The following is a 60,948-nucleotide window of genomic DNA, read 5'->3' on the forward strand; positions in this document are numbered from 1 at the left end:
ACACTCAGACTTTGCATATGCTAAAGTCCCATGAAAGGAAAACAAGATACACAAAATAAAAGCATAGGGAAGAAACAAGCAGAAAACCCACAGTAACTGAAACCCGATATATTTCTGAAGAAAGAAAGGTTTTGAGCAGTGTGAAAAACAATGCAGGATGTATAGCATCTTTTGTGGATATTTCTCAGCCTCCATGTGTGCAACTCATTCATCTGGGACACTATACGCTTCTCTGTGACCAGCAGAGACCCAGCAGTGCCCCATAATTCCCCACAGCTAATGGGGAATGAGCAAAGCTGCTGGCTTCCTTTGCTGCTACCCACTGCCCTCTCAATAAAGCCCCCTCCAAGCCTGGGAAACTTCCTTTATGAAGCCATGGGGCTATGGGTAGGTTGTGAGAGATATTTCACCTTTCTCACCCACACACAAAGACTGATGTCAGCAGAAACCTGGATAAAAGCTATGCCAGAAGCGTTCCGTATTTCCTCTTTCATTACGGAAAACGATTTTATCTTGATGTTAAGCAATAGCGTGATTGCGCTCTGAATTAACTCAGTGTTCAACATTTTCCATCAGCACAGAATAACTGTTACCCACTGTACCATCCCAGCACTCTTTTCAATGACACAGATTTACAGCAGAAAAGGATCGTGCTTCTTGCCAGTTATGAAATTGCTAAGGTAAAGCTGGGAAGCAGGCATGTTAGCATTCATTTCATCTTCAGCTCCTTCTATTTCCCAAGAAGGCTGCAGCAGGCAGTTCAACATAAAAGAAAGTTATTAAAAATTCCACATCCTTGAAGAAATCTTCATAACACTGATAATAAATTCAGTTTTCAAGTTGCTTAATACAACCTTCTTCTGACTAACACAGTTATCCTAGTTTAAAGACCTTTCAAACTAATGACCTGGAAGGAATATTTCATTTGAACCTGTGCAAAATGTGAAGAATTGCTGCACGGTCTGATTTTCTTCATTTCTCAGCACCATTAGTAGTCCCTGAGCATCCATGTCTACCATGGAAACTTACAGGAAAGAACAGGGTGATTTATAATGCAACACAAGTGATTAGGTACATAGGAACTCATATTAATAAGTTGCTGATATTTAAAACAAAGTCATGCATAAGCAATGCCTTACAACTCTAACTCAAATATTACAGAAGGTAAAATGGTGGACATTTACTCACGTAAACCACTAAGGAACAGAAAATACAATAAATGAACTTCAGATTTTCTGGATTGGAGTAACACTCATTTCATTCTTACAGAACACTTTCAAATTTAGCACTTGGTTAAAAAAATAAAGAAAGAATATAAGATTTCACAGAAAAATCACAGCAGGAATTTACATCAAAAATTAGTTTCTGGGTTTCTGCAGCCCAGTTTTGCCTCATACTTGGGTTTCATTATGCTGCTTGCTGATACAGCACCCTCACATGAGATTAGCCTGCTTCAAGAAGAAGCAGTTCAAAACATACGAAAAATGGCAGCATTTTACACCAGTGCTCCCACAGTCCTCCAAAGCCTTTTGCAGAGATGAACTCTTCTTCTAAAGCACCAATTACATATATATATATATATATATATATATATATATAAAAAAAAAACTTTTGCAGGGATTTTATTTCTGATTTCAGAACAATCCTGTGTATTGATCAACAAAATAGGAAAAAAATCCAGCTTTGAAATTGTCCTTTTGAAGATGCCATCTTCCAGCTTCATTCATACACACACGTATAATGAATTTGGGAAATACTTGCAAATTCAAGTAGCTGGACATAATCTTAAAAGACTTAAGTCTCTGATCTGGTACTACAAAATACTACAGAGATTTGGATGAGTGGGAATCCACTTGGGCTCATGAACTATCTCCTTGAGATAAGGGTCATCTTCTCAAAGCCAGAACCAGAGCCCATAGAACTGCCCCCTGCCATCATACACAGTGCCACTTTGAGAAGCATTCACTGTTAACCTCTGCCTGCTCCCATTAAAATCAAGGGGAAAAGCTCCCACTGACTTCACAAGTCCAGATATAGCAGCAGGAAAGGGACTTTCAGATCTACCCCATAATATGCACAGTAAGAAAACAATCTCACTCACACTATTTGTTTGAACAAAGCATTACCATGCCTTGAGCACACCTATTTTCCAGTGAGCTACAGTGGCTTTTAGAGCACAAGCACAATCTGCCATCACATAATAAAGTCAGCACATTACAGTTTAATTGGATGGAGTTATTTACACAGTAATAACAATGATTAAGACATAGAACACACAACAACACATTTCCTTATATCTTTAACCAGCTGGTTCCACTGCAGGAGTAAAGAATACATGTCTTGCTTATTAGTAGACATGCTTTGTTTTGCAAGGTAATTTAAGAAACATTTATCAAAAAAAATTCACCATTTTCAGAGATTGAGACACTCAGGTGCTTGCAGGGAGCCCATCAGCCAACCACCTCCAATTTCTTCCTGTGATAATCACGGAAAGCAACATCTAAAAGATAAATAACTTCAACAGAAGAGAATGGCAATAGCATAGCTTTTAACCTTTGCTCTTACATGTTAGCCTCAGCTAACAGCACTCCTCAGCACTCCTAGGGAACTTCTGGCTAATTACCTTGACACATAGGATTATGACCCATGTCTCCTGCGGGACACAGCTGTCAGCCACAGACAAGGATAAATCTATTTGCAGACTCATTTCCTTCTCCTACCTAAAGCACTGCAGTGTCTAAGAGAAGGGAAGTCAAGGCCAAGTCCTGCTGTTTTACAGAACCTGAGGCTGAGCTGTGCCAAGGGATCTGGGCAGGTGGCAACCACCTCCAGCAGCACCAGCAGCTCCCTTCCTTTCTGTACAGGAGAATACAGCTCAACAAATAAGTACAATTTGCAGTTGGGCCAAATTGTCACTCTCAGTGATATTCCTGTGTTAATGAGCTGGCCTGATGTGGCATTGGATATGCAATGTCACTGTGGCACCCATTGACAAGCTGATGACAGCTACATGCTGGTAAGAGCAAAGCTGCCCCAGCTGTGAGCATCTACCAAGATGGAAGCAGCAAAAGCATGGTGCTGATTTGCAGAAGCACAGCTTAATTTGGTGAGCTGACAGAGACAAGGGTTGTGCAGTGATGTTCTGAGAGAGATGCCATAACAGAAATAAATCCAGCCATAAGAGATAAGTTATTTCCAGCAAGCTATTTGCCAATTCAATCTCAGTATTTCATTTAGTATATTTGCTAGTTCCTAAATGAAACATTATAACCTTTTAATCACATATTACTAATCCACCCTTGCTGGCTTGATTTAGAACCAATCAGATAAAACATTAGACTGGATAAATGGACTCATGAATTCCTCCTCGCTTGCATGCACAGACTGTTGGTGCTGCTTCTGCCAGAGTCGAATATGCAACTTAGAATCCTAGGATTGCTGTCCCGCTCCATCTTGCCAACGAACTGAATATTATTGATGATTCTGGAAAAAAACCTTTGAAGATATGCAACCATTAGTATGCCTGATGCTTAGTTTCCAGTACAAGGGAATAATGTTTTCCAGTACAAAACAGACAATCCAGTGCGAAAATATGTATACCCAGAGGCTGTCTGCTCATCTGCTGCATGGGTCAGGACACACCAGTCAGACTAAACTCAAATCTCTCTTCTGAAAAGCTGTGTTACAACTGCCTAGAAAACAGAAGATTAAAAATCTCCCATTCTCTGATACTTTTCCAGAAAGAAAATTATTCAGTAGAAGAAAACACGCTCCCTAGAAGCACCTTTCCCACCACAATATGCTCCTGCAAGCACCTACAGGTAGGACACCTAGTGGATTTCCAGCACATCCCACCCTGCCTTGAAAGATGAATCCAATTCAACGTATTTCCATGGAATGTTTCATGTACTGACAAACATGCCTTCCAAAAACTTCTAATAGCTTCACCCAGAGTGATTTTGTTACACAGATGTGCCCTGACAGTGTTTGTTGCCATTCAACAGGACTCCTCTAGAAGGGAAATTCATTACAGGCCACTTCTTGTAGAGGGCTGCTGTCATATAAAGTTTCTTCTTCAGATATAACAGTTGTTTGATTGGTGGGGTTTTTTTGGTCCCATTTCTCTCCAAGCCTTATTTTACATTTTATTCTATTGTGTTATATGTCCCTGAGTAATCTGTTCAGTCAGTTTTTCAGCATTAACAACTTACTGGATAGACTGAGCTAAACATAGGCTTTCAGCCTTTTTATTGTTACCAGGTTTGAAACAAATACATTTAAATATGGGCTGCTTTTTTTTTTTTTTTTTTTAGTAGATGCAATTATAAGCAACATTCAATGTGCTTTTACCTATATGGCTTACTTCCATTACCAGATTCGAACAATATTCTGCCACCTTTGCTAAAACAATTGCACTCTGTTCCATCCCTCCCCTGTGTCAGGCCCTACAAAAGCTCTGTTTGTCAAACTCAGAGAAATGGCACAGAGACACTGCAGAGAGATTTTGATTTTTCTTTTTATTGAGACCTGGAAGCTGCTCTTGCATACATAGCCTGCTAGTATTTTAAAACATGATATTGGATATCCAAACTAAGGGAAATAGAGAATGGGTTCCTAACATGCCTAACTGACTTCTTCACTAGCAAAGGAGGACACTTTTCTTCCTGCTTTGAAGTACAATAGAAATTTTACAAAGAAATTGAAACATGCTTAGTATATAGTAAAGCATTTGCCTCTCTTTTCATTTGTTGCCCATGGAAATCCAAGGAGTAATACCTTTACAATGACAGCAAAAATTGCAGTCAAGTTTAAGCCAAAGAATCTCTCAAAAGATCCCTTAGGACTAAACTTAAAATGATCAAAGCCATACCCCATTCATTGCTTGTGATTAAATCCACATACAAAAATCCACCTGTATTTCACAGGAAGAATCTGGAAGTTTCTGAAGTGCTTTCCTCCCTAAGTCATTGAAAAAAAAAAATAAATAAATCCATCAGTGCTCAGAATTAGCAATTAAAGTTAATTCATTTGGGCTTTCCTGAGCTAGAGACAAAGCAGTATTGCCTTCCAGACAAAATGCCTTTGATATCAATTACTGCCTCTATCACTTTGCACCTGAGAAGACTGCCTTTCACTGGCAGAGAGGCTCAATTCAGAGCATTAAAACCCTCAGGGTGCTGGCACAGACACCCAACATCTTTTCCCTCTGTTTAGCAGAATCACTGAGACTCACTGTCTGCAGACATTTGTTTTTCAAAGCTTATATTCGGTGCCTTCAGATAGGAATTATCCAGACCGAAGTATTGCTATAACTTGTACTGAAGCTACAAGGTGCCTCTGTGGCATTCACCTCGATCTGATCGTTTCATACGCTCCAGTGAAAGGGCAGAAAGAAATGGGGGGACATATCCCAATTTCTCCCTCCAAGAAGCCTCCTCAATCACACTCTGTATAATGAATTAGAGAAAAAAAATGCCAGAACTGTTTACTTTAAAAGAAAGTCCATGTCCTAAGAATATGACTAAGCCTTGAGTCCAGTTTGTGTCTTAAAATATAAGAGAGCAGTGGAGTAGATTTGCTTTGTAATCTTACAAAAACAAAATATCTCATCAAAGAACAGTCAGAGTCCAATGCTGTACAATCTGACAAGAACTCATTCTTTCCAAATTAGCTTTCTGAGTTACCAGGCTTTCTTTCCACCCCTCTCCATGGCTGTAAGCACAGTGGCTTGCTGCACATTGGCAGAGGAGAAATGGTCCAGGCCAACTTGTCAGTTCAGCATTAACCCCACATCACACTCAGCAAGACACACTGAGCACTGCAGGGCTGATTTGGGCTGAAAAGGCACAGGTAGGCAGCCTTGGGCAGGATGCAAATGTTTAAGGGCAATACTAAATTCCCTTTTTTCCAGCACTTAGTGAAAACAGTCTGAGCACTCAGCCCTGTTAGAGATAGGAGAAAGCCTGGTTTCTCTATAGCATCCTCTTCTGCTCTAACACGTTCTTTCACACTTGCTGTTCCTCAATATGACTACCACTGTTGTAATATCCATCACTCATCTGTGCAAACTAAATATTCCTGTGCATTTCTTTCATTATTCCTCCAAATGAATGCACAAAAGTAAATATAAGTTAAGATTAGGCTGAACATACTCTGCTTTTCATTAAAAATATTGTAGAAGTTGTAGTGAGATCCAACATTTCCCTCACCCTAGGTCATCCAGTTAATAGCTTTGATGTGGTATGCACAAGCTGCTAGATGTCCTTATCCTAGTAATAATGGAAAGCAAGATGCTGCCTATTGCTAAGGGTCTTAAAGATATCCTCCTGTGCTCCTCACCTGCCCAAAGACAAAGCACTACTGCAGCCAAATCAACCTGCTCCCAGCTGAGCTTACCTACAGACTCAGTCTGTCTTTGCAAGAAGAGATGCCAACTAATAACACCAATGCCTTCAGCATCCTAAAAAGTGACTATATTAAATGCATCATGAATGATCCTGAAGGACTTGGTGGCTTGCATGTCAAGCAGTACAAGCATGCTTCTTGCAGGTTCCCCATGACTCAAAGATACTCCTTTTATCAGACAAAGCCCCAAGTTATCCTCACACCTCTTCATTTCCTATCATCAGAACTGCTGGGGTTGTAGTCAAGATCAAGAGCTGAGCATTATCAGTATGAAAAAAGCCAAACATTCTTTTTCAGAGTACTTGGCCTTTGATATTCATTTGCCCATTCCTGTATGAACTGGAGGCCAATATACCTTCAAGGCACACACAGATCTAGCTTTACATTCCTGCCCAGCACAGAAACACTGCTGGGAAACTGAACAGTATGCAGGGGAACAAATTCAGCATGCATATCTGTAGTGGGTTACTTGATAGGGAGTAGAGAAAAATTGATCCTCTATATATTGGATTCAAGATATTTCTCAAGACATAGGCAATTTAAAATTAATAACCCAAATTAATAAATTATTGATACTTTCTGACAAAACTAAAAAAAAAAAACCCTAAAATAACACAGAAGATTTTCCACATTCAGTACACATCAAAATACACAAAACGCTACAGTTGAATGTTTGCTTCTGTGTGTTTCACCCCAATATCCTTTAGCTCCTGCCATATCCTGCAAGCATTTTCAGCAGCTACTGTTACACAGGGACATGCATTATTTATGCACGGTGCATACTCATAAAGGCAAGATCTTTGCCACACTCAAGTCCCTACGCACAGTACGAAAGTGCTGGCTTGCACAGAAAAGCTCTAACAAAAGCCCTGCAGAAGCTCTTCCCAGACCACTCTCTTGCTAACTGCAGCCCTGGAATGTGCAAGCAATGCAGTTGATGGATGGGTCACACCAGGAGCAAGCAGCTCTGCTATCAAGACGTGGTAGTGGCCCAGATCACACAGCCCCAGAGCAGTACATAAACAGGGGTGTCAAAATGGTCAAAGCCAGTGAAAATGAAGTAATGCATCAAGTATACCATTCAGAAAAAAAAAAAAACACCGATACAGATTACAGCATTTAGATGGAGAAAAAAAACAAAAAACAAAAAACCACACAGGACAATGTGAAGGAAATCCCTGTTCAGAGCCACGCTGCTGCAGGCACAGTAAGCATCTCATACACCTGACTCAGCTGGTTACACAGGTCAGACACCTAGAAGCAGCAGGTCGGTCCAAAGCAACACCTGGAATCAGGGACAAGATTTGATGGGTCCACCTGATCCTCTCCCTGACCTCAAATAGCTGCTAACCTGGGATGCAATAAGACTTTCACTTATTCTCCATTTTATCAGTTAGGCTGGGCAGGACTTACCCTATCAGGCCAACAATTGGTGTTTCTTCACCATTTAGATTCCTCAGTCTGACACTGCTTGTGATCTTGTTTGTATGTTAGCACACATTACTGTAGTTTTATTTGTTGTATTCCTCAATTAGAATTCTCAAACTTCTACTGAATTCAATCCTTTTACATTGCTGTTTTCCCTAGTTGCTTTTGGATGGATCTTAGGGATTGAAGAGAGAGTGTAACCAACTACTGTGTTGTTTTACGTAAAATTAAATGCAATACAAATTCAAAACAATAAAGAGCCACATATGCAGTCATAGCTTTTCTCATTAGCATGCAGCTATTTCACTTAAGATGCCTGCCATCAATTTGTCTCTACCTGCTTTTGTAAAAGTCGTTCTTCCAGAGAGCCTACTGGAACAATTAAAGATGCAAGCAGCAGCATCTTCAGGATATTCTGTTTCTCAATAGACTTTTGCTCAATTAATCAGACAGAGTTTGGCAATATCACCATCTGTACATTGGTGTCAAGGACATCACCCATGCGTCAATCCTATAATCAACCCAATTTGCTAAGCTCCCAAGTTCCTCACTGCAGCCTTTAGTCTTCCTGTGATGGAAATTAAGCCCACTTGTTAATCATGAGAATAATGGATTTTGCTGTAATTGACAGTGACAAAAGTAAAAAAAATAAATTGCCTTGGGTAAACAATGAACTAGCAAAAGCCTTAGCAGGAGCCAGCTACAATCTGCATTTCTGAAATAACAAAAGCTGCACAAGTAATACTAAACTAAGAGCCAGTGAGAGATGTGTGTGCTTCCCAGTGTTTCTCAAGCCACTGGATTCCATTCCAGACTCTGCACCAGGTCTCCATACCCAGAAATTCACTCAACATCATAAACAGAGCCTTGCACAGAGTAACACAAACACCTCCCTGTACCTGCACTGCAGCCACTCTGCAGGACCTGGATAACCCCAAGTTGGCACAAACCACACCAGCTTGAACGGGGTCCCTCCAGGGACTGCACCTCCTGGAGGAAAGGGGTCTGCTCCTCTTGGTGCTACTGGGGGAAAGAGATGAGGTGGGCACAGCCTGGATGGGATAAAGCCAATTGGGGTCACCCACCTAGGGCTACATTGCCTCCAGGTTTGTGTGCTTGAGGCCTAAAACAAGTTACACACTGTTCATGGTGCTTGGGTACAGCTTTGCTATGTATCCTGATATACATCATGGATTGGAGAAACTACCCACGACCATCCCCTGTTAAGAGTAGCCCTCACCTTACATTCTGCTTATAATGTGAGTGGCGAATCTGGAAAGCTGTGCACCTGTTTTAAACAAAGATATTTTACTCAAACACCAGTAGTACTGCCATGCTTCAATGTCACCAAATGCAATGCCCAGGCACACACATCACTTCTGTTAGCGAGTGATACCACAGAAGAGGCAAAGTGCACACAGGGCATTGCCCTGACCAAGGACCAAGTGAAACCTGGTCTAACAGAACACTGCTGCCAGTCTCCTCAAAGGCTGTACTGAATACTCAGCTACATAATGCACTGCTATTATAACATAACTTCAGTTTTTAAGACATCTACATAAGTGTAAGGGGAGGGAAAAACTGTTTCTGTGAAAGTTGTATTACTCAGACCCGCGGCAATGATTGAAATGAGTGCTATTTAAATGTTTCATACTTCTTAGCCACATAAGGCAGAAACAAAAAGTTCCAAAGCAGCTAAAGCCAGCACTGATGAGCAAAACTTACCTAGAAAAAAAGCTTAAAAAGGATTGTTTTTATTCGCACCCTGCTGTCACTCCTGTGGGTGCAGTCCAACAGCAGATGTCCACTCTGACATCAAGCTCTACTTTTGGATTATTAAAATCATAACCAGCTCATCAAAACATCTCAGGAAACTACACCAATTTAGAGCTATCGGCTCCATGGCTGTGGATCATAGATTTAAAGGGCTACCAGGAGAACACGATGGGAATCTGTTCCTTTGAAAAGGCCATACGTTCAGACACCACAATGCAATACCACAACCAAGAAGAAGGATGCGCCTGGTAATGAGCATAGATGCCCAGCCTTATGGCTGTCCTGGGAGCTAGGGAATGTACCTGTGCTTCCAGGCACTCTTTTCTGTCTGAAAACTTGCCATTCAGCCTTGTTCAGTGTAAAATAAGACTCTGCACTTACACTGTGGGTACCTGAGAACATACTTGCTTTAGTGCCTCTGGTCACCCACAAGAGGTGAAAGACTTAACATTAATTGCACAGAACAAATTGAATAATAAAATTAAGCAACTTGCTGAAGGATACTTCATCACTCTTTAGCAAGCAAATGAAATTAATAAAGGGCACTCTCATATGCCATCCTGCAGATCCTTAAGTAACTGAGGGTCAATAAAAGAAGTCCCATTGCTCATAAGGAAAAAAGATCTCTGGACACTACTCAGCAACAGTGACACAGACAGACATGACACTAATTATTTCACCAATAGACACCATTCACATCCCTGACACAGAAGAGTGCTTAAACTCACTTCTCAACACTTAGCATACACCATTGTTGATCCAATGACTAACAAGCTGCTCTTACACATGCCGTAGGTACAATATGAATTCTGAGAACCTGCTGTCAAACAGCATTATAAAAACCCTTTAGAGCTAAGTTATTTAAACATTTATGGCTAACTATTATGCAAGTCAATTGCACTGTTTATACTACCAAATGTTGTATCTAATTCCCTGTTATGAACCCTAGAAATAAAATTGTTACAATTACACAATCTGTTTGAAACCTGACAAATATATCCCCAGTACAAGTGATTTATGAAGATAATGTGTTGCTATTGCATAATGGCACTACTTAATGGAAGCTGTAAAGCTGTTTCCTCTGCTCCGATAACCGCAGTGATTTCTTACACAACTACTGATTAAGCAATAGATAACATGGGCGTTTCAGAAACCACATACACCACAGATTTGTTCCAGGCTGTTCAGAAGTTACAGCCTGTGTATCTGACTGTCCAGTTAGCAAGGTATGAACTTCATTTGGGCTGTTTCACTTGCTCCGACCCAAATTACTGCCTCTCTGAGAGATTTATGTTTGGAGCAATCCACAGTTTGGTCTCTTTTTGCAAGAACTGCTGTTAATCAGAAAATTAATGATATGACAGCTATGCTAATGGGAGTTCTGAGGTTATGGCACAGAGCAGCAGTACCTGTTGGTACGTATTCATTCTGTATCAAAAAATTACTGAAGTAAGGCTGGCCCTTAGGAGTTAGGCTTGTCCAGGCTAACACACTTAAAAAAGTGAGAGATTTGTTTTTTTTTTTTTTTTTTTTTTTTTTTTTTTCCTACGTGCTGTTACACGAAGAAGTGATAAATCCATTAGCAATCACACTCCTGAAGAAAACTTCAATCCAGTAATTTCTTCTGGTAAAACTTTCACATGCAAGACCTCAATGTCTGCTACTATAAAAGTAAGACTTCAGTAAAGGTAAGGAGCAGAATAAACAGCCTGTATAAACACCTTATACTGCAAGCCAGAATAAAATGCTGCAAGGCTGCTCAAGAGTGATGCAATACACTATTTCCAGATTAAGAAAAGCCATACCAACCATTGCATTATTTCCTTACCTCTTTCCCCAGCTTCCCCTTCCTCCTCCCCCCCAACATGAGAAGGTAAGCCTCTTCTCAATCGTTCATAATTTATATGTATGGCAGCAGATCAAATTAATTCTTTCTGGGTCCAAACCTAATACTGGTAACATGCTAACAATTTAAATGAGACCCTCAATTTCCTACACGTTAATGCAGAGAGTTCAGTAATTGCTTTAGCTTTGTTCATTCTGCCAATCTATGCTTCATAACACTGACTCCATTAATGAGCTGCTAAACACGACTGCCCTGCTGATGATTTGTCCCTGTGCTACCTATGAAGTGTCATTTGAATTGGTCCAAACTCAATAAAAGAGAACTGAAAACATGTTCACTGGCAGCACTTTGATCCCCAATTGCTATGTGTAGCATAAAAATGTATTTGTATATGGCTGTATACAAAAAGACATCCAGATGTGAATGCAGCACAACCAGAAGTGAAAAAAATCTCATTAATATAATTTGCATTTAATGAATATAAATATCCTTTGAGCGTATCAGTGCAAAAATTAGAGCCTAAAGAGGAACTCTAACCTGCTCAGTTCCTGCCTTTCCATTGATACTACACCTGGAGAGAATAAATGAACATTTAGTACTCAGAGCCAAATGTTAAATGAACTTCATAAAAGGAAGTGACTTAAGATGGAATTTTCAGAAGCATAAGAGCCATATTTGCTTACAAGTGACAGGACAAATAAGCAGACATTCACTTCTGTGGCTGGAAAATTGCTTACAACAGAGGGAAAAAAAAGACTGGTACAGGGAAAAGCATGCTGTGTTGTTCTCAAAGTTCTGGTATCTTTCAATTTGCCTCAATTGCACCTTCTTTTTTTTTTTTTTTTTCCTCCCCTCCTGTTAGCAACATAGCTGTTTACAGACATAGATTTTTCTAGCAGCAACTTGCTCACCCTTCCTGTAGATACACCAGTGGGGTTGTCCAGTTGTTTCAGTCTCTACCATACAAAAGTCATGCAACAGTTGTTGTAAAGGAGATTGGTGCTTTAGCACCATCTGAAATACTTTAATAAAACTTTGATATTTGCAAAGCATATTTGCCTGTTTGCAGAATTTAGAATTTCATCTTCGGAAGAAATGGATGATTGGGGACGCAGTAGAAAAATTTTAGCCTTACAGATTATGGATACACTTGAGATGACTTGGTGAGAAGTAATTACAGAGAGATCAGTACCTAGCAATTCCCCACTGAAACGAGAAGCAAGTTGGCAGAGAACTCAGATACTGATTCTCAAAGATCTCACTAACAAAGAAAGTACTGATCTTTTACTTTCTTTGATTTAAATAGAAGAAAAATGCATTCAATAATTTGAAGTGATTATGTTGGCCCTGATTTATACGGCACAAATACTCTAATTTAGGCCCACTAGAAAATTAATGACAGGACGGTTCATACCTGAGCTTCTTCAAGGAAATAGAAAAAAAACCTCACACAGTTGTAATTACAGTATTTTAAAATCTGTTTGCTTACTCTTTTCATTGACTCTCTGGCCCTGCCATTCGGGAACAAAAAGCTGAATTAACAAAGCTGAGAAGTGAACAGTAATTATTAGTGCTGTTATCTGTTCCCAGTAACATCCCAAAGAAAACCTCAACTCACAGAAGAAGGAAAGGACAAAAATAAAACTACTGAAAGTGAGAAGCTGGATGTTGCATTTCACTGAGTCCTTGAGCTGAAGCATGAAATTTGGCAACACGGTTGATTTCTGTATTGACTGACATAATCTGAGAGCAACTTGACTGAAAGCATTTCACTGTGCCAATACAGAAGCAGAACAGTAAAACATCAGTGTGAAGCAATGAGCAGCTTTACGAGGAAAGCTAAGTATCATCAAAACTAGCACTGAAAATATTTTAAAAAACAAAGTTCTAGGTCAACACATTCTATTTCACATCTTTATCCAATTATTCTATGATGACTATGATAGCAGTCACTTACACAGAGAAACTTCCACACTTCTTTCTAAAAAGTTTAGTTGCAAACTAAACATCTGCCACAGAAATGCTCTGTTAAAATGTTTCTGCTCTGTATGTTAGCAGAGATGACATTTTAGAAGGCATGTTTCACAGGGTAAGGCACTTCAGGAAGGGAGGGCTCCTGTTCATTCAGGATATCACAAATTTAGACTTAAACCAGGCTGCATAGCATGACAAACAGGTGTACAGCAATGTAAGTGCAGTGAAAATATCAAACAGGCCTTAACAAAGAAAGATGAGAAAATAAGTGTTTCAGTAAACTTCACAGACATGTATTTAGATGAGAATTGCTTTTTACTTCTTTATCAGGTACAGATGGCTGAAGAGAACATCACCACAGACAAAAACAGGCAATGCATACAGCTCCAAAAGGTGTTTTCTAAGGAGATTTCATGTCTAATGGAAAAGATAACTGAGATGGATCTACACTTCAGAAAGTGGAAAAGAAACAGAAAAAGCAGAAAATTCCCTCTTGCCTGCTAAGAGACTGCTACCTGCTTGTTTGTGCTGCTTTTGCCTTTGTGATGAAGGTGATGCAGCAAATGCCAGAGCAGGTGGGAAAAACTCACATCCAGTAGCTGAACTCCACCATTTTGGTGCTCTGATGTCTCTGTGACTTTTCACCTCCTGAGACCACACTCCTAAACCTCAGGCATGCCTGCTTATCTACCCCAGATAACACTTTTAATGGCACCTCTGAGTCAAGCTGAGATCCATTTTCCATCTGTGAAACCCAAAGCAGTGAAAGATTTATTTTTCCAATATTCCCTATGTCACAGAACACAAGATGCTTCTCGGTATTTCCCATTATCCCTTCACATCTGAAGGATCACCAATCTCATCTAGATGTTTGTAGAGCATTCAAAAATATTTTCATGAAAGTTCTACTTGACTTTTGATGAATATTGTCCCTCCAGCTGTTCCCTTGCTTTCTCCAGCTGCAGTTCAGCTGAGGCTGCATTTGGTCTAAGTTGTTATTTATTGCTCCACAGCAGCTCACTTAGCAAGAGGCAAGTTACTATTGACAGACACCCAACACAGTCTCATCCTCAGATGTTAGATATGCATAAACCTCTACAAGGTTAACACAGGAGGGAGTGCAGGAAGGGTGCTATTGCATGGCAGAGAGTCTTATTTCATTTCCAAATATGAAATAAATGAGAACCAATAATCACGCACACCTCCTCATATGAAAGCAGTTTATAGCTAGGAAAACTGTTTAGAAGGCCTGAAGAGCACATTCCTGCTCCATCAGATTTAAAATCTGCTTTCAGGAAAAGTTACTATGTTTAAGTGTCAAAAGCCAGCCACACATTTGTCATGAGTGGATCAACCATAATTATAAGACAAGATTCTCATAGCACAGTAAGCAGTAGAGTAATCAAAAAGTGGTGTCTGCAGAGTAAGTGGCTTGTATGAGGTTCTGCTTTCCTCATCTCTGAGAAACTTGGAAAAACAAGCACTCAAGAGCTCTGGCTGTTAACAAGTTAGGTTTCAAATCTTCCTCTACCCTCTTTATAATCACAGAATAGAATCACAGAATCATTAAGGTCAGAAAAGACCTCTAATATCCCCAAGTCCAACCACCAGCCCACCTTCACCATGCCCACTGACACACGTCCCTCAGAGCCTCATCTCCATGGGTCTTGAGCACCTCCAGGGACAGTCACTCCATCACCTCCTTGGCAGCCTGCACTGGCACCTCACCATTCTTTCTAAGAAGTTCCTCCTAATATATCCCTGTTAGTTTTTCCTAATTTACCCACAGAAGACAGTTAAGTATCAATGTTGACTAATGGAAGCTGAGGCATCCTGCAAGAGCTAACTGCACATGGCACAACTCTAAATTTACAAAGCATCTTCCTGGGCAGCTGAATAAAATCCTCAGTTCCAGGTGCAGCAATAGTATTAAAAAAAACAAAAAACAAAAAAAAAAAAAACCACTAAACAGCCCAGCTGCAAACAAATGTAGAACTTTAAATCTCAATTTCAACACTTTCTACTGAAAATCATGGAGCTAGCAGAAAGAAGAGTGTTAATGGTGCCCTGATTTCGGAACTCTTTGGTCCCCTAATTTACCAATCAGCATGAACAGAAGCTAAGAACACAACCATGGGGTTCTGCCTGCATCTGCAAGCTACGCTCACACTGAAGGGAAGGGTAGGGAGGTAGTAGATGGTCTGAAAACAGAGCAGCAGCAGCAATGACCTGAGGAGGAACCAACACTAGGACTGCTGCACCACCCGGGGAACGCTAAGGACTTCACCAGCCAGAAGGAGCTGCAGAGTATAGGTACATAGGCCAATACTTTCCTTAAAATGACAAAGTAAAAGCATTTACAGCTATGTTTATCAGTCTCTGAAAGCACAAGGAAAAAGTGTCAGAAGCTTTTCTCTCCTAAACTGCTTTTGGATAAATACATCATTTTCATCTAAAAGTTGGAAAAAAGCACTTTTGCTATCACACATTTATCTGCTGATGTCCAGTCAGGAGGGAATTCTGATACAGGTGACTCATTCAGCATGTTTCTAATAGAAGGGCAATTCCAGGCTCTTAAGGCTCAGAGAAGTTGCCAGAGATTTGCCAGATATGAGTGCATGCTTAAACCCTATGATACAGGCAGGTAGAGGTTAAGTGCTTGCTGAACTGTATAACAACATTCAAATGATAGCAGACCTCAAACACATCTAATCATTTGAGGATAACAAAAAGAGTTCTGACACCTTACATTTAAAGTCCATGTTTGCCATCAGCCAGTGAAGTTGTAATTCAGAGCTTGCATAGCTAGGTTCACGCACTCTGAAATGTGATTGTATTATCATCCATGCTCACATATGCTTTTTTAGAACTGCTCACTTGCTGCCTCACTGCATAAGATCACAACTTTAGCTAAAGCAAACACTCAGGAAAAACTCAATTTCTTTCATTGGTAATAACAGGAACACTTGCAGAATTAAAACACTTAGGAAAGAATAAAGTTATCCAGTAAAAGAACGCAAAAGTATAACGTAGAAGATTGCTAGCAATGATAATATCATCTATTTGAATTGCAGCCTGTTTGCTTTTTTCGGCCTTATGCAATGAACTGCCAGCAAAACTACACAAAACTGTGACCACACCACAGGAATTCAGACCACAAACAAACAAAAAAACCAACTAATTTTTTTCCTGGTAAATCGCTTTGCCAATGTTTTTGTTTTTTAAACAAATGCTTAACATTCTTTAGAGACAAAAATCAATGCCTACTATAATGAGTTTCAACAGAGCAATCCTAATGCCAAGAAGTAATTACGGATTATTAGATTTGCTATTTTACTGGAAACACCCACACTGATGATAAATTCTTACACTGCTCAGTGTGGATGCTTGGCTAAATCCAACATTAGAAAAAATGATGAGCTTAATTAAATCAACTGTGACATCACACCAGCTACTTACATTCAGTGGTTCTATCCTCACCACTTTGAGCTCTCAAAACATGTGCATACATACCTTTATCTATTTTTCTCCTCCTCTTCCTCCTCGCTCAGGGAGCCCCTCCGCAGACCTAAGGCCCAACCTCCTTCCACTTCCACCCTCCTTAGGGTTGACTGTAAGCCCAAGATGAGCTGATAAACACAACCCTCTCCACCATTTCCCCTCACCTGCCTCAGCCAACCCTGCTGTTGCTAGAGGCTAAATGGCCCAGCTGGGGAACCCATCACCTAGCAGGTGTTTGAGAGCTGCAATTCTCCCAGAATAACACTGGGAGAAGAGCCCTGAGCTCTCAGGTGCAGGTGTAGCATTGTTCAAGATTATTGGCCCTTATAGCTATACGATGGCTTGGTATGCCTTATGCACATGCCTATGTGTCAAGCAGGCCAAGCCTTGCCCCCTGTCAGCTTTCTAGGGAATTCAACCCTGTTAAGTAATGCATTGCTGATATTAGAGGCAAGAAACAGCTTCTGCCATAAACTGGTCAAATTTAATCAGAGCCATTCATCAGAAGGCAGCAATGGTCCTGCAGTCAGAAAGGTTTGTCTGTTTCACAGTAGAACTCCTACTCAACAAAGTTGCATTTTTGCTTAAGGAATAATAGCAGGTTTTGGTCCTGAATTGCATTTCTTTTCATTTCTAGAGTTTGTTTTCTGCAAAATTGTGCAGTGAAGCTGATTTCCACATGCAAAGCTATGCACGCACATTCATCAACTTTCAAGGCTTCACATTTCTATTGCAGAAAACCTGTTAACCCTTGAGGGCGAATAAGAAAAAAGTTGTTAAACTATGCTAAGAAAGGACCATGCAGACTCAAGATTGCTGAGAAATAGGACAGAAAACATAGAGGAAGAAAATCAGACGTTCCCTTTTAAGCCTCGTTAGCGCCTTCCTATTCACTGTTTGTTCGATTTATTATTATTATTATTATTCATTTTAACTACACAGAAAACCAATCCACAGATCATTTTTGTAAGTGAAGTATTTCTGTTTTTCCTATGGCCCAACCCAGCTGCTGTAAACAGAATTGCTCTTCAAATCTCATGCTATTTCTGAACAGTGAGCAGAAAGCAAATTCTGCCACAGACTGCAGGACAGCACCAGAGCAAGCCACATCCATGGAGTTAATGAACTCAAGAAGCGAACCTCTGAAAGGAATGAATATCCCCAAATTAATGAAATTTTTCATTTCATTAGGAAGTGAATATTCTTTCTTTTTATTCTACATCATTGAAACCATAAAGATGGCCCCTATGGAGGGAGACAACTCGTCTGAAAAACTGATTTCATCTTTATCCATTATCTTTCTAAAAGCAGCATCTTAGTGCCTGTGCTGTGAGCGTTCTCTGGAGAGGCAAGCGAATTCCTTAATGGACTCTGTGCCAGGCTGGGGGAGGACGGCTCCAGTGCTCATTTCCACACATAGCTTCACATAATGTTATAAATGTAGCACTGGAGCTGCAGAAAAACAGAAGTTGTCTGTTACTGCCCTGCATGTGGGAATCTTTCTTTTTCAGTGCATACAGATGGGTTTCCTACACAGAGACAGCTCTGGTGCAAATGTCTGCATTTCTATGTAACGCTGGGAGGAAGGAGAGGGGTGAGATGGACCTCGTGTCTGACTATGAAAACCTGCATGTCCAGCCTGACCCACCAGAATAATTAAGCATCACTCTTTTATCTCTCTATTAAGCCCAATATTTTTTGGTCAACTAAAGACATCCACTCTGGGCTCAAGACAACTGTAATTCAAAAGTATTGAGAGGCTGCGAATCAGCTGCTTCCCCTGGTAATCTGTTCCAGCAATTAATCATCCTCACTGCTAAAAACTGTGCTGGTTCTCATTTGAATTTATTTGGCTTCAGCATTCATTTCTTTTATACCATTTCTCCCTGAGCCATCTAACTCTATAGCAGCCATCACTTTTTCCCAGTGGGCTTACACAATGGTCGTGTTACCTCTACATCTCCTTTTGGGTAATCTAAACGATTTAAACTCATTAAGGCCTCCACTTGCAGGCAGAGCTCATCTCACCTGAGCCACTTGGTGCATGTATGGCATCTACACTCCTCTGCATCTGTTGAGGTACTTCCTCTGCAGGCAGAGTGATAAACAGAACAAACAAGGCACACAACACAGATATTTTCCTGATGTGTCTTTGTTGCAATCCAAGCTCTCATTGCCTCATTGCCACGCAACAATTCCACTTTGCTAATGAGGAGATCAGCGTCAGTGCAGCTGAGACCAACCTCATCCATTTAACATTTTATTGATCTTTTTTTTAACCACCATAGGTGCCATACTTTTTCATTACAATACTTCTACAAGTACTCTATCTATTTTTTCTTTCCAGTACTATTAGCACATCCACTTCAGTATTGGCTTCAAGTTGCACCAGGGGAGATTCAGGTTGGATAATAGGAAAAATTTATTGTCCAAAAGAGTGATGATGCAGTGGCACAGGAAGGTGGTGGGGTCACCAGCCCTGGAGGTGTTCAAGAAACTTGTGGATGTGGTACTGAGGAACATGGTTAGTGGGCATGGTGGAAGTGAGTCGGTGGTTGAACAGGATGATATTAGTGGTCTTTTCCAATCTTAATGATTCTATGATTCATTCAAGATAAATAGGTCAAAGATAACTCCTTGGATCTCAATAGCTTAGCCGATGTTGCACTTTGCAACACAACAGGGACACAGGAAGAAGAAGGATGAGGGGATGGCCCTGGGTGCAAAGCTAACCTTCTGGACTTAGATGTTTAGAAGAAGAAGTGTGGATTTCACATCCACACATTGCCAGGGCTGTGGATGCCATCCTGATGGGGTTCATATTTGTAATTCAATGGCATTTTGATCATCTCTGAAGAAATTAAAGAAAATGGGGTTATAATGAAAGATCTGTTTGTATTTTCATCTGTATCCCACCAGCATTCACCCTTAGTCTTGCTTCAAGTCAGGAGCAAGTAGTACATTTCAGCTTCTACATTTTATGGGATCTGCAGCTGCAGAATTAGAAAGCAGAGCCAAAATAAATAACAAAAATAAAAACAAGTGCCAAAAGACATTGCTTCTCATCTGAGCAGAAGGCAGCTTCTGCAAATCGAAGTGTCGGGCAGAGCCTGATGGGCTTCCTGCAGGAAGTAGGGGGGCAGCATCTTTCCATCACTGACACCATTTGGGGAACAACCTCTCTCGGAAGCTCTCTGCACCTCCTTGTTTCTCACCTTTTCTGAAGTTGGGGCAGCTGTTTCTCAGGGACTTTCTGTAGCTTGTAACTTGCCAAGGAAGGGACATGCAGACAGAAACAGCAGTGGTTGCTGGCCCCATGCCCTCAGTGGTGCAGTAGCTTGAAGTACATAACTAAAGATGATAGAAGAGCTGCAGGAGGGGAGACTAAATGCTTTAAGATAGCTTTTTGGGGAGTAAGCTTGATAGCAGAGAAACTATCACCAAATGATAAGGTTTTTGAACAGTTTGTAAACTTCTAAAGCTCTTTCATGTTTTATTATTATTTTTTTTTTTCCCAGATGAGTCTTTTTCTCCTGTCTGGTACTTACTGGAAATGATTTTTAATTCAAATGAATCCACCTCCAGGTTGTCCTGTCAGCTTGAGAGGAGCAGCCATTACATTTCTGCCTTCTCAAGCTTGGAATGCATTTTTCATTTTGCAGCTACAGAAATCAGCTCTCTGTGCTCCCAGAAGAACAACGTTTACAAGAAATGCACATCATGAGCCACACAGCAGTAGAAAGCAGCACTAAGTGACCGCCTGGCAGGAAGCCTGGTCACAGCCCCATCAGCCCCCTGGGCTTTGGGGCAGCATGTGGGAGTACAGGGAGCTCCCTGGGATGGGGAAAGAGGATGCTGGGCTTTGCAGTGTTGTGCCAAGCAGAAAATGTGGAATCTGGTTCCAGAGACCTGTTAGCTTTAGCTGTAGCAACTCAAAATATACTTCTATACCCCAAAAGCCTTCACTTGCTGCTTCTGAGCCACGCTGGGTTCACCTCCTCATGTGGGCTCACAGGGTCTCTCAGGGCTTTGTGTGCTCCAACACCCAGCAGATTAGAAATGGGGCAATTAGCCTTTTCATGTACACACCAGGTCATGTTTCTTCCTATTAGCCAGGAACCATTTACACACAAATTGCAAAGAGACGGGATCTGTATGTTGTTGAAGAATTTTAATTTACTGGTATCTTACCAGAAAAATGAAATTAAAAGCATTGCAGTGTTCCACATTACAGTAGCCTAAGGACCTGTGTGACCCCACTCAGCCTGAGCACAGCATTGCCAAGGAGCCAAATGCAAAGCCCTTGGTGCTTCAAATGGGACTTCAGTGGACTACAGATGTCTTCAGCTGAGATACACACTTGATGTGTTTAGGCAGGTAGTTCCATTTTGGTTATATTTTTATTTCTTTCTGATCCACTCAAGTTCAGATTGTCCATCAACTTTTTATGCTGAATGGCTGAACTCAGAGTTTCTGCCATTTTTATTCTGTGAATCACAGAATCACAGAAACACAAAGTTTGGAAAACACCTACAGGATCATCCAGTCCAACCATCCACCTATCACCAATAGCTCTCACTAAACCATGTCCCTCAACACAACGTCCAAGCATTCTTTGAACACCTCCAGGGTCAGTGCCTCCATCACCTCTTTGGGCAGCCCATTCCAGTGCCTGACCGCTCTTTCAGAAAAGTAGTATTCCCTAATGTCTAGCCTAAATCTCCGCTGGCGCAGCTTGCAGCCATTCCCTCTAGTTCTATCACCAGTTACACTAGAGAAGAGGCTGACCCCCAGCTCACTGCAACCTCCCTTCAGGTAGTTACGGGGAGCAGTAAGGTCTGCCCTGAGCCTCCTCTTCTCCAGACTGAACAATCCCAGCTCCTCATAAGACCTGTGCTCCAGACCCCTCATCAGCTTTGTCATCCTTCTTTGAACACGCTCCAGGGCCTCAATGTCTTTCTTGCAGTGAGGGGCCCAAAACTGGACACAGTACTTGAGGCGCAGCCAGCCACTTGACCAGAGCCGAGTATGGGGGAAGATCACTTCCCTGTTCCTGCTGGCAACACTGTTTCTGATGCAAATTCACAGCTCAAATGCAAAGAGCTCTTACACACTGCACTCAGTAAGACAAGCAAAATCTTCTAAAACCTATGTAAACAAACTGCATGCTATAAAGGCACAGATTGACACTTCTCTGGCAGTGGAAGTTGCCAGAGTTACTTATCTGACTGTGTCCTCCTCAATTGTGAGAGTTTTAGTCTGCTCCCCATCTGAGATTACCAGGTCAGAGAATGGAGTACCCTGAGGACAGCTGGTCTGACCTTTAAAGACAGACGTAAAGAAGGCATTCAGAACCTCTGCCTTTTCCTTATCCTCAGTGGTCACATTCCCAGCCTCATCCAGTAAAGAACGGAGATTCTCCTTAGTCCTCCTCTTACTGTTGATGTATTTGTAAAAGAGTTTCTTGTTCCTTTTTACCCCAGTGGCCAGGTTGAGTTCAAGCTCTTGTAGGCTTTCTCACAGCTACATCAAAAAGTTATCCTCCATACACTGCAGAAACCTCCTAGACTGCTTCTTCTGCGCTGTGTTGTATTCCCAGCATGTCAAGGAAGTTGAAGTCCCCCATGAGGACAGTGATGTGGCCTATCCAGGAATTTCTCCCATCTATTTCCCATTTGCTTTTCTGCCTCTGTGTGTTCTGGTCACCGTTCACATTCTGGAAATTGCTTTAGATGCAAATAATCCCACTCAGGGCTCCTCACACAGGAATTTTTCAAGTCACCAGAAATGCCCAAGTCACTTCAGGCAGAGCTGAGCCTGTGCTGATCCACATCATCTGCTTTATGGGAGTTGGTATTCTCATTTTCTTCTCTTATTAAATGACATTTTTTCCCATTTTTAAAAGCATCAAATGTTTATTGCTTAAAGTGCTCAGTGTGGTCATTCTGTAACTTCTTTTTCTCCTTTTTTTCTTTCAGCAGGAACATCAGTCAGCACACAGCCCCTTTAATCACTAAATAGATCACAAGCATAGATCACCTGAACAGTTTCTTTCACACAGCAAGCTGAGATGCAAAGGAATGCAAGTGGACTTTAAGTGGGAGTTCAGACACACACACAAAAAAAAGTTATCTTCATGAAAGATCCACAAGGAGCACCTGGGCTGCAGGAGTTCCATCTATGCTTGAGTCGAACAGGAAGATAATTGTTCTGGTTCTGTCTGCAGGAGGGAAGGACAAGCAAAGCCATCTCTCTGCTATTTCTCAGCTCACCCAGAGCCAGGGCATGGCTACTTCCTCTCCTGTGGTGCCCACAAGACCATGTTATTTTTCTCTCTACCAGCAGCACACTTTTCTTCTGGCTGCCCTGTCCGGATCTGTTCACAAGAACCAGAGCACAGCAAAGCAAAGGCCCCAGGATAGCACAGACATACCACTCACTTTACCAAAAAAGCACATTTTGTACTTCAGCATCCTTCAAGAGCCATGCTAGGAAACAGATTACAGATCCAAGAGATGGCTTTGCCTGCCAGCATTCCCAGGCAAGACCTTGCAGCTGGGCCAATTAAGGCCCAGTCTCATTACTGCCTACAGTATTTCCGCAAGGGGCCTTGCTGTCCCACTGCAGAACACTCTGCCATGGCTTCTACCTGCTCCAGAGCAGCCTGCCCCACAAGCATCCCTTTCTGGGATGCTCAGGACACTGCCTCAGCTGTCCATAGATAGGGGATCACTGAGACAAATTTCCCATGTTGTGGAGATGATAAGATGGAAAATTTAGGTCTGATTTCCTTAGAAGTCCGCATAGTATCATTTCTTTATCTCCAGGGAGACTTTACGGCAGACTTCCAGCACCTGAGGGGTGCTTATAAGCAGGAGAGGGACCAACTTTTTACACAGGCAGACAGTGATGGTACAAGGGGGAATGGCTTTAAACTAAAAGAGGGGAGGTTTAGATTAGATGTTAGGAGAAAATTCTTTACTCAGAAGATGGTGAGGCCATGGTACTGCTGCCCAGAGAGCTGTGGGTGCCCCATCCCTGGAGGTGCTCAAGGCAAGGATGGGACCCTGGGCGGCCTGAGCTGATGTGGAACTAGAAAATCATTAAAATCCCTTCCAGCCTAAGTTATTCTCTGATCCTATGATCTGTTAGCTGCAGCATCTCTATTCATTATCACTGCAGCCCAAGAAACCCTTGCCTCCGTTATTGTCTTTTTAAGTTTGCTAGACAGGATTTCAACAGAACTCATATTCCTATGCAACTCCTCTCACATGGTCCTATAGTTTTATTTTATATCATTTATTTTATACTTCCAGGCACTTCTTATTTTTGTTAGTTTCTTTGTTCTACATCCTCCTCCTGACTCGACTGTATGATTACCCTACTGATTCCATTTCACCTTGTGCTTTTCCCAGATCTTAAGTTTTTCAGCCCAGTAATTTATTCTTATGACAAAGTTTTGGTGCTGATATACCGAATAATTCTTGCTGCTGATAACCACTGTTGGGGTTGGGTGACTACATGCATTTGAGAACTTTGCCCCCAATTTCCAGTGGTTTCAATGGGAAAGCAGCAGCTCAGGGATGATGTGCTAGTTTGGAGATGGCAGTACCAGACTGGGCAATAGTAATCTGCAGTACCTTGAATGAAGGAAAGGGTGAAAAGAGCCTTTTGGATTTCATACAACAGTAGCAATATCACATATGTGTTGCAAATACATGTTGCCTTATTCCTGAGTTATAGCTGGGATCTTTGAACACTCCAGGGCTCAGCATGCCATCCTAAGGACACTGTATTTGCATGTGTTTCACATTCTATAAATAAAAAATGGAAGTGCCAGAGAAACACTTCAGATCACTGTGTTATTAAGCAGTTACCAGTAGATCTTGTGCTTTTTGGTCATTAGTCTTGTACAAGCTGTCCCTGTGGATATAATACATCCACAAGCTGGAGAAGTTCTAGCTCTGGTGTCAGAGTGGAAACCAAAGCAAAATGAAAAAAGAAAAAAAAAAAAAAAAGGAATATATTATCTTTAAGTCTTTGCATCTTAAGATAAGATCCTGCCTGGAGGCAGCGTGGCAGAAGAAGCGATGATTGAGCCCCACTCCCTGCAGTGGGAGCAGCTGCACTGACAGCTCAGACACACAGCCATGCACACTGAGGGACTCTGACGGTCCATGAAATTTGAGGCTGTATCCATGATAGATTTCATTCCCCGTCCTTCACTGCAGAGCAGTGAGTTGCAGGGAGACGTAGCCCATAAAGGAAAGGATTAGCAGTTAGCAAACACAAACAAAGCTGTGATGCTCGGGAGACTTGTGCCCATGCATCAGCTGCTCCAAGAAGTGAGGAAACCATCTGCCAAATTTCCCCTAAGATATACTGTCCAGCATTTATGGTACACAAGCAATTTAGTAAAAAAAATAGTAGTTATTCCCACTTCCTTTGTAAAGAAAGATGGCCAAAGTAACTCTACAGTTATTCCTTTTGGTTGTTCTTCTATCTGTTCTGGCAAGTGCAAAGGAACCTCTGTTCCCTCCTGCAACCTCTTTAAGTTGCCTTGCAGGGAGACACAGCGCTGCACCATTTCTTAACCCGCAGGACAGTATTCGTCCTGTTGCAAGCAGAAAGGGATTCTGCCCTTCTGGGCAGCTCTTCACAGAGCTGCTCCAGCCCTCACAGCTGGCTGGGTGAGTCAGATAGCTACGGTGCTCCTGAAGGATCACATTCAGAGCAGCATCATTTTAGACTAGCTCACCCTTCAGTGTAGCCCTATGCATTCCAAGTGATTTCAGGTCATTTTCTATGCACCTTGGCTCGAACTTCTGTGTCCTGGTGGATCACTTCCCACCAGGACGTGTGTTCCTTTCTCCTATTCTTTTCTTGGTGACCCCAACCTTCTCAGGATATTCCCAAAATACACAGTATGTTGAACAACCACAACCAGGTCCCTTGCCTTGTAGCCTCTGGAATACACCAATTTTCCCACTGGAAGGCACAACATTACCAAGTGATGACCTCTTAGAGAAGTAAATGAATAGTTCTTCTTTCCCTGCAGAGGCAAAAGCAAAAATTTAATTTGTTCTTCTAACATAAACCTATTCCCACTCCTTCATCAGTGCTCACCCACTGCTGGGGCTACAACGAAAATCAATTCCACAGCCCTGGGGAAATGCACACCCCCTCATGTGCTGTTCCCACTCCAGCAGTGAGTCCTACTGTACATGAACATCTCTGCACCTCCACCATCACTTTGCTGCTTTGCTGCTGGGAAAGAAGCACCATCCCTCAAAACCTGCTGGCGTGGGCATCGTGATTATGATTCTGTTTCCCATGTGGGAGCTGAGCTGCACTCCCAGCTCTGCACTCTTTATTTGCAGGGTTTTTTTTGTTTTTTTTTTACTTAACTGCACAATTGATCTCAAGATGGGAAGGAAGCCCAGCAGCACCATCCCTGTCCCTCAAGGTAGGAAAGCCTCATTAGATTTATGAAATTCTCCAGGATACAGAGAAGCTGTGCAGCCCATCTGGCAAGAAGGCTTTACATTCTACTCTCATGAGTCGCTTTCCCTGTTGAATCATTATTTCATTATTTCTCTTATTAAGTCCGAGATCCCCCTTCTAACTCAACTGCATGTGAAATACAGACAATTAATAGGTGCAGGCCATGTTACTGCTTAAGGAAAGGGTTTGCAGGCTGAGCAATGCCAACACTGCCTCCTCTCCCCAGCCCCAAAGAGAAAGCAGAGGGTGAGGCAGTCCTGGCTTCATTGCCTCTAATTTAATACAGTAATACTGGCTGAAGCATTAGTGGGTGCCAAAGGGAGCACTTAGGACCAGCATTACTTAACTCACTCCATCACATGTGGCTAGGGCAATTAGTTGCAGATTAGTGACATTTGTAGGAGAGATGAACCCAGAGGCTAAATCCAGAGAGGATTATGAAGTTAGATGGGTATCAACTAAATGAGACTGTGAAAAGACCAATTTGTGTACACAGGAAATACAAATTAAAGCATGGGATTTTTATTCAGAAAGAAGGAAAGCTTATAGAGCAATAATGAAGGAGATCAAAGAATAATGGGCAGTAAATTAAGTGAGGTCATTGAGCAGAGACCCTCATCTCTGGCAGCCTCATGCTTCCCTGGTGGTAAATCCAAAACGCTCCCATGTACCTTGCTGTATAGTTTTGGAGTGGCTTCAACACTTACAGAAATGCCATCTTTTGAAAACTTCTGGTTTTTGCCCACAGCAAGATGGCATACTTTTCTTCACAAGAAATAGCGACTTTCCTCACTATTAAATGGCTGTTGAGATTTTTCTTACATTCCCTACCTGCAAAAACCATTGGAGTTAGCCTTTCTTTAGAGCTACCTCTAGCAGCAATACTGTAAGCAGTAATGAAAATGGAGCTTTAAAAGTACCTTCACAGCTCTGACTTCCCCCCTTTCTGGCCTTACTGCACCAAAGCCTTTCGCTTGCTTGCTTTCTCAAGGCGCTACTTTCCAGGACTGCTCCTGGTGTATTTTCAAGGTGTTCCACAGGCACAGCATCCCCTTTGCCCAAGCACACCAATCCCAGAGGCAATGAACAGGGATGCTGCCCTTGGTGCAGTGCTCTCCCACCTCCCACGAAAAGAAATACTCTCCAATGCATCTCTGCAAGTAGAACTGCTCTGCAAACCTGCAGATGTAATCCCACATGGCCTTCACAGAGTGTCCCCACGACAATGCTAGTTTTCACCAGTCCCTCAGGTGGGCACTTTAAGGGAGCTTTCACTGTGCACTAAGCCCAAATACCCTGCAGGCTTTTTTTTTTTTTTTTTAATATATTCTTCTTTTTCTGCTCTCTCTCAATAGCCATTTTCATGCATCCTTTTAGCCAAATGTTTGGCAGCTGCAAGCAGCTGGATATGAAGACAGGAGCTCCCCTCCTCAGTGGGTGCACTTTGAGCTTCACCCCCACATCACTCCCTTCCCCTGCTGGGTATCCAGCAGATAATAATTCCTGCTTAATTTGCAGCTACATCAGTTGCTTATTAGATACCTGAGAACAGAAGGTATCTAATCGAGTCAGCCCAGAGCTATCCTGAAATGTGCTTCAGATCACCTATATTTGTCAGCCCTTGGTCAGGAAGCCACCACCTGAAATAGGTTCATTACAGGCTTCTACCCTTCAATTGATCTTTTTAGGATTGGGGCAGCACAAGTGTGAGCTGAATTACATCCTGCTGTCTGTGGGTTTGGTTTAAGAGGAAATTGTATCGGAAGCTCAAGTGAGCCAAAATGACGGGGATGACTTCACAAATAAAGGAGTTGGTACAAGATAGTAGCAGAAAGAGGCTGCATCAATAGATATCTTACTGACAGAGGTAAAATTAAGAATTCTGTTGTGCAGCTTCCTGACCAATTACTGTGCAGTTTAAATTTCCATCTTCTCTTAATTTCCAGCCACTGGGTCCAAAAGCAGCCACATCCCCCACTGGCAGCTGCAGCCCCACTACCATTTTCTTCACAGACCATTCCTGCAGTTGTTTCCCCACACACCACAAACACTATCTCCCTTTACATTAAATCCCCTCCAACGCAGTCCCGATGCTCAGTTCCGTCTCAGCGTGGAAACATCAAAGCACAGCTCCAGCTCTGCAAGCTACAACCCCTTTCTGAACTCTGTCAGCTCCTTCCTCCAGACTCGCTCCCAGCCGGCTGTGCTGAAAGCCCTTCCTGGCTGCACTGGATTTCTTGTAGGAAGGTGCCATCCCGTGGCTAAACGCAAAACCCTCACTGCTTCTCTTCAGAGCTCCTTGCAGCTAAAGCCACCGTAGGTAATCGATAACAAATACAAAATACATCCTGAAAGACTCACATGTTTCATTGTATGGCAAGTTAAACATTATTTACAGTACAGCTACAAGAAATTGTGCTGTGTAAGCCACAGTGAAGTGGCCAAGGCTATGCAGCTCCTCTTTGCAGCGCGAGACATCTACCCTTGTGACCAGGATCCAGAGTTTGGTGCAGGAGGTGAAAGCCACACAGCCTCATGCTGCTCCAGTGGTTTTTATTCACTGTTGACAGGAAATATCCTGGCCTTACATCTCCAAGTACCAAATCTATGATTAAAAGACTCAGCATACCTGTACTTCTCCCAATGAAAGTACAACTAGAAGGCAAAATCCACCCATTTTACTCTTTGCATCAACTCGTGTTCGCAGCCTAACAGCTCAAATGTCAACTCCTCCTTCCATCAAAGAGCTTGTGTATGAACAGGCTTGATTCTTTGACATGACAGCTGCTTTCCAATCCAGTTATTATTGAACCAGACACAGAATCCAGCATCCAGCCCTCGAGGGCTCTCTGCTGCTGGGAACAGGCACTTCTGAAATCTCACCCAGATATGCCTGACACTGCCAGACTGTGGGCCACCATCCCTCACAGGCACAGCCTGCTCTCTCCTATTCCCCATCCCCTCTCTAGCTAGATCCCAGCTGCCAAAGCACATTACATGAGAACTGCATCCATCCCCCTGCTACCCAGCAAAGCCAGGTTCCTCATGCTTGGATGCCTCTGCTCTAACCCAGACAATGACTTGCAGACCAACCCCACCACCATCCACCCCCTTTGCTACATGCAGTGCCAGTCAGCCTGCCAGAAGACAGTCCTGAAGGGTGGGCACATCTTCCTGGTGCACTGCATGCCCTGAAGTCAACCTCCCTTTTACAGGCTTCTCTCGTTTAAATATTTCACCAAAACTATGAAAGTGAAGCAGCTATGGAAGCCATGCATTGCTTCCAATCTACTCCACTCATCAGCCTGTAAAGGACCTGTACCAAAGCCAAAATTGCTGGAGTCTCATTGTGCTTCCCTCCAGGACCATCCCAACCCCGCAGTGACCCATTCCTTTAACCACTGCCCCAGGTTCCAACTTCTGGGCTCCTCGTGCACCACCTTCTTACTGGTGGTGCCTCCACACTCACTGTCCCGGCTCCTCCAAGCTACAACTGCAGACACCTTAAATGTAACAGCAAAACAAAGCAGGAGATAAACACGTACTACAGGAGTTAATGGAGCTGCACTCTCCAGGGCTATGAATGCACAAAGGACAAGCTGCAGCACAATTTGCAGCTAACATACAGCTAGGTCTGTTCCTCCACTAAGAGGGCACACAGATATGCACATAATTCTAGAAGTGCAAGCTCAAGATACGCATCTTCCTGTGAAAGAAGCTGGCATTCAGTCTTCTGACACATCCTCACTAGAAAAGTGATTCAGTTCAGGTGTGCTTTTATTTGACAGCACACTGCTTTCTGGATCTTGTATATGTGAACTGAGGTTTAAGTACAAAAACACAGCCAAAGCTATCCATTGCCCAACATTACTGTGCCTCTACATTAGAGATGTAGTAACAGGGAAAACTGAATCCACATCTAAGCCAGGACTACACAGCACTCCTACAAAACACAGAGGGAGCTTTATCTGAAGTGAAAACATACCCTAGCTATAAAATACCTTCTACTTACTTCTTAAAGAGCAGAGAAATAAAGTTTATGTATTGAAAACAAAAACACAAGTACCATTCTTCAGCCATTTCCTTCAAATCACACAGGATACCCACCTCTTCAGCTCTGGAGGGAGATGGGCACACAACAAACCATGTGGTATGTTTATTAGTCATATCATTTTCCAAAAGCTCAACCACAAAAACACAGGGCCCCCAAAAGCACCAGACCTGGGGCAGCTAGTCCCCCTTCCTGCCATGCAACATTACCAGGCAGTCTTACCCATATTTAAGAGGACTCTATGTGTGCATCTATGTAGCATGAATGATTCCTCAGAGTGAATTTTCAAGACCTGATTTCAGTGGAAAAATAATTGTGTTATCTTCAGGAATTGAAAGCCTAATGATTGCAGTGGGGTTCCAGTCATTAAAGCATGATACAGTTGAGAACCAGAGGATCACTGGAAAAGAACTTATATTAATCTCTTTATTTTACATATATTTGCTTATAGGGCTTACCACATGAATTAGTCAGCAGCTGTGACTCAAAAAGCCATTATCTGAAAACTCTCAATGCTATGTATACAAAGAACTGCATCCCTGATCAGGAAAGGTTAATAATTGTTTTGTAAATACAATTATTTAGCTTTGTTGTGTGCACCAAGGTTCTATTCAAATCTAGCATGTGAATTTTTATAATATTAACTGTAAAAAGAGCTTTCCATGTTCACTTTTATTTCGGAGCCTCATTTATCATGTTTTGATATAACTGAAAGCTCTGTTAAAAAAGAGATCTTGAGAAGTCTTTTCGGTTCAGAAGAAAGCAATACATCTCCCTCTTGTGGTCTTCTGTGTAAACAACTGTATTCGTGAGTGTCTAAAGTAGATTTTTCTATCAAATATCAACAGAAATTGCAAGTAATTTCACTCAGTATATGAAGCCTTCTTCCTAGAAAGAATGAGAGAGATACTGTTTTCACTTCACTTTTTATCTACATGGTATTTTCTTGCAGAAAAACCAGAGATTTCAAAGGCAGAACTGTCTCCTGTATGCCACCACTTGAAAGGAAATGGAAAAAAAAAAAAACCAAAACCGTTACAGAATGAAGTATATGAACAAACCTAACGATGGAGAAGACGTCAGATTTCTATAGGTAAGCGCTGTCCAGATGAACATATCAACTGCCATTCTAGCAAGTTCACACTTCAGTTTATACAATGCACATAATGATTTCTACCTTACAAGCCAATCTTACTCTTCAAAAACCATAGCAGATACGTAGGAACCCATGCTCACAACTTCCCATGTAATGACATTAACAAGTCTGACACAAACATAAAAAGAAATTTTGTGCCTTTATTGGAATGGTGTTAGGCTTTAAATACACCAATTTTGATAACCTGATTATTTGGTTTTAATTAGAAATGACACTACAGAACTGCAATACTGGTCCAAGTCTTGTCTTTTCTTTTTTTTTTTTTTTTTTTTTTGTTTAAGCAAGAGATAGAATGAAAACGCACCGAGTAATCAGAAAGCACTAGGCAGGCATCGGTTAATCCAAGATAGGAGCTTCTTAGTTCCAAAAGCACTCGCGTTGCATGGAACCCGGGATTTAGATTGGCTGTGATATGCAACAGCTAGTTGCAGGAATCATTATGACTTTTTCTTTTTTTTAATTTATTTTTCAAGATGGTCACTGGTAAATTCTTTTTTCCTCAAATATTACAGTTTCTTTAATCCGTTTTTTTTTTTTCCCCTCAAAGTATAAAAAAGTAAGAAATATAAACAAACTCCAGCTCTGTACCCATGAAAGGGTACAACTGAAGCATTAGAGAGCTGACTATCTATACACTGTCAAATCCCATCAAATCTTGGATAATTCATTAATATACAAAATATCAGGGCACAGAAAGAACTAAAATCCACTTTGTTACGCACAGATTCAAATAATCAATCTAAAGAAAAAACGTGATCATTTTGGCTTTCCACTACATCCGCATGTTGAGACACTTATTAAAATAACCTTATTTAATTGTGTTTGGTCTTTTCCTTATTGTCAAGTCATGTTTGTTATCTTAATACCGGCCATCAGACAAACAAGTAATCAGAAAGACTCCTCCCCTCCTCCCTATTCCTGACCCCTGCAAGGTCAGCTTTAAGACATAACTCCAAACACTGGGTTGTGACGACAGATGCTAGGACCAATTTCTTCATAATCTTTTTTGGTATGGCATACTTGGTAGAATTCAGGCTGTAAGGAGGAAGAGAAAGAAGATCAGTGGTGTTCATATCTCGGCTTAACAATACTAACATTTATATAGCAAATGGGAAAAGAAGCAAACTTCTAAGCCTTTCATTTGCTTTTTCAGATCTTTGAAGCCTAATGCAAAAGCCTAGGTGCAACAGGTAACATTTGTTACTCAAAAATCATCAGAAAATCCCCAACTGCATTTATTATGAACTAAAGGAGAGATAAGAACTCCAAAAACACACGCAGGGCTCAGACATATTCAGCTTTATAGCTAACTTACTGTGGAAGCCAGCATTGATCCTCCAAACCAAACTGCATATCTTTGCATATGGTGTGTAATGACTTGTACATCAATGGGCTTAGGCTGCAAAAGAAAAAAAAAAAAAAAAAGAATGTATTTAAATATATTTAATTCTCAGCATAGAAAAAACAATCATTTCAAAGGACCGTATATTCCGAGTTTGCCTCTCACAAACTACCATTTTCCTAAATGCTGGGTATGTAAATATATGATTAGTTTTTCAGTTGTACAACTCGGACTAAGAACAAAGTGGTGATTTCGTAGCAAGAGCTATTTATGTTATCAGATATTAAAAGATACTTGCATTCATGCTGGTTTTCTCCTAAGAGCTCTGCTCCAGTTCCTCCTGTCTGATTATCCACCTTCAGTTTTCTGCTTAATTTCCTCAAAGTACTGTTTTTCAATTGCAAAAAAAAAAAAAAAAAAACCCCATACTACTTACTTTAAAAAAAAAAAACCAAAAAAAAACACTTTATAGAAACACGTTTTTAAATTTGTCATTATTTTAACAACATATTATTTGCAGATTGATTAAAAAACGTAGCCATAGCCAATAAAATCATAACTGTGCTCAGAATCACAACCTAAAGCCTGTCTTAGAAATAGAGATGAGAACATTACTGGAGCTAGGAAACTGCATAACAAACTTCAGATTTGTCTACATGGCATATTACAAAGATGCACTTAAAAATAGTATTGTTTGAACTTGTCTAGTTATTTCAATCATTAAAAATGAATGAGAAAATCCCTTCATTCTTGCCTTAAAATAATTTAAAAAAAATTTAACCTGTTAGTGTTATTTATGTATCCTGAGTTAACAGAAAAAAATGCAAACAGCAGATCAGAGGTCAAAAGTAGAAGGAACCCAAATTAAGGAGAGAGATTGTTGTTAAATGCATTAGCTACAAGAACTAACCTTCAGTCTGCCACCACTAAGTTCTTCACTAAGTTTCAGTCTGGCATCAACAGTTCTTTTCAAGTCTCGCTGTAAACGGCGCCCAAAGTCCCTGAACATGGTTGAGCCTCCAGAGAGGACAATATTCTGTTTAGAGAAAAAATGAATACATTAATTTTTAAATTGTATTAAATTTCTAAAAATACACATCTCCAGTTTTATCCAGTTCTTAAATTCTACAAGTTTCCTAACTTCTTTTTTGTTGGCTTTTTCTTTTAAAGAAATTTACAAACATCCAGGTGTGCTTTTACCCGGTTTTAAATTATTTAACACCTGAAGCATGAGAGAATATGAATTCTCAAAGAGGCTATCTTGTTAGAACTGTCTGTGATTTAAAATCCATTTATAATTTAGCACACCTCACTTCTTTGGCTCAGATTATAATTTCCTTTATTTCATTAAAGTTCCACTTGAGCAATGACACATCCCCTTCTGAAAAAATTATGTGAACATAAAGCCTTCTGCTTTCCAGAAAAATGGTTTACTTTCTACTTTTAAAATGCTTTCTTTCTTAATCCCGGCTTCCAACAGATTTCAACACAAACCCCCATCCTCCCAGAACAAGTACTACAGAAAAATATCACTTCAGCTACTGACCTTATACAGAGGACGTCTAACATCAATGGGACAATTCTGAATAACTTCATCTACTACTTCTGAGATTGGTTGCGTAAAGTCAGGATTAGCAAACTACAGTCAAGAATAAAAACAGCCAGGTCAGCATGCAGAACCACATACAGCAAAGAAAAAGGCCAAAAATAAGGGGAAAAAGAACAAACCATGCTACTACATTGGGGCTGTAGTGAAAAAAAACTAATGGACTAGATACATTAGCTGTATTTGCTGCCATTTTCAAGAAGTTTGAAAGAATATTAAACTTGAAGTATCTGTTCTGTCAGCTATTCTCCTAAATAGCTTTTGTTAATCACAACAGGTCAAAGAATACATGCCCTTCCAGATCACAAGCACTGAAGAAAAATACCATGACAAAAAAACAACTTTTTGATTGGAAGGAGTCAGTGCAGGGGATAGCTTTATGCTTAAGATTTCCCTACACAGGAACAGAGATTAACAACACCCAACATCTGGTATCTTTTTAGAAACAAAGAGAAATGTTAAACTTGCTTAAGCATTTCAATAATTTACAAATACTATTTGTAGGGAATCATCTAAAACGCACCTAGAATGAAGTAAAGACAATTCATATCAATTTACCTCAGGATGGAAAAATATCTCTGGTCCCAGGAATCTCTCATAGCCAACATCAATGGTAAATTCTTTCTTTGAGATAGCATTAATTCCAGTATACTGTTTAATCCACTTTGTACCATCTGTGTCATACTTGTTAAATTCTTTTACTAAGTCAGGGCAAACGTAACTAAAACGTTCCTGAAAAGTAAATATGTACAGTTCCAAGGTCATACAGTGTTTTCTGCTATTCATTAAAAAAAAAAAAAGCATACTTTTAGAAGAATAGTAACTCTTTCTTAAAAGCTTTGAAATTGGCAAATACAGAATCTGCCTCAAAAACTGAACTGATATCTACTGCATACTGTCTGATGATGGCTCTGCTAGTAAAGATCATTTCTGTGTAGCACTGAAAGCAGCACATTCTGCTGGGTTAAGTTACTTTCTCCCCCTATCTCTATAACATTAAGAAATGAGTTCTGAAGTATACTGCCAAATTGCCATAGAAACAATGCTTAAGCCTACTTGAAGCTGAATATCTTTCAAGATAGCTTTGTACTATAAAAAAGAACACATCAGTACTAAGCAAGAATAAGAGTAATTACACCTCTTTACATTACACATCCCACTAAGAATACTTTCTACTAATATTACAATAATAATAAAGGGGGAGGGTCACGTGAAAACTGAATCCTGGGCAAAAGAGAATATAACTCAATAACACATCTTAAAATGTATGTGCTTACTGTTATGTAGATATTTTTATATTCATTAGAAACAGCAATGTTAGGTGGAAGGAAATGATTTTAAGCGACTGCTATCAAACTCAACTCTAGAACAGCTTTAACACTTGCAAAATTCACACTACCTTCACTGCTTTAGCTGTTTCCAAGGATTGCTCAGGAGGAATTCCTACTTCTCGCTCTCGCAGCAGCTGCTGAATGAAGTATGTTATATCTCGCCCTGCAATTGGAATGTGTTTGATACAGCTGCCAATCACGTATCCTTCAGCCTGTAAATAAAATTAATGGGGAGAAAGACATTGATAAGCATTCCTTCCAACAAAGACTAGAAATGAGGGGGAGTCAGAGAGTGTCAACTCCTATTCACTACCTGTGATCATGAGATTCAAGCCTTTAAAAGCTGGCTCTTAAATACCTGAAGCCCACTTCTCAGGAGGCCTTATATCACTCGGTGAAGTGTTTTGCTTTGCATTTAGTTCATAATTATTAAAAGGTTAGAAGGAAAAGAAAGGTCACTGACACATAAGACAGACAGATTGCTATACTCACTATTCCTTGACATTTATTTTCTCTTTAAAATGAGGGTACTCTTACCAAAAAGGTCAAGGAGCCAAATAGCATGCAGTATTTCTTTAGAATAAATGATGTGGCTGCATAGTCACAGTCACGAAACAACTCACATGAACCAAGATTAATTTTCTGTGAGCAAAGGGAAAACGCATCATTTGAGCCCATTAACTGAGATGGCTTATAGCATCAGGCTGGCACAAACTCATCCATCAGTCTACCCTTACAAGTCATACTCATCCTAGAGGACAGTACTGGGACACTGAAAATATCCAGTCTAAATGCAGAAACCAGAAGCACTCAAAAAACTCCGCAACACATGAAAAGTTCAATGTAAATTCATACTATTGTCAGTACAACGTTAAAAAACAGCTAAACAAGCTTTGAAATCCCAAATTGTTTTCTAAGGCTTATTAAAAACATGCCATCTCATACTTTACCACCGTGAGAATAAGAATCATTAAGAAATTTCTGCATTACAGCATAATCTTAATCATAGTCTAAACTATATTTTGGTATAACAAATAAAAAACCACCTCAGGTTACTGCAGCATGATAATGCTTTAGAATTTTTACAGACTAAAATCTATACAATCTAGCTCCATTTTTCTAACAAAAATGTTCCTGGTGCCCAGATCTACATTTACATCCTCAATGAAAGATGGGCACTGGAAATAAAAGACAACTATTGAATGCTGCCATTATAAAATTTCTAATTCCTTTTGCAAAAGGAAACACACACTTACCATAAGAACAATAATTTGTCAGTTAAACTACAGATATATATGTTAAAGTAAATGATCACACTAATTTCTGGTTTTGAAAACAATATATTGAAACAGATATTCAACATTATCTTTTTTTTTATTATTATTCAGGTAGGAAATGACACAGAGGGAGAAAAACTGGAAACAATATGAAATACTTAAGGGCAGATGTAACATTTTATTATAAGCTGACAGAATTAAACAGCAGCTTCCAAACTTTTTGGTCTGACTATTGCAAAGAGTACACTGACTCTTATGAGAAGAAGAGTCTGCAAATATGATAAGGCAATGTCGTTTCACTGATCAGTTACAAGTTATCTTTCAGGATCAGTCAATTGAAAAAAATACACTCTGACTAGTTCAGAGTGGGGAAAAATTCTTCCAAGTGTTCCTGTGGCACAAAATAAGCAACAAAAACCCACACCTCCAACCCTGGGAACTGTCTGACACTTCTCACGATTCCTAGCCATATTGAGCCTGTATGAATAAAAACTTCAGAGAAGTTAAAGGACAAACTGCTCTCCTGCTGTTTCCATAGCCTTTAAGTATACTTACCACAGGAATGACATGAGTGACACCATCACCACTGTCTATAACTGTGCCAGTCAGTGTCCGTTCTCCTACTTGCCTTGACGTCCAAGATGCAGCTAAGGCGAGGACAGCCTTGTAAAAAGAGAACACAGAAAGTGATTCTTAGTAAAAACACTGCACTGCAGATGTCACAGCTTGCCTTCTGATAAGCCCCAGCTAATGAGCATTCCAGGCATTTGAAAATGTTTTATTTTACATTAAAAAGTACTTTCTTCCTCTTATCTCCAAGTTACAAATTTCCAGTTCAAGTGTGATTCTTGGCTGTTCTGCAGGTTATGAACAAACATCTCCCAGAATTACATTACCCTTTCATATCTAAAATCCACTGAAACAAAATAAGTGCCTTCTTAGGACAGCCTGAAGTATTTTAGCATGTGTTTCAACAGGAAAAACCTTCGTCTGAAATCTTGTTTACCAAACAAGTTCCATTAGTCTGCTTTCAATTTTTTCCCGTTGACGGAAACTCCATCTTAGCAGTTGCTAGTGAAAAGTGTTTGAAATTCTCTTGTGGTAAGGAAAACTAATTTTGTAATGTGTGTATACAATAGCTTTCAAACAAACAACTGCAGAAGCATAGCTTTCGCCTTCTTTTGCCTTCTGATGCTTTTTAAGCATGTCCCAAATAAAGACCATTTTAGCTACTTCATCTTGAAAGGGACACAGGATTTAGCCTACTACCACAATTGTAGGGACCTTTGTTTGTGCAGTAAGAGCTCTTACTCTATACCTAGAGCTGAGTAACATACCTAGATAAACATCTAGCAGTGGAAATGGTGACCAAAAGCACATAAGAATGCTCCAAGAGTCACTCAAGATTTCAAATAGCTCTGCTCTTACCTGAACAGCAATATATAGTCCTGGAACATTGAAAGACTCAAACATGATTTCAGCAGTATATTCCCTATTTTCTGGAGTATTTAATGGAGGTTCAGTCTATGAAATAAAGAAAGACATTTTACTTGCATTCAAATTAAACACTTCAACTTCTCTCAAAAATCACCTAGAGCTAAGTTTTGAAAGATGAGTCATTCAAGAACAGCATGTAAAAATAGTCAAGTGCAAAGGGTGCTGTTAAATGCAAATGGTGTAATGAAGAAAACCAAGGAACACCCATGACACGAACAGAATTATTACAAGTCACACTGTAAAAGCACAATGATTTGAATGCGAACAGAAAAAGCAGAAATGAGAAACATTAAAATAATTACTGTTTAAGAATTTACATCGGTGGTCCCATTTATGGCTTGGTCAGCTTATTATAATACATGCTTTCTCAAAGAATCTAAGACTATAAACCTAAATATGTCAAATGCAAGGCGTCAGTACACAAAGTTAAAAAGAAAAATCAGAAATTCACTGAAGAAAAAAAGCTATTTTTCTTCAACGGGCAATGATTATAGAACAAAAGTTTATAGCTGAAATGTGCTTAACAGAGCAACTGACAACAGCACACAACACTATAACATACTGTAGATTTTGTAAAAGTACCATGCATATCAGCAGCCCTCTCCTCTAAAAGAGCATTTTGAACAGTACTCTGAGAAAAAGCATCTATCTTTTGTTGCATCAACCACAGAAGGGTAAAGAGAGGAAGGAGTCAGACTCTTCATAAAGGTGGCACAACATGAGGTCACGGAGACCAACAGCCACATGGGAAACTATTTATCAGGAGGGGAAAAAAAAGGCAGTGTGAGGGTTGGTGAAGTAGTGGGAGAAGAGCCCACATTATGGCACCTCAACCCCTGAAGACAATCAAAGCTTGGATGAAGGGCCCTGAGCAACTAGATCTAATTACATCTTCAAGAGTGCAATTGTGTTAGAGTTTCTACAAGAACAACCAATGCACTCAGCTCCAAACTTGTGATACAAAATTCAAACTTAAAAGTACTGTTATTTCAATGGCTTTAAATGAAATGCTAAGGAACAGGAGAGGCTTCAGAATATCTGACCTCAATTCAAACCTGATATGTCCGTGTACCACAATCAATCCTTCAGAATTTCATAAAGAAATGACACGAAATTTCACCCTAGATACACTATCCAGGTGGCAGTACTATAAAAACAAAATTCTTGCAATTATATGCAGTCAAAACCTAGAGATGCTCAACGCAAGCACCACTGCTGAGTTCAGTGCATACATAATAGAGGGAGAAGACAGAAGTGCGTTGGTGTGAAAGAAAGCTTGCAGTTGAGACTCAATGGCCTTCAGCATTTTCAGAAAGTTAAAGAAATGTGAATGCGATAAGCCAAGCTAGGAAATTTTGTGTAATTTATATTTCCTTTATTTTTCAAGATAAGCACATTCATATTTGAGAATTGTTCCACAAATCAGCACAAAACCCTTGTCATATACCATTTCATAGGCACGAAATCATTTTACCTACCAAAAGAAAATAATGGTCCTCGGGTTCTGCCCTTAAATACTTAAAGATTACTTGCTCCATAAACCTTTCCATCAGGTCCCAGTCTTCAACTATACCATGGCGGATGGGCCACTGTTACAGAACAATAACAAAGTGTAACTGAAAACAAACTTAAAAAACATTGTTTTCAATTGCATTAGAGGTACATTATCAACACCTAAAAACCCTGCATTAGGTTGTCCCTATCTCAACCTGACATCTATTTGAAATTCTGATCTTGAAAAAACAATATGTTAAGTGTTTCTCAGTACAACAGAATGGTGGTACCAGGAATAGTGGTACAAGGACAAACCATGGGCCAGTATCCTGATTCTGAATGGCTGATAGATTCTTTCTTGTTCCTTGAGATGTTCTATCTCCTCCTAACAGTCTCTCAGCCACTCATCAATTCAAAAGAAATTCGTTGCTATGAAATACTGTGAGGTCCCTCCCCAAGTTCCCACAGACTCCTGAAGGTCAGCAAAACTGATCTAATATCAAATGTTTACAATAGTTTATAAGAAAATAAGATTACAATTCAAAAAGCATTTCCAAGCTTTTTATTGTACGCTTGGCGATTTCTAAGAGTAGTGGAAAATCCAAATGTCATTCAGTACCTTGGTTGCATAAGTTGGTTTTTCTATTGCTTCATCTCCAATAAAGAAGTCTAAATCATCAACACCTTTCAAAACCCTTCGTTGTGCCTGATCAACCACTTTTGCTGATTCTTTGATAGCAATACCTTTAACAAAGAAAACAAATGGTATCTTAGATTATACATTCAGCACTGAGAAAAAAAGGAATCTTAGTATTGTGAAATAGGAAAATACTGCAATTATATTCATCTTTGGCTCTGGCATAAGCACAGAAAAGCTGATACACTAATAATTTATACTATAAATCTTTCACTTCAAGGAATAACTGGCAAAAGTTAAGAGACAGCACCTTGGTAATTTATTCTTCCACAATAATTACTCATTGCAAATAAAGAAAAAAAAAAAAAAAAAACAGAAAGACTGCTAAGACTAAACATGGGACCTAGGGAAGATAGATCAGTGATGAAATACCACAAGAACACAGATGACTTTTTCTCTCCTCTTTTACATCAACTCCCAGACTACCAGGGTCACAGCGCCAGCAAAACCTACTGTATTTTTTCCAAGCATTAAAATACAAGTGGGAAATTTGCAGAAATAAGAGCCAAGCATTAACGTCAGCCCCTTTACTTAAAAGTTGTCCTCTGAAAACTCTCTCAAATGCAAAACTATTTCAATCCTCACCTTCACCTAAGTGCTGTTTGATCAGAACCAAGACAAGCTCACAGAGCCTGAGGTCACACAGCTACAGGATTTGGAAACGTGTAGCACGTGAGGCTAATGCACCCCAGTGCACTGGGAAGCCACATTCTTCTCCCCTTTCCTCCCTTCTGTGCAGCAACAGAAGAGCTGTGCAGCCAGTGAAACTGAAGTGTTGCAGAAAACTGAACAAAATATGACAAAAAGCATTATTTTGAGCTCCTCAGGAGGAAAAACTGCATCATACCACAACTTCTGTAGCAGCTTACAGGAGAGGAAAGAGGAAGCAAGACGGTGGGAGCCAAAAAGCAGAGGGGTAGGTAAATAGAAGCTGAATTTGTGCAGGAGATTTTGCAAGGCCAGTGTTTGCTGCAAGCAAAAACAGCATCTTGCCAAATATTTTTCAGGGCTTGCAGACTCGGGGACAGCTTTGCTGTCCAGATGTATGTTAACTTCACGTGGTTTCAAGTAAGTCATCAGCACTTGCCACAGCATTCTGAAAGCTTTCACATCCCACGGGCTTCACCCTGCTACAGTCTGAGAGATCTCAACACACAGCTGGTCAGTGCTGGTTGTGCAAGTCAGAAGTGAGAAGTTAATAACCAGAATCAAGAACTACAGCATGAAAACACAAACAGGAACATAAGCCTTGCTTTAACGGTGCTGAAGGTAGGCAGCACTCCAACATTACTGTAGGGCCTTTGGCACTGGCTGGCTTGGCACAATAATATGAACATTCAGGAAAAAAAATAATTTTCATGTTTAGCTACTATTCAGTTATTTCCCCCCTTTTTAATATAAAGAAGGAGTCATCTAGTACGTCAATTATCATAGACAATTTCAAATGTATAATAAATTTGGAGAACTCCTGGCTTACTGAAAGCTGACTATTTTAAAACAGGTCAGGATAACAGGATGAAATGAAAGAAAAATCAAGCAAGACAAATAATCTGCTAGATCTTAAAAGCAGACAGCAATGAAAACACTGAACAAGTTTCCTCAAAGAACTGACCCATTGCATTCCCACTTACTTCACTTTTTATGCAAGCATTTGTCATCTCTACAGAAGCATATTCAGAACTAAGCCAAGACCACGATATAAAAGAGCGAGATAAAACTTTGTTAAGAACAGGAGTGAGTAAGATAAGCAGCAAGTGAGCAAGGGTGAAGGAATGCTGCTCCGACTGGTTCCACAGCAAGAAGTTTTTGAGAAGAAAAACAAAATGACCACATGGCCATTCCTGGAAATCAAAGATGAAACCAAAACACATCTTAACTGAATTATATTAAGAAAACAACATCAGAGCACCTTGACAAGATCCAGCATTTTGTAACATTTGAAGTTAATTGCTGTTATACTCTATTTTCAATTTCTCTAATGTGAAGAAAATCTTTCTGTGAAAACCACTTTTGGAAGCGTGTTTTGTACCCACCCAGAGAGCCTGACCTACCAGAATTTCTTTTCTGAACTGACTGCACTTAAGTGTTGTTACTTCCAGCACCTTTCCTGTTGTATTTACAAGGAAAATTGGGTGCACTGATTATTTTTTTGATCAGGATGTAATACTTGAGTACTTTGGCTGAGGTGAACAACAACAAAATGCCAAGTAGTGTAGAAGGTCACTTCTTTCACTTACATGAAGCATTTCTAAAGAAAACTGACTGAGCTCCACTCTCCAGACTGGAGCCACATCCCTTCAAGTGGCAGAAGCATTTCAGAAAACAGTGAGTAAATAAGCAGTTTTACATAAAATAAGTAAAATTACTTCTACATCTGCAAAATAATGAATGAACTAGCACAGCTGTGGTACTGAGATATACCTGGAAAGTGTAACAGCTAAAACCCCACAGATTAAAATACTGTATTTTTTTATAATTATTTTTTCACTGGTTACGATCACCTGAAGTGTTTTCTGATTTATCAGCAGAGGAAGAACCTGCTAACAACAAATATAGCTGTGCTAGTGTTTCACATTTGAATTCAACTTCCTAAGAGACTGAAATCATATTACTACACTATTTTAATGAATTTACCTTCTTAAATTGAGAATCGGTTACAAAAAGCAAAAGATCTGAAAAGACCTCTGAGCAATGACAATTTGCTCGTTACTAACTGCTCCTTTGTATGCAGATGCCATTGTAAAAAAATCACTGAACTGTTAAGTATAACATCAGTATTTAAACACGAGTAACAAATACTTACAGGAAGGAATAATAAACTGTGGCTCAGTGTTACCGGCATATCCGAGCTTCGTATACCTGTTAAGGCAAGAAAAGCTTAGGTTATAATATTTAATATCACAAAGATAAGTCTTTTAAGAAAAAGAAGGGAAATGTGATCATTTTAGATGTGGATTCACTGAAAGCATTTTTGAGAGGTAAAGCAATGCTTACTATTACAAAACATTGCCGAGTTGTACTCGAGTGGAATTACACTACTGAACACCAAGTACATCATTCAGTTTATCAATGCTTAGGAGAAAAATACTGAAGTGATTGTTCCTGCCTGCTCAGCCATCAGTAGGTCAATCCAGCATATTTCCATACAAATAATGTGAGCTGTAGAAGCATATAGAAAAATCCCCCTTGCCTGTGGGCCACCAGCCAGGTGTGGTGCAGGACTGGCACCACTCACACATGGAAAGCAAGAGAACAGCTACAGAGCTCTACCCACTGCACTGCCAGAATGTACTATGATAAATGATGTACCTATCCATAACCAAATACAAAAACTGACAAGATTACCAATTAAAAAAAGACTACTAAATTTACTGTACCAAACCTATCCAGCTGCTGGAAGCATTACAAAAGACTGGAGCAACACAGATTCCAAAACGTGCAAAGCAAGGAACACACCGAATTTCGGCAACAGCCTGCATAGAAGTACAAAAGACCTAACAGAGACTGCAGTTTCTTTATACTGATGGGTAGTTGCATCAACACAGTCAGCAAAAGCAAGGAGCACTACAACAGTACCTCTATAATTCTCAGCAATGGAATACAAACCTGGCAGACCTTAGGCAACACAGGGCAGCAGTTACTTTAATAACCCAGAAATCTCTGTCAACACTACAGCAAAGCACTAGGCAACAGCTATAGTAACAGGTTGGGCTTTCCCAGGCAAGAAGAGCTTCACAGGTTGCTCACGTTCCCAAACACCTACACAGTTTCTACTGCTGACAGTAACTGTGCACATCAGTGCAGGACCAGAAGTGCTATTCTAAAGACAGGATCAGGTGCTTAAACAGGACCTCATCTGAAATGAAAAGCACTTTCAAGAGAAATGTTTTAAGAACTACAAAAACCATCTTCTCTGTGACCTGCTAACAGGTTATCGAATCAACAGAGTATCTCAAGTTGGAAGGGACCCAATAAGGACCACTGAGTTCACTCCTGCAAAAACAGTCTGGTGTCAAATTGACCAACAGTAACCTGCACTAAACAAGGAAAGTCAAAATACAGTACCTAATGGAAGTGAGTTAAACACCAAAAAGAAACATACACTTCATGCAGAGATCAGCACTACGTACTGCTGAACTTGGGATAGGCAACCCACCCTTTGCAGACTCAAGTAATATGAAAACCATTTTTGCAATCCGTCTTAGCCTTTAGTTCCTAAAGGAAATCTCAAGTAAGAATTCCATAGTTTGATGCTTCTATAACCATCAATGCAGAATAAAGCTTTCAGTTCTGAAAGAAAATGAAGAAGGCCAGCAAATACTGACTCACTCCCCCCAACTTGCCATGCATACCAGGAACTGCAGCACACAGGATTTTAAAGCTAACCTTGCAGAGGAACTTTGGACCCTGAAGGCTACATACGCCTCCCACTAAATCAGAAGTGCCTTCACAAGCAAAGAGAAATTTCACTGTTGGGCTGTTAAAGTTCATCTTTCAAAGCAAAGAAAAGCTGATCTGTTGCAGGTAATGTACTGTTTGGTTGCTCGTGGTGTTGGAAACCACCCAGCATACACACATCCAGCGAGCCAAAAACAGTCAAGCTGCATTTTTAAATAAAAAGACTCTATTCAGACATAAAATCAGCACATCTAAAAATAGTATGGCCTACTCAGCAGAAAAAAAAAAAGTCTTCTGACACACGGGAAAAAGTTTCCCATTTTTAGATTTCCAAATAAGGAGAAAAAATACAAAGAAGAAAACCACATGGATTCTGGTGTCTGAATAACAAAGCATTAGTGCAGCAGCTCTCCAATGTAGCTCCCAGTGCAATGGTTCACATTTCCAGTACATCACAGCCTCCTTGCCCGGCTATTGCCTGCAGCAGGATGTCAGCATCACCCAGCACAGGTCAGGGCAGTAACCCGGCCTCCCTCTCTGCCCCTTGAGGCATTTCCCTGCCTGCAGCGATTGGTGTCACTGGGCTCTGCACAGTGCCAGGGCTGCTGTGGGCAGGGTAATGCACCAAGTGAACAGCGAGCTTCAGCAGCACATCACCACGTCCACACACACTCAAGTTTCAATGAGGTTAGAAGTTTAAAATGAATACAAATCCTCAGCTTTCTGAATATATAGTCTCATAAAAGCTTTCTTTAACTTGCTTTGGCAAAAAAAGAGTACTGCTCAGATTGATCTGATCTATTCTCCTGTTCCCATTTGAAGTAAACTGCTTTTAAATCACACAGAAAAAGCAGCAGTACCTTGGGCAAGCTGGATTTTACAATATATGACTTCCACAAAGCAGCTCACACACAGCAACATGTGTCTGAGTAATGGATGATTCACAGGGGAACAAGGCACACCCTGTCTTATACCAAAGACATGCTGATATTAGGATTGATAAGGCAGTACCAACTGGGGATCACATTTCCCAGCATGTCACAGCTTTGCTTGTTGCTGCATGCACCACAAAGGCAACAGGAGCATCTTCCATGAAGGAAGGCAGACAGGTGGTCACAAGATATAACTCAGTTTTCCAACAATGAATTGGAGCCACTGAAGCAGTAGAAGAGGAAAGCACTGTGCAGCTTCATACAGAACACAAGTTAGTCATGCAGATTTGTATTAAAGTCTGCAGGAGAACTGACTGACAAAATCCCCAAGGTGAAAACTTGCATCCAACCTTCACAGTAAAGGTGGTTTCCTTTCTGACCATTTCTCCATCTGAAATGCTGAACACTTTTTTGTGGGGGCAATATTCACCCCACAAAAAGGGGAAGTTAACGAAGGCTCCTCTACACTTTGCTAATCTGCAGCTCACCATCAACACAGGAGCATCTGTACAGTGCCACTCACCTCAAATTCACACCCTGGAATTAGAAAGGGATTCTGTGCTGATCTGCAGGCGATTGCTGAAGGGGCAGACACAAGGCTCTTCACAAAGCTCTCTGCTGCACCAATGTGATCTCTCTCATTCCTGCTCTCTCACCTAGAATGGACATCCCTAAGGCTATGACATGAAAGCAGAAAGTTCACTTGAATGTTACTTACCTACCAGTAATGCAGATAACTTTAAAGTTGAAAGGAAATAACACTTAGAGCAAAAGCTTCAAGTAAGAATGTCATTAAAAAGCCTCTTGTCTGCAAGCCATGACCGTGTGCCCTTTCTCTATTTTTTTCCAGTCTGCAATAAGTGTCATTTTGCATATATCCACCCAAATTAAACACCCTAATTCTACCACAACTGCAGTTCTAACAAAAGGCCAAGGAATTTGGGGATGACTGTTTTGCTGGATAATGTATCTGTCCTGTATTCTGAGAATTACATGAGGCACAGCAGCCCAACACAAGCCATATCCTACTAATTTTGCTGACAGCCCTTTGCTAAAACACAGATAGTCAAGTGCAAGCAGAGAGGAAGTACAGTCAGAGCTCTGATCTCTCCTCAATGGATGCTTAATTATTTTATTCCAGCATAGCACAGACATGCATACCACAGAGACACGTTAGTTTTTGCAAGATGCAGCCCATGTGAATTTTGCAAATGCTACTGTGCCAGCAAGAGCAGCAACAATCATTGCGTGTTACCCAGTGCACAGGACAACAACCTAGCCACGTAAAAGAAACACACTGAATGGTTTAAAAGAAGCCATTCCCCTATAATATTTGAAACTTGATATAGATAATGAAGATCCTGAGTTCCAAGACTGGGGTTAAACCAAACTACTTTACTCCAGTTTGAAGCCAGATGCTCAAGACTCCAGTGCTCCCACTGTCCTTCCTGGCCAATTGCCACTGACCCCAGCAGCTTCTTCTGATCCCTGGCCTGACCTCAGTCTCATTCCCAGCACTAAGGCTACTTCATGGATCCAATCCCAGGAACATAACTGAGAAATCAGTTGCATGGGACCATTTCTTAGAACAACCAAGAACAAAGAGAAGCTCCCAGCCAACATGGGCTCAGTTACGTAAACACTGAACAGTGAATAATAATATCAAGTCTGTTGCCTTTACACTTGAACTGCCTTCACTAGCACAGCCTGCTGATCTTCTACTAAAAACCCAGCCTAATAGCCTCAGAAGATAAGGCAATTCTAAAGGGACACACACGCTATATTTTCACAAGGGAATGAAATAAATCAAATGGCCAAAGTGCTAAGCTTTTACTAAAAAGGAAAGGGATTCTGCCTGTCAGTCTGCAGCTCCTTATAGTCTGCTCATGCAAACCAGCAAGCTGTTGCCTCCTGGTAACTACAAGAAACACGTGGAGTCCCACACTGCTGAAGCAGGAATGCTGCACATCAAAACAAACAAATAACAAGGGTAACAATTTCAGCAAAAACAACTAAATATCCTTTCCCGTTTTAACTGGTACATTGCCACAGTTTATAAGTTATTAGCTGTCTTGTGTCTTCTGATAAAAAGCTGACTTCAAAAAGCAAAAAACTTTTTCAGGAAGGATGAATCCTGAGCTTTTATACACAACACCTCACCTGACTGGAAAGCCTGAACAAGCCTTTGCAGTTTTATTTGCTGCTTTTCTTCTTTTATCCTTCTCGAAATCCAGATGAGACTGAAAAATCGGGGAAGCAATTATTTCCTGAGCCCCCATGGAGAGAAATGACAGGAAATAGATGGTGAAGCAAAGGAAAGCCATCCTGCCCCTTTAAAAAAGCTCCAGCACCAGGTGCAAATTGCTTAAGCAGCAGCAGATCACCAGCAGTCCCCGAAGGAACTGATTATATTAGGAAAATGGGACTTGCATTAATAAGTTAGTATACTATCTCTTTTCAAGTGTCCTTGGTAAAATACAAGATAGCAAAAGTCTTTGGAATGAGTCATGCCCTTCACACCACTTTATATCTTCAGTGAATATAGCTCATCTTTCACACATCACTGCTTCACTTTTTTAATAGCAACTGCTTAGATCAAGTCTTAAAACATCCACTGATCAGATGTTTCAAGGAATCAGTAGTGAGAGCTGAAGAATTAGCTCTACAACTGGAAAAACACAAGGTTAGAAATGCTCTTACAACCTTACATCCTGTTAAGGTATAGATGAGACACGACGGGGTGGTGTCCCCCCGCCAAAAAATAAAGAAAGGTTAACATCACTCAGCACACCTGGATAATGACAAAAAATGCCGTTTTTTTTAATTAGCAGCTACATCTACAACTCAAAGGAAAGACAGCACTTTGTCTACGTGTGAAATGTAGCTTGAAGAGTTGATAATGAGCACAAAGTCATGGCCACACACAGATGAACAGAACCCTCAAAGTGCACACAAGCAGCACAAAGGTGGCAGCAGCAGCACAGCCAGGTATTACAGGATATTCAGAGCATGTTCAGCTGCATGTTAAAACTGTCACCTGGAAAATCCTACTAGCAGCAGTCTGAAGTGGTGACAGCACTGCCACACAGCACAGCTCCTAGCTTTACACAGAATCACAGAATCACAGAATCACCCGGGTTGGAAGGGACCTCAAGGATCATGTAGTTCCAACCCCCCTGCCTAGCAGGGCCACCAAACACACACATTCAGATCAGGTTGCCCAGGACCCCGTCCAACCTGGCCTTAAACACATCCAAGGACGGGGCATCCACAACCTCCCTGGGCAGCCCGTTCCAGGGCCTAACCACTCTCCTTGTATAGAACTTCCCCCTAACATCCAACCTAAATCTTCCCTCCTTCAACTTCGATCCATTTCCCCTAGTCCTGCTGTTGTCAGCCCTTTTGAAGAGTTTACTCCCCTCGTGGGTGTAGGTTCCCTTCAGGTATTGATAGGCTGCAATGAGGTCACCCCGCAGCCTTCTCTTCTCCAGGCTGAACAAGCCCAACTCCCTCAGCCTGTCCTCATAGGGGAGGTGCTCCAGCCCCCTGATCATCTTAGTCGCCCTCCTCTGGACCCTTTCCAAAATCTCAATGTCTTTCTTGTACTGAGGGCTCCACACCTGGACACAGTACTCCAGATGGGGCCTCACAAGAGCCGAGTAGAGAGGGACGATCACCTCCCTGTCCCTGCTGACCACCCCTCTCCTGATGGAGCCCAGGATCCCATTTGCCTTTCGAGCTGCCAGAGCGCACTGCTGGCTCATGTTCAGCTAACATTTGGGCAGAACATTAGAGAACATGTTTACTAACATTTGGGCAGAACAGAAGAGAATCTATTACCAAATTTGTTCCATGTTTACTTACATCAGTAATTTAAATAAAAACCCACCAACCACACCAAAAACTTGACTGCAGAAGTTCTCCTCTCTTCATGTAAACAGCACGATGCATTTATCATGAGAAACTCCACAGTACAAGTGAGTCACAAAAAGCATACCTGAAAAGCAGCCCGTATTTAAACACCTAAAACCAACAAAGTGTGGGTCAGACACTGATGGTAACAGCTCAGTATGCAGTCCCAGTCAATTTTATATATATATACATACACACATGTGCTGTCCAACTCAGATATTTAATGCTAACATGTCCTTCAGCACAGAAAAGAGTTAGCTTTGCTTTCAATACATTTTCCTCAAAGTGAGAGAAGTAAAAGGCCTTGGATATTATCTTTGTATAATGAAAGTAGTTTGTGTTGGCAAAAGCAGAATGCTCTCTTTTTTCTTACTACTTCCTATGAGACCTTTCCACTAAATCATTTTAACAAGCATCTTAACAGTGCCTCTGTGTTACACCACACCCACACAACACGAACTGATATTGCTGGTGTTTTGTTTTTTTTTTTTGTTTTTTTTTTTTTTTTTTTAGTAAATTTGTTTTCAATTTGTATGTAATTTCTCTGAGTGCTTTTGACAGCCTCGTTACTCCATGTGAAGTGTCCAAACAGTGCAGAAACAATACCCCAAGTTCAGAAGTCATCACAACTAATCCCTCACGCTGTACACTTAGCTGTACATTTATTACAAGGAGGAGATTGACTTGGCAGTTCTCTGCATCATTTGCACAAAATAAGCCAAACACTGCAGACATTTAAAAAAGAGAACAGATCAGCTATCTATAAATTTTCAACAGCTAAAACAAGAAGGATCAACTCAAACACAATTTCTACGGACACAAACCACTTATCACCAGCACCTCCCTGCATACAGAATGGGCAGAACATTGAAGCAACAATGCAGAGAGCCACAGCTTACAGAAACCTGAACAACTGTGATGTTCTTCTCAACAAAAGCAGTGCAGCAGCTAAAACCATGGAGTTACTTCAGATTGAAAGAGGGAGATGATCATTTATCCAGCCCTGAATCAGTAAGTATTCTGTTGTCATCCCAATCACAATAGCAAAACCTCAGTAGCATTACTCTGAAACTCAGCAGGCCATCATGTCACAATAAGGAGCTGAGGAGCCCACAGCAAGCCCCATGAGATACCCTGGGCCCAGAACACTGCCCACCACCCCCAGCAGGTAGCCAGGTGTTTGATATCAAGAATACACTTGCATTAAAATACCAGTGTGCATATATATCACATTACACCATGCTTACTTCAAATGGCTTTGAATTAGAAACAGTTGTCTTGGAGAAAGATGTGCCCTACTGAGCTGCAGACAAAAATACATCACTGAATTTTGGTTTAATAAAAGAAGCAGGTCTCATTTAGTGAGATCACTCACATTCTCAAGTCTGCAAATATGCAAGCAGTCAGACTGTGAAAGTTCTTGCAGATGATAAACAGCATGAGGAAACCTACAGCAAGTCATGACAAAAAAGTGAATACTGAAAAGACTGATGAGACGTTGCATCAACCAAATTATTACCACTTGGATTCATTCAGTGGTAGCAGGATGCAACTGGAACAGAGCATTAGCAGACAACCTCCTGGCTGCAGGCGGCCGTGCCAAACACAGCCGGCACACAGCTGCAGCCACAGGCAGCAATCACATGAGAATAATAAAGAGAAAAGAAGCCCCAAGGAGGGGAGAAAAAAAAAATCCAAGTTTACCCAGAGCTTTTCCTATGTCTAGGCTTAAAAATGCAAGCTCACGCTCAGAACAAGATGATGAAAAATGAATCCTACCCTACAGAGTATCAGTGGATGAAATAATGACTTTTCATATTGGTGTAATCATCCCTGGCAATCGATTCATTCAAAAGGAGTTAAAGAAATATGTTAGCAGAACACTTGGAAATGACAAACTTCACCCTTACAAGTGCCTGTATCAGAGTTATTTTAACCACAGGTTTGCATTCAAAGCTGTATTTTTAAGGGTCTACTCAGTGATATCCATTGCATCTGTAGACCAACATATATCTGCTTTAGTTCAGCAACTACAACAAAGATTCCGTTTATCTAAGCAAAGCAAAAGATCAGAACATTTATTTATGATTACAATTTTATTTAGATTGCTTTTGGATTTAACTTTTTCATTCAAGTCTTTAAATGAAGAATGTCCAAGTATTAAAAAAAAAAAAAAAGTCAGAAGTCCAAGCCTTTTTACATTTCTTAAAGAAAGTCTGCAGTGATGTTTCAACATTTTGTTTCATCACACTGAAATTTTCAGTTGCATAAACTAAAAGAGCAACTGCAGTGTGTCTTGCATGTGCCTATACAATAGCATAGGAGATGGATTACTACTCAGGAACTAGTGCAATATTTCTGAATTCACTGATACTGTGTTTTCAGCAATTCAGATGCTCTAACACATATCACACTGGTGCAGCCAACATGCTTTCTAGGCAAAGCGTCCAGCCAAGGCAATAACCAACAACCAAGCAACAGGGAGAGAGCCTGCCCTATGCCACCCATCCCTCCCTCAGGCCTTTCACCACCACCAGGGTCACGCTGAAGTCCTGCTTATTGTGCAAGCATCCCACACGCACAACTAGAAGCTGTGCTGCACATCAAAGGGACTCTGTTATCATTACATTCAGCCCGTGGATCCAAAACAGTTTTGCCCTCCACTCAGAAGTGTTTCCCTCCATCCCACCCCTTGTCTTTTTCTTCTAATTTTTTAAATACCAAGCCTAAGTGGGAGAAAAGCAGGATCAGAAAGACAGAAGGGTATCATAAATCTCATCTGAAAGCACATCAGAAGCCATCTAGCATGTAAACTGATTCACTGTAATGGAATTCCAATATAGAGAAAAAAAGAATATAAAGGAGACCGTGTAAGTAAAGAATACACATTTCAAACCCACCTCCAGTAATTCCTGATTATATTACACATTGTGTTTTTATAGTATAACATGCATAGATGGTGATACACTAAACTAACAGACAACAAAGGTCACCATGGGTCCACAGAACTCATTTGCAATTATTCAAAATGGGTTTTGTTGTTGTTGTTTTCTTTTTTTAAAACCACAGAATTCAATCCAGCATAACACCTTTTTTTTTTGTACTAAGGATGAAGCATTTCCTCCTTCCTCCCTGACCACTCATTCGCTGGCAAGCAAAAGATGTTCTTAAAATCCTGGAAGCCTATTTTTCCATATTCCATTAAGGAATGACTTTGTTCATGCTTTCCGTTCTGAAAAATGACTTTTGGGATGACATAAAGTAGAGAAAATCATCCCAAAAGAGAATGCTTTTATGAACACTGGAACCTCTGAAAGGTCAGGACAAGACATCTAATGGAAATGTTAACTGTTAGGATATCATAGTGCTGAAATAATACATAAAACAGCAGTTAGGATTTGAAAATCTGTAGAAATAGCCCATGTTTTAATGTTTGGAAAGGCTTTTCTAGGCCTGACCTAAGATAAAGTTTAAGGAAATTTATGTCAAGTATCTAAGATGTTAAAATATAGGCTATTCCTCCCCTTTACCTTGGTTTTATAGCACTGGATTTCTCACCTCATAATTGCTGCCTATTGAAAATCTAATAATCTTCATGGATGTCACGCACTGACACTACCAGGTCAAAACCAAAAAGAGAAATAGAGCAGCACTGTCTTGTCATCATTTTTCCCTTTAGAAAGCACTCAACCAATAAAAAACTTTGCTCTATTTAAGAGTATGAAGATACACAGGTGTTGCATAAAGATTAACCAGAGAAGTAACTGCTCTGGCTGCACACACCCCCAAGGAACTCACAAAGACACAGATCCAGCTGAAGTACCATACACTGCACATCAGCCTTCCTTCATTTGTAGGAAAGCTGGTTACAGGAACTCCACAGGAAACTAGCAGGGAGACAATTATCTCCCCAGTAAGCTGGTAGCTTCAAGACAGCCTGGAAACGCTGAACAGCCTCCATCTCCCAAGCTCTCAACTGGCTTCGAGGGCATCAAGTACTCCCTGTGTGAACAGCATAGCATGGATTCCTCAAATCAGCTCTGAAACCTTCAATTCTCCCCTAGAGTACGGAAAGAAAAGGAAGAAAAAACACACTCATTTCTGTAGCCTGTATAATGGAAGTAAAGCAGGGACCAGCCTGACATATCAGAGGAGACGCCAAAAAGGAACTACAAAAGATATTTCCCACACAATCACATAATCCCATTTACTCAGAAGACTAACATATAACCATGCCTACAGAACAAATTCTGGGGTACATCAGAAGAAAGTTACTCACTGACAACACGCAAATATGGGTTGCTAATGGATCCACCTGAGAGCTACAACTGCATAAAGCCTGTAGAAAATGGAAGGGTTAGTACAGAAAATACAAATGCTTCCCTACAAATTGCTTTCACTTCTAAAATTAAGTTCTCATGCTGAACTCACCGTAGGTTACACAGCCACTTCAGTGCAACTGTAGAGGCATTAATTTGAATGCCTGCAATTAGCTGCCACCCAGATGAGCTAATTCAGTGTTACAAGAGTTCATACTAAGAAAAAAACTAGTTCACAACAGTTACAGAAAGACAGCTAAAACCTAGATGTCAGCCTAATCAATCTCAATTCTGAAGTGGCGTAGGAAGAGCTTTTAATCACGATTTTCAGGCTGTTCTGTACTCACCCATAGAGACTTCAAGAATGATTGAAACACACAAAAATACAGGGTAGAAGACTACAGACTAAGAGGCTTTTCCTTTCTTTGATGCGTCGTTCATATACCTTATGGATATAAATCTTTTCTGCTTGTGTTTTAAAATGTACATAATCCTCACACACACTAATTGTGAAGCATAATTCATAGCATCATCATCATAATAATCCACCAGTGTTTGAGACTGAGAACTGGAATTCTGGACATCTAAAACACAGGTGCTACTTCTCAGCTCACTGCTGAGGAGACAGGGTGCCTGCATTGTGGGGAGAGAAGGGAAAGAAAAGCATTCACAACAGCCAAGTTAAATCACACTCAGTATTAACGTGGACAGTGAATTCCTGACTAACATCTACAACCTTGTGTTACAACTGCAATATACTTAAAGCTAAGTCAGCCAACTCAATTATAGGAAGAAATAACCGTTTTTAACAACTGCTTTGAACTAATTGAGCTCTTCTGATACGTCATTTCCACATCTGTAACCTCATTATGTAATTAAGGAGAAGCAGCTTCAAATAAGTAGGCAGCAATCAGGTATTTACCTGCTCTTAGTAGGCACTCATTACCTTGTTTTCTAGATAGCAGGTTTGGTCAAGCAAAGAATGCACAGGAACTGGAATTCACCTCTCCAAATAACAAGTGTAACACTGGAAGAATTATCGCTGCACCCATAATCTGACTGGCATGTCAGTGACTTCACCCATTTGCCAGCTCCAGCTGCATGACATGCACCTGGACCATCCCTAAAACATTTGACTAACCGTTAAAACACCAGACAACAGGTAGGGCACTCCCTCCATAGCTCTTTCTGTGCTTTGTTCCCTTCATGCTTTGTAAGGGGTTCTTAACATATGGCTAATCTGTGCAGGCTGATGCTGAGAAGCACAAGTGAGCCACCTGCCCCCTCTCTCAGCTTTCTCCTTCTCCTCAATGTTAGCTGGAAAAAAAATAAATAAATAAAAAAAAACACATCAACCACTCACATCAAACTGCACCCTGGTAAACCTGTGCCTACATGCACGACATGCACAGAGGAAGATTTGCTCTCCAAAACGTCCTGTACTTATTGGAAATCTTGGGCACAAAATCTTGCCTGCTCTTAGCAACATAACTCCTTTCAACCTTTTTGTATTGATTATACTTTTTAAGCCTCTCCTCTTGTTTTCAGGGTCTCTCTCTAACTTGTCTTGCCTACCAAAATCAAAGAGAGAGACAATGCCATAGCTGAGACCTCAGCTGATCTTCACAGAGCACACTTACATATTTGTGTGTAGCAACCTTGCTTATACAAACAAAGTGAGATGGGGCAGGGAGGGGTGAACCAGAAGACAAAAATAAAAAGAGAGGGAGAGTTGCACTGGGAGATGCACTCAGTGCAATTATGTTACCACATCCTATTTCACTACTGCTACTATTTCACTACATCCTTTTTCACACTTGTTTCCCCTTTGTCTCAGGCATTAGATTTTTCCTCTCTTCAATTTGTTAATTCACCACTTCACACCTTTATCTACCAAAATCAGCGAATTCAAACACGCCAAATTCTCTGTCAGTTTCCAAAATTTAAAGTCTCCTTCCACAATTCTGTGGAACAGAACAAGAAAGAGGAACCTCACGCTATGAAATGCATCAGAAACAGAAGTCAAGAGAGCAGAACTGTTTGTATCATTTTCAAAGAAACACAAACTGACAGTAAAACAGCACATCAGAGAGATCTCTGAAGAACAAAATAAGTAAGATAGAACAGTAGGGAGATTTGGTCAGCAGCATACAACTGAACATTAGAGCATGCCCTGCACAATGAGGTTGACTAATGGTGCACTTACGTACTGACTTTCTCTAGGAAGATTTGTTCTTAACTCAGGTCCCTGGGTATGCCTCTCACATCAAGAAGACAGTGTGGTTTCTTGCACAGCTGAATTCTACTATGTTGCTTCCGGCTAGCATCACTAGAAGCTCTGATCAAATTGCCTGACTGTAATAATTACAATCTCTACTTTCAAGCCTCCCCACCATGCCCACTAACCATATCACTCACAGCTCTTGGCTCCATCACCTCCACTGCAGCCTGTTCCAATTCACTATTACTCCTTCTGAGAAGAAACTTCCTAATATCCAACGTGAACCTCCACTAGTGGAACCTGAGGCTGTCACATCTCGTTTTATTGCTCATTACCTGGGAACAGAGGCCAATCCATCATATTATGCCTGTATTGCTTCCAATACATGCAACCACACTGTCTCATTCCTGCTGCGTTTATCCCACACGATTTTCGGGTTTTGCTCTTGCTCTAACTATAAATATGACTTCTGTACACAAACATTAAACATACAGACACTACAGACATATACAGCTGCTCTTCTTGCAAGAGAATTACTAATATCTTAAACCAAACGCATTCTTTGGAAGAGAAGATGAGGACGTGCTTTCAGTTTCAGATGAGCACATCCCTTCTGAAGTGTACTGTTAATATCTACCCCTAGGCTGCATTCACTCAGAAACGTCCCCCATTACTTGCAGGAAGACAGACGAGAAACAAAGCAGAAAGACAAGCTTCAGAACCATCAGCGCTAGCCAAAGAGGAGCCCACACACCAGTACTTCTCCTCCCAATAAGAACCCAACACAGAAGGGCTCAAACGAAACATTCTGTCTGTACAACCGCACTGCAGAGAGCGGCTGCGGCGTGGTTTTCACTTCCTGAGCGCTGCTGTGAGCTGCCAGTGACCCCAGCAGCACCCAGGCCGTGCTGCAGCTCCGCAGGGCACCCAGCACTCAGTGGAGGAGCCGAACCCGCGAAGCTCCCTCCCTAAAGGGCCGCGCTTCACGCGGCACATGGCCGGCACGCCGTCCTCTTCACCTTTCTGCGCGCTGCTAAACAAAAAGAAGAGTTTCTAAAACGGATTTGCTTCAGGTTTGACACTGAAAACTGCCTTATAAGGTATAAAAGCCTGAAAGCAGGAAGAGGCTTTGACAAAACTAAGGAAGTTCCTCTGCGCTTGCTCACAGGCGGGGGAGGGGTTCTTTTTTTTTTTTTTTTTCCCCTTTTTCTTCTTTTTTTTTCCTCCCCTTCCACTGAGAGAAGTAACATAGAATAAATGACACGAGCCGCACGCACAGAAAATCACCGCCACGAGCGCGGCCGGCCGGCAGCTCCGAGCAGCGCGCTCCGCAGCAGCAGCAGCGCCGCCCGCCCTCAGCGGGGCTTCCATAGCGCCCGGCACCGCGCCCGCAGCGCTGCAAGCAGCGGGCACGGCGCCCGACAGCGGATGGGGCGAGGGGAGCGCGCCGCTATCCCGCCCGGCCCGGCCCTCCCGTGCCGCCGCACGCCCCTCGCCGCCATCTCCGACGGCAGCCGCCCCTCCCCGCCGGAACCCGGCTGTCAGCGGCGCTCACCCCGTGCCGCAGTCCACCACACAGGCCGGAAGCCGCCCTGCCATGCTCCTCGGTAGTGATGGTGCTGGGGAACGGCGGGCAGCCCTGGGCTCGCTCCGGTTTCTCTCGGCTCCGGCTCGGGGGGCGAGGGCACTTCCGCAAGGCGGGCGCTCCTCCTCCCCGCCCGCACGCACGGCCCGGCGAGCCCAAGATGGCTGACCCGCCCCTCCCTGCGCGCGGCGGCGGCGAGGGCGGGCGCGACAAACTCGCGCTGACGTCCGATCTCGTGGTCGCGCCCCTGCGCGGCGGTACGAAGTGGAGCGGGCGGGAGGCTTTTTAAAATCTCAATTCCTGGCTGCCTGAAGGACTCCCAGAAGGAAGGCGGAGAAGACTGTATTTTAATGCCGGAAAGGCGAGAGAAGGCGGGGCAGGCTTCTGTGGTGGGAAAAGAGTGCTAAAAATGACAAGATGATGGTTTCCTGCAGCCTCTGCCATTGCGGCTTTAGACAACTGCCCCTGCCAGGGCGTGGAGAGCCTTCCCCATAGACGCTGTCATCAAAGGGCAAATGCAGAAGTCTCACTCTTTCTTCTGCTTTTCAGTGTTTCCAGAAGTGCTACAGATGCTCCCTGGCTTCCTTCAGCACTGTTCACAAGTAAAACACTGCCGTGGGAGAGAACCAGCTGCAGCTGACTGCCCAGCGTCCTGCTTGCCTTCTGACATTTGAGTTCCTCAGACATCTCCTTACCCATAGGCATCCAAAGAAGCAGTCTGAGGTCCTCTTCTTACCCTTCTGTCCATTAAATAAGACCTCTATGCTGCTATCTCAAGTCACAAATCATGGGCACTGCCTGGGTCAGCCATCCCAACAAAACTACCAAAGGGATCGATGGCATGCACCCCTTCTTGTGTTTGGTCATAGGCCTGGGGCAGTGCTTTGAGGCAGGCTGGGAGGCTGTTTCTGACTCAGGATCATGAGTTGCTAACAGTTTCCTGTACCATGCTGTTATTTTCTGCTGAGTGCAGCAGCAGTACATGACTAATTAGCTTCACCTCTATCAGCCTTTCACACGTGCAACATGTATGCTCTTTCCCTTTCTGTTACTCCCTCTTTCTTGTAAGCAAAAGCACACAAACCTTCAACTAAGAGTTGATCATACGCTTGTCCACAATAGAGATGGCAGAAATAGGATGAGTGGGTAAATTAAATTAATATATTCTCAAACTGCAGGACCAATGGCATTAGCAGTTGGCTGGAAACAGTGAGGGATGGGCAGCTAGGAGGGTTGACTGTGCAGCTCATTCTATTCTCATCCTCCTTCTGAAAATATTTTCATCCTAAAAGGGGCCAGCCTGCTGGGATTCTGGTCTTCAGGTAGAAAAAAAAAAAAAAGGGTGTTTGAAAAGTCACCCTTCTCCTTTTCACCTTTCACAGTGCTTTGGTGTTTTAAAGACAGACTGCTGTGTTCAGCAGATCTGGCCCCGTAATATTCTGTACACACACACTATTTTTGGTTGCTATCAATGCACTTTAATGTTTCAGCTCACGTGATATTGTGGGCTCTTCTCTGTCATTTACTAGTTGCTACAGCCTCAGCAATAGGAGATTTGGTGATGCAATCTGATGTCCTGCCAAAGACAAATTTGGTTGCCTATCCAAAGAAGGAGCTATTAGGGCTCACGGTTTCTTTGGGACTTAATGGCTTTAAGTAATGGCCCTTAATGGCTTTAATCAGCATCACCAGAGGCCTCCACCCACACTCCCTGCCCCTGGGTGCAGGAGCCACATAAAACCTGGTCTGTTAGCTCATGGACCTTAGTTGCATTGAGTTTGTGGTTTGACTATGGCTTCCTGGTTTGTATCTTCAGTTTGCTTTGTTCCTACGCATCACTAGATAACCCTGGTGATCACAGGACTGCCTCTGACTCTCGTTGCCATTGCTAGCACTTTTCCTTATCTGCAGGCTGACCTTCTGGTTTGATTTTTGGACCTGCCTCAGGAGGTAGTTTGGTGATGCAGATTCTCTGCTTGAACCTGGTAGCTATCTTTGGGTTTACTCACCTCACTAGATACTGTGGGATATACTCTGGGTAGTGGGTCCCTGCCTTGTGACTTGTTATTGCACTTAGTTCTGTTTCCCTTAGAGAAACTGTCAACCATCTATGCTTCCTTGTTCAAGCATTGGTACTCCTCACTTACATTAAACTATCTTTAAATAAGGATTGCCTCATTCCTTGAGTTACCTCTATTGTAGGGTTAGGTAAGAGTCAGAATCAATGCAAGAAGAAGGGTTAAACATATTGTCCTTTGGATTGAGATTGGAGGGAACAAAACATCCGTTTTTTCTAGCTGCTAGAACACTTCTCTTACAAAGCCTAGCTACCATCTGGCTTCTAAGTGCTGCCATGGCTTCCTGAAGAACACAAGGAGTGGAGATACTCAGAATATTAATGTTTTTATTTTAATATCAAAGCAAATTATGAATAGAACAGCACTTTTTGCTAACAGAAGAATAATTTCACGACAGAAGTTTAAATCAAGCCCACAAACAATCCCCTTAAGGTACTCCATAGGAAACATTCTCCAGCTGGATTTACTTTACTCACTATCAGTAGGAGCATTTTTTGTGAGGTTCAAAATACCGCACAGAAAGTGAAACAAATCTCTCGCTATCAGTTTCTGTTCTTACTGAGGGTGTTTTAAGAATAATACTGTAAAAAGCAGCACTGTTGGGTTTTGTCTTACTAA

General features: G+C 41.3%; 1 protein-coding gene across 1 annotated transcript; it reads right to left on the bottom strand.

The window, feature by feature from the left end:
* Positions 1 to 31,761: 31,761 nt before the first annotated feature.
* On the bottom strand, positions 31,762 to 58,370 carry ACTR3 (actin related protein 3). Its single transcript, XM_042827285.1, has 12 exons — positions 58,223 to 58,370; positions 43,689 to 43,744; positions 40,808 to 40,932; positions 40,173 to 40,283; positions 38,626 to 38,721; positions 37,753 to 37,860; positions 35,989 to 36,132; positions 35,148 to 35,321; positions 34,530 to 34,622; positions 33,894 to 34,019; positions 32,957 to 33,040; positions 31,762 to 32,676 (listed from the first exon to the last, which is right to left on the bottom strand). The coding sequence occupies exons 1-12, from the start codon at positions 58,264 to 58,266 to the stop codon at positions 32,581 to 32,583; spliced, it is 1,257 nt and encodes a 418-aa protein (XP_042683219.1). The 5' UTR covers positions 58,267 to 58,370; the 3' UTR covers positions 31,762 to 32,580.
* Between the last annotated feature and the right edge of the window lie 2,578 nt (positions 58,371 to 60,948).

The sequence above is a fragment of the Centrocercus urophasianus genome, unplaced genomic scaffold (genome assembly GCF_019232065.1).
Source record: "Centrocercus urophasianus isolate 14NV4802_14NV808 unplaced genomic scaffold, USGS_Curo_1.0 seq_28, whole genome shotgun sequence".
Taxonomy (NCBI): Eukaryota; Metazoa; Chordata; class Aves; order Galliformes; family Phasianidae; genus Centrocercus; species Centrocercus urophasianus.

What these genes read in the sequence shown, in the direction of transcription:
- ACTR3 (XM_042827285.1), bottom strand. Translation starts at nt 58,266, where the DNA reads ATGGCAGGGCGGCTTCCGGCCTGTGTGGTGGACTGCGGCACGGG. An exon ending in ACAGTTTATTATTCCTTCCT is followed by an intron (nt 40,933 to 43,688) that starts GTAAGTATTTGT and finishes TCTTTGTTAAAG; the next exon opens with GTATTGCTATCAAAGAATCA. An exon ending in AAACAGCTAAAGCAGTGAAG is followed by an intron (nt 35,322 to 35,988) that starts GTAGTGTGAATT and finishes TTTACTTTTCAG; the next exon opens with GAACGTTTTAGTTACGTTTG.